The sequence below is a fragment of the Glandiceps talaboti genome, chromosome 16, assembly GCF_964340395.1.
Source record: "Glandiceps talaboti chromosome 16, keGlaTala1.1, whole genome shotgun sequence".
NCBI classification, from domain to species: domain Eukaryota; kingdom Metazoa; phylum Hemichordata; class Enteropneusta; family Spengelidae; genus Glandiceps; species Glandiceps talaboti.
Genome location: NC_135564.1, coordinates 18,153,591 through 18,225,679, shown reverse-complemented (window position 1 = coordinate 18,225,679; position 72,089 = coordinate 18,153,591). Strand labels below are relative to the sequence as shown.

At 34.7% G+C, this 72,089-nt stretch overlaps 1 protein-coding gene across 1 annotated transcript; it reads left to right on the top strand.

Annotated features, from left to right (window-relative positions):
* Positions 1-16,619: 16,619 nt before the first annotated feature.
* LOC144447780 (uncharacterized) lies at positions 16,620-50,715 on the top strand. Its single transcript, XM_078137862.1, has 4 exons — positions 16,620-16,755; positions 43,568-43,791; positions 49,480-49,646; positions 49,990-50,715. Exons 2-3 carry the CDS (start codon positions 43,617-43,619, stop codon positions 49,623-49,625), a joined length of 321 nt encoding a protein of 106 aa, XP_077993988.1. The 5' UTR covers positions 16,620-16,755; positions 43,568-43,616; the 3' UTR covers positions 49,626-49,646; positions 49,990-50,715.
* The last annotated feature ends 21,374 nt before the right edge of the window (positions 50,716-72,089 follow it).

Sequence of the window (72,089 nt, the reverse complement as noted above, 5' to 3'; positions counted from 1 at the left end):
GCGTAGCTCACAAAAGTTACATCAACATTGGTTTACGGCATCGCCGATTACTGTTTAGCTCGTTTGTGTCCTCAGGCGATGTATAATTACTTAATATCTTGGCCGATGGGAAGACGTAAGAGTTGCGTTTCTCCAGTCAGTACTATTTTTAGTCCACTAATTACAAACTGTTGTTTATGAAAATACAAGCTCCTTGGTTTGTTCTTAAGATTACATGAGAACTACTATAACTAGTCAAGTAAAAGACTCGGATAACATATCACTGTTGGCTCTGAAACTGTACACATAACGAAGGAATATTCTATTTGAATTTTCTTCGCGTATTTAAAACTGCGATTAGTCGTAAAATCTTAATGTGATGACACATTAATATGCTATTCGCTTTATTATATATCTTGTGCATGACGTCTTTTAAAATGAAATTATTCATCAAATTTTCCTCTGGGGAATTAAAGTGTCTGTAACCTACAGTTTTACATTGTAACGCAATCTGTTACTCTTTCCTTGGTCGCAGACCATTTGAACAACGGAAACGTACTCTTTTATCTATCGATACCGTAGTCAATACGGTAAGTAGTTTATAACACCCTTGTGTGCATCGTGAAACGCACCCATGCGGATCACCGATTTAAGGTATCAGAAACATGACAGAAAATGTAATCGCGACGATGATATAGACAAGAGTGGGGTTCATTAAATTTTGAAATACACTTGCCAGTCACCTATTTTGTCTTCTTCGTGTAATGGACGTCTTATCAGCCCTAGTCCCTTTAGACGATAACAAATCAATTATCAATAAATAAATAAATAAATAAATGCACCTATAACAACATAACGCTTTCTGAGACTTTAAAGGCCAGAACCATAATTGAAGCCAGTTCACCTAAAATAGAACGTTGGCTGCTAGGACAAAATTTTATTAATATTGCTATTATATTGTATCTTCTGACTCGACAAAAAGTAAAATTACACTTTAATCTTTCTACATATAAGGCTATTGATAATTCTAAAGTAGTGCAACGAGTGTAAAGAGACTGCATAAGACTGCAACGTCGATTAAAATAAGCTTAGAAATATTAACATAGAGTTTACAACCTACAGAGAATTTTGAAAATAACGAAATGATTAAATACAACAAGACAACTGATAACTGTAATAAGAAGAATAGTATCTTATTATATGGTCAAGTTCATTTGTCAAAATCAAACATAGGGGCTGGATGGTTAGTTGCAAAATCCAAGAGCTTTATATCCTTATCGCCCTCGGTCTGTACTATTGGCGGGAAATCAGTGTCATCAATGCCAAGATCATATCTCCAACGCTGGATAGCAGACATAAACTGTAGTGCTGTTGGATACCCGTGCCTCTTATTTTTCTCCTTCGCCTGAGGGTAGCTCACGATGAAAAAATCGTGGCATTGTTGGTAAGATTGTTTCAAGCCAGACTATAAACTATAGCAATGTAAGTTAGATTTCCAGGCAGTGGAATGTAGCAATGGCGTGTTTCCAAGCTAGACGATAAAATAAAGCAGTGAACTTTATCGGTAAGACTTTGAGCCAGACGATAAAATGGATCAGTATTGGTAAGATTTTGGTCGAGCCAGACGGTAAAATGTATCAATATTGGTAAAATATTTGTCGATCCAGACGATAAAACGTATCAATATTGGTAAGAATTTGGTCGAGCCAGACGATAAAATGTATCAACATTGTGGTAAAATATTTGTAGACACAGACAATAAAATGTATCAATATTGGTAAGATTTTGGTCGAGCCAGACGATAAAATGCATCAACATTGTGGTAAAATATTTGTAGACACAGACAATAAAATGTATCAATATTGGTAAGATTTTGGTCGAGCCAGACGATAAAATGTATCAACATTGTGGTAAAATATTTGTACACACAGACAATAACATGTATCAATATTGGTAAGATTTTGGTCGAGCCAGACGATAAAATGTATCAACATTGTGGTAATATATTTGTAGACACAGACAAAAATAAAATGTATCAATATTGGTAAGATTTTGGTCGAGACAGACGATAAAATGTATCAATATTAGGAAGATATTTGTTGATCTAGACGATAACATCCAGCAATGTCATGCTAAGAAAGATGTTGTCTATCTTCTATCGCATCTGCCGTTTTCTGTATTTTCACGTTTCACTTTCTCATGGATCGTATCAAGAGGAAACTAAGCCGGCACGAATTCAAACCCACTTTTAGCTCTGATAGCCTCAGGTTAGTATAGTTAGAGGATATTTGGAGGCTTACTTGTCGCGACCTACGCATTTCATTTCACTGAGCTTAAGACTTTCGCCGAGTATTACTTTTGAGTGGGTAAATTCTGTAGAGGGTTAATATCTCTAGTCACCACAAACGAGCCAAACATGTCTGGATCTCTTGAAAAATGGAAAGTGGCACCAAACGTACTTATTGATAAAAATGTCACGAGCTGTTTACAAAAGTGAAAATACAAATATATGAATTTTGATTAAACTATATATTTCAACCTAATGTTAAAACCAATGCATACCTTTATGACATTACAATTGTCTTGTGACACTATGAGCAGTTGATTGCATAATTGGGATTTTCTCGGCATTTTTATACGTATAAAAATTACATTATCGGATTGTTATTAAAGTCGTGTCTTTATACCAGGTTTGAGTTCAGTTCATAGCAAATGATGGTTAATTTTGCTTCAGTAATAAAAAATACTGCGAGTGCCAATATAAAATATGCAGAAAAATGTAAGCCCCCCCCCCAAAAAAAAAAAAAAACTAATCTTATTGCAATTTAAATCTGACGTACTAAAGTTGTTACAATGGTTTTTAAACCCTTGCAAGTTGTGACAGTTGTCTAGAAATATTTTATCAGCGGTGGACACTAATTAAAACTGGCGTTGAAGAAGCCGAAAAAGTTTTCTCCTGCTATCAAGCTGCCATACAATGATACAAAAACACTAGCGGGTGCCTCAGATGTAGATTCACACGATGCTTCTACTGGTTTGTTTATGTCTTTGAAAGTTAGTCATATAGTATAATGGCAATATGACTAACTTTCACAGGCATAAACAAACTCATAAGAACATAGCATAAACTTACATCAGATATGTTTCAACATATGTCAGTTCAGTTTGATAATGTGACAAGGAGAAGACTTTTCGGCACCTTCAAATTCAGTTTTATTTAGTAATGGCCAGCATTGATAAAACGACGTTCTGATATCAGCTGCATTTCTAGACAACTGGTACAACTTCAAGGGTTGTTAGAAATCACTTGATATTTGTTTGTGAATCTCAAAACCCTAATTTACAAAGGAAAATGAATCAAAATCAAGACCTAATGATGATTGTGATCAGTCATGAGGTATCGAATATAACTAGAAAATATACTTTTGATGTCTACCCATTGTTTTAATTAGGTTAGTGTAACATTTAAGGTACAACAAATACTCACTTAAAATGTGGACCGTAGCTGATTCTCAAAGAGAAGTGTTAAGAAATACATGTATTGGTGATGAAGTTTTATAAGGATTTCTGTGTCACAATCATATATTTCCTTTACATCTTCATCTCTATCTGCAAAATGTTTCTCTTCTCTGTGTTTCACGTTTTGCAAAATAAATTTCACGAATTTAACTTCACCGTGCACCAAAATTTTCAAGTATTTCACCAAAGCTTTCGCCAGGTATCCACCATTTGAACTTAGACTGAAAGTTTGCACTGATGAGCTTTAATCATACTAATAAATAAAGGTGGTAAACTCTCCGTTGTGTAACAACTGTAACATATCTGACTTATCAACTTCTAACATATCTGACGCCAATTGAATTCCTCTTTCGAACACGGTCGGGAAAGCTAATGTCAAGATATACTTGTCTGCACGTAAGGAATGAGTTGATTGATGTAATACTTGATATAAAACTGTTACGAAAGAAAACTGAGCTCATCAACATAATTTTCTCATTTTCACAACTCAATTAAGTACAAATAATACCAGTGACAGCTGTGAAATGTTGCCATTCAAATGTACCTAACACTGTAGAAAGGCGAAGATAAGACCCATTCAACATGATTGATATCGTGAATTGCATAATAATGAAGACAGTTGGATTGTTTTTAGATAAAACCAATACTAATGCATGGTTGAACGAAAGGGTAACCCTCCTGAAAGAGTCTGGGTAACCAATTCTAGAATATTTTGTGATATGATACGACTGTTTACATCAGTGATTGAATCCCATTTATCTATTGACCGCCATTAGTATATTTAGGCTGGTGGGTTTCCAAATTCCATTGGAGATTGACACAAGTAGATGTTTTACAAGCAAAGTACAACATTTCTTGTAAGCACATACCTTAGCCTAATGAGAAAACATAGTGTGGTTCCTATTACGCTCCATTTTAGAATAGGTGGGTAGGTAGATTTTTAATTCTATTTTAGTACATTTTTTCAGGTGTAAGTGTCTAGGTCAGGTAGTTATGTGTTTTCCAAATGGTCTCTGTGTTATTGGTTTCTTCCCATCATATGTACAGCCACAAATGGTCGGAAGAACAGTTTTTTGTTGGCTTTTTTTTAAGTTGGTGTCACTTTCTGTGTCCGCTATTTCTGGCAAAACTTCACACTTTTCGCGATTTTAGTATATATTTCCTCGAACATGTAAAAAAAGTTTAGTTTCGGCAGTCAAAAAGTAGGTGGGGGTCGGATAACCGGAACAAAACAATTTTTCTAGGCTTTATTACAAAGAATGACTCTGAGAAGACGGTACGCAAAACTGACATACTGCATAAATAATACCCATCTGTTGCAAAGTCTGTCTTCAGGATGTTCAGCTATACAAATTCGTGACATGGACTGATTTGCAGCAGTGTGTACTTGTTGGTGATATTTTGCCAGAATTTAATTTGATGCTTTGGTTACCATGTACGAAGGTGCAAAGTTAGATACGTTAAAGGAGTGTATTGTATTGAATGTATATTGGATTTTACCATTTAAATTTTTCAGTTGTTCAAATTGTTCTTTAGTGTGTACTGTTATATCTAGTTCATGAATATACTCGTATCAAAGGTTATTACTAAGACCATTACTCCCAGTAACAAGTGGGTCGTATGCACACTATTACATTTGTTCATCTAGCTAGCCTTCCATCTATCTATCTATCTATCTATCTATCTATCTATCTATCTATCTATCTATCTATCTATCTATCTATCTGTCTGTCTGTCTGTCTGTCTGTCTGTCTGTCTGTCTGTCTGTCTGTCTGTCTGTCTGTCTGTCTGTCTGTCTGTCTGTCTATATATCTATGTATCTGTCTGTCTGTCTGTCTATCTGTGTCTATCTTTTTCTATCTATTTATGTCTCTATATATATCAATTTCTATCTAATTATGTTTGTCTACCTATCTAATCTAATCTATCAATCTAATCTTATCTATTAATCTGCCTTTCAATCAATCTATCTATATATCTATCTTTATATCTATCTATCTCTCTTATTTTCATATATACACTTGCATTCACATTCCATGGTTACATTAGTCGGTTGTCAGGGGCAACGTGGTATTAGCCCATACCTCTGCATAGAAAGCTTATTAAGAAAGAAAGATAAGGCTTGCCCTATTCAATGCATATAATTAAGATTCGGGAAGGGGATTAATTCCATAAATTACCCGTACTCGGATAGGAACACATATTTCACCGAGAGGAGTGTTATTTAGTCGATTTGGTTACGTCATAAAACTGGTTTATCACTGTCATCTTTTAGAATTTGCTGCTTTCTAACAAAAAGACGATGAACTATTTTTAAAAGTATCTTACAGAACATGAGTATTACACACAGTGTCCTGTCAATTTTAAATATTGGCTAAATGTATATAGATCTTTGGTAAAGAAGTAGATAAAGAGGTAATAATGTACGTTTACCCTCCTTTAAACAGTCCACTCCCTTCAGAAGTAATGATTAGATTTACTATAATAGTATCCAGTTCAGCAAAAAAAAGATCGTCGTCTGGCTCGATATAAATCTTACTAACATTAATAAATCTTATCGTCTGGCTAGACATAACTTTGTTTAAAAATTGCTAGATTTTATCTTCCGAAAAGACAAATTGAAAAAGAATTTTTACATTTAAGTCATCTTACATGCCTGAAAAGTGTATATTTTGTTACAATGTATATGATTTGGCGACGATCCACTAGGATAGAGCCAAATAAAAAAAGTTGTTTGGTTCCGATTACCCGACCCAACCTAGTTTTTAACGCCAACCCTAAAAGTTTGTTTTACATATTTAAAAAAAAAGAAAATAGCGAAAATTGTGGAATAGAAATAGTGGATGCAGACACTGACATCAACTGAAAAAGACAATATAAAACTGTTCTTCCAGTCTGTAATGGCTGTACATCTGATGAGAAGAAGCCAATAACTCAGAGACCCTATGAAAACAACAGAAAAAGATAACTACCTGAACTAGACACTCACATATGAAAAAAAATAAAAATAAAATAAAAAATCTACCTACCCCAATTTTAGTATTGAATGTAATCGGAACCACAACATTTTTTTACACCTAATGACAACTCAAAGAAAATGTTGTAATATTGATCAAGCCAATTAAAAATTTGTTTGTTTCAGAAAACCTCCTAAACTAGGTTAGGTGGACCAGGATATTATCTCATTTTACATTTTATTATTTTTTTAATTACGACCCAAATACAAGATACTCATTGGTCATAATACTTCCATAATATTCAGTTGATGAGGTGTAAAATAAGTAAATGAAGACAATTATGTGATTCAGAGGTAGACAAACACGATAAGCAGACTAAGTTGTTATACATTGTTTCTCTCTGGAATGTGATTTTTTTTAAGTAAACAGGATACAGGGAAATAGAATTGTCATAATCATATTTTTTGTCTTTTTGCATGTGAAAATGTTAAGGATCGGCGTCTTAAACTAGAGTAGGTCAGGTTATCGGAAACCCATTATATGTTTTATTTGGCCCAAGCTTAGTGTTTTCAGATGATGAAAAGAAAACTGTTAGTACGATTTTTGTCGAGTTTGTGAATTAGAGATGTTAGTAACTATCGTGAAAATGGTACGCACCATGATTAGTATTGGTAAAACATACTATTTCCATGTATTTGCAATTTGTGCATCAGCGTACTTGATAAGTCAAGCCTTTGGAATAAATGTTTATGGGTGAGAAAAGCATAGCCCGTTTGATGCTCGGTAGTATAAATCAAAGCTTTTAATAATAAGTGATCAATTGGGAAGATCCGGTCCGAGAGAGGAGTTTGAAAGCCCTAACGTGGGCTTAATCAGGTTCACACATGATGTGTGACGTTATAGCGTAGTATGTCTAAGTGAATGGTGCCTTCACGTGAATAATTTGTCTTTATCCAAAAAGACGTTTGATGAGTACTGAAATACTTGATACCACGTGCAGAGCTAAGCAGGTAGTGATTATTAAATGACTTTTAAACATCGAGCCTACGCTTTTTGATACACTATGAGTTCGACAACTGAAGGCATGCACAAACTGTCATCTGATTGTCTTCTTCCCACCTTGTAATCCATTGTGTAAGTATATATTATTTCCGGCGTTAATTTGCATATTTAAATATAGTAGTTCAACACCCACTTTTCATTCACACCACTTACGTACGTTTTATGACGTATGCTATGTGTCCTGCCCACTTCGAAATACGCTAACAGTTAACAAATGAAGGTTGTTAATTAAATGAATTATGCGACTTTTAACTAGCTAGGCAATTGAAATTACTTGCATGTACGAAATTCCCCAATATTTCGGGGCCTTGTCGATCACAAGACGTGACAAAATCATATTGTTTCCAGTTGAATGAGGAAAACCCTTTGGGAATAATATAATTATACCTGTACAAGTTTTGTGAAAATCGGGAAGAGTTGAATTGAGACCTAAATGCCTTTCGCCTCTTGTATGTGGTATAATGTTTTTGACTATTTTATCTTGATTGGCGCTGTTGAATGTCTACTAAGTTGTATCTTTCGTCTGACCATTAAATATCGTAATGCTCACATTTGACAACAAAAGACACACACAACAAGAACAAGTGATCACTTATGTCATAACCAACATGATAAGAAATAGTCAAATATATATGATATCCCTAGGATCATCATTTCATAAACATGTATAATTCGAGAACATATATATTTTTCAAAGTTGTCCTCAGGTGTTCATTTGTGCTCTCATTACCCAGATCTAACTTCACAAACTTAATTTGTCCAATTGTTTTGTATTTTATGTACTATTCACTTTTATTCTGTTCTATTCATTCTTAGATTCCTGACGAAGGTCCTTTGTGCTGGGCCGAAACTTAGAAAATAAAACGTTTCAAATTCAACCTCATTGGGAGAATGTTATGATTTTACATCGAACTCAAACTTAATGGTCATTGCTGTGCTAGAAATGCATACTCTTGGTATACATTCTTTTTTTTGGATTATGCAAACTCCATTTAACAATAGAATATTAGTTTAGTTTCCTTTTAACAAGTTCTGCTTTTTTCTTTGATGCCGTGTCTCTCAATTGATTAGTTAGAAATGAGTATCATTTATCAAACGAATAGTTTGGTTTATTTTGCGACAATAGACTATAACTTCCCTAAACAATTAGGCCATAGAAATCAGTTCTGTCAAATTGACAGGTTTCGTGTCACTACTGGTGAGAAGTAGCTTCATGTGTATGTCACCTTGTGAATGTCTAATTTTGTTAGCTGTTGACCTCGGATCATTAGACTGTAGGCATGTTCATTTTGTCAGTCTGTAAGCTTAAAATTGTGTGCACTTGATAGATACACGAACATTATTTCCTTCAAATGTTGACAAAAACATACTTCTTTCTTCTGTCTACATTTTCCTTTTAGTTGTCTCACGTCCTGTCAGCTTGGTGTTGGTACACAACACGTGTAATAAGGAAAATATATTACCCCAAGTATGTGTCTCTCAACACTCTGAGATGGAGCTTAAAGTTGTCAAGAATACTGTTACATTTTCAGATTTTAAAAATTCCGACTGTTACCAGAATGATGCACTTGTAATTACAACTTAATTGCTTACGACTTCTAAATACAAACACTCGCACATTTATTGATCAACATGGGGCTTAATTTCATTACGCTTGGCAAGGTAAACGCCAAGACAGGAACAGCCTATCTCAGAAGTAAACAGTATATACACTTTTGCTGTAAAGAGAACAAAGGTGAAGCTAAAACGCTAGTGTGACTGAAATCCGCATTTTCACGCATAGTCCAAACGACTCCACACCATGGTACTTAACAAGAACGTAAACAAGTTTAAATATCTAAAGGGTTAATGGTTGTAATTTGAACTTACATAGAAAGTCGACTCAATTGTTGTCAAATTAATAACTTATAGTGGTTCAAATTAATTACCAGTTTGTGCAATCTCTTCAATGGTAATATCTATGTTATATAAGTTAACTTGAGAATAAAAGCTAACAGCACTAAAGGTGCAGTTACTGTAATTAAATGCTACTGTACAGAAAGTGCATTGAAAATTCAGATACAATTATTTTGTCCAATTATGCAATTCTGTTTCCAGAGATAGTTAGTCAATTGTTTGCATATTCATACTTGTGCTTAATAGTTTTTTTTGGTTTAGCAACGGAAGCATAGTGAATGTTATACTTGTTTAAGGTTCGGAGTATATTACGGAGGACTTTGGCCTGCCCTGTTTAATAGCCCTATTACTTCGATTTGACAAAATGAGGTATTCATTGTTAACTGGTGACGTACGGATGTCAGGATCAATTTGCACGAATAATTGTTATTTTTGAATCACCTTTTTTGTTTTATATGCGTATATGCAGCCATAGCGCGGTACTTGAACCTTTACATTTCGCCTTGGATATATCATTTAATTTATGAACAATTGGGCTCAATGTTTACTTTCCATTTCCTGGTATATCAGCCAGTAATACCGTGGCCGGATGAGTAAGCTGGATTGTCTGACGTTATTCTTGATGTGTTCACGGTCCATAAGCCTGGCACCGGAAAAACAGTAAGTCAGTAAGAGGGATGAAACGCCTATGGCGATCGGACAGCAATGAAATTATCTCGGGAAAATTCAATTACCGAAGCAATGGACTACTATCGTGAACTCATCAACTTGCTTGCGTCATAGTTTCTGCCATACTGGATCATTGACTTGACGCTTCAGTACAGCCTGCGAAATATGGTGTGCGAAGTAGAATTGTGATTTGAGATGTCTGCATAAAATTAAAGTGTGAAAATTCCTAATGATAAAAGTATGCCTCACCTAACTATTTCTTCGTTTCAAATTGTGTCAATATTGTTATATCCTTTGAATATGCCAAATACACCTTTTTATTTTTAAAGTATACAGCAGAGGTACTTGAAAGTGCAACATGAATTGAAAATATGGGGTAACCCTGATTTAACGCATTGATCATGCACATTCCAGGAACAATTTCGTTGAGGGGAAACACTCATCAAAATTATAAACCGAAAACTGCTTATTACTTGCACTTTAAATTGACCAATTGATTGAAGCAGAAAGATACAATTTCCCTTAAATCAACCGTTGGGTCCAAGGACTCTGATTTTAATAACAGTTGGGTATATCTATTAGCAAAATGACTAGAATACTGTACATATGAAATAGTGCCTGGCATCCCTCTGATTACTTTTCAACAATTGAAAATGTCTGCAAATAAATAGTATAGTGACATACCACTCCCAGTCAATCCTTTGACATGTCTAGTATTTCGTGTGCAAAGCACTGAAAATTGTATGCAGTTAAATAAATCTTTGTCATTAATTTCAACTCGATTGTAAAGGTTATTGGGTGACAAGGATTTGCAGACTATCCCTGTCGAATCACTTGGACTTATAGACGTCTTTAAGACATCATCAATTCTATTTTAGTATCATTCTCAGAGAGGCTCGGTCTTGGGTAGAAACCATACGGAGGATGAACATCTTGAAAGTGTGTATCATAGAAAAAACTTTCATTTTGTCCATCCAAAAGAAATCACTTTCTTCTGATTACTTTTTCTTTTTTTCAATACGTTCAACCTTTAATATCTGTTTCATCTCTTACATTTCATTCCGCCGAATAACTCATTTTTATAAATCCTAACATTATCATTCTTGGTTTAAATGTGATATAATTTGTCGTGATAATTCCTAATTGATGACTAGAGACTGTTAGTGCAGTTTAATGCATTTATCGCAATCATCTATTTACGACCATCGACATCCATTTTATCATTTGATTATATCAGTTGGTTTTTAAAGTCAGTTTTGAGTTCTTTTTGCTCACAAAGTAAATGACAATTTACGTCAAATAGTTTTCTAAAACATGAACTAAATAAACATCATTAGCTAATGCCTGTCAAAAACACTACAATATAAATATAAATCGCACTGTTTTTACAACCTTGCGAAATTATGATATTAACGTCCATTTAGAGTTGTATTTTATTTGAAAAACACCTACTCATTTTTTCTGTGTAATTCCTCCACTATGATAGGGCAACAGGAAGTCGCCTTAGACGATGACGTCATCAGTAGCTGTGTGGTATGGAATTGATGACTATCATTCCAACCAATGTTGGTTTACATTTGATTCAGAAAAAGAACAAAGATATTTTAAACTCCAACGTATTTGGATCATGATGTAAAAGGGTGTCACAAACCTTCTTTGTGAGATTAGTAACATTACTCGACGTTAAACATTCAATGTGTTACATTCTTACAATGTGTTATCATATCCTTCATGAATGGAATATGAATCATCAGCCCATACATGTCATGTATGAAGTGACTCATTACCAAACTTTGTTAAGTTACATTCGAATTACAATCATCATAAATATATTTTAAAAGTAAGACTGTAGCATCTCATTTGATTAGACTAAATTAATTTAATCGAGGTATTAACGTCGTCACTACAAGCCTACACTGGACTATATTGCCAGTTCACGGAGAAATTATGCATGTAAGGAGAGAGAGAGAGAGAGAGAGAGAGAGAGAGAGAGAGAGAGAGAGAGAGAGAGAGAGAGAGAGAGAGAGAGAGAGAGAGAGAGAGAGAGAGAGGGGGGGGGGCTGAGAGAGGGAGAGAGGGGAGGCAGCCGGAAGACAGACATAGGGAGACAGACAGACAGTGTGTGGATATGTGTGTATGTATGTATGTAGCCCTACTAAGCTTAAGTAGATTAATTACTACTCACCATTCGCCTTTTTAATTTCGCCAGATGGACTAGATATTGGACAGATAGACTGTGTGTATATGTGAGAGAGTGATAAGGAGATAATGTGTATATGTGTCATAGGTACTATTACAATGTGGAAGAGTTCTCCTGGAAACTTGCTCTGAAAATGGACCTTCCTATCAATTTACCTTTAAATATTGACTGTATGTACATTGTACTCATTTTTGCATGATCATGATTCCAATAGCATTACTTGGACACGGGTAATATACTTTACACATCTTTACATTTGTCTGAAATTAAACGTTGATCTATATGAGTGTACAAAACTCGCGATTACTCTCACACACTTGCTAACAGAAATGATCACAGTTCGATACCAATTGTAACTACTATGTACTGTAACTGCATACATAATTCATGGCCCATGAATTATTCATCTAACGCTAGTGTATCAATGTTTAACATCAACTCGTTTATCTGTGTTCGATTCCGGAAGCAAAGATTTGTCACTCTATTTACCGATTTTCTTAAATTCGAGACTTAGACCTCGTTAAGCCTAATCTGATGGTCCTTGTAGGTCTTCAGTAATATGTACTGGTGCCATAGTAATCATAGCACTGTAAGCGATATGTGGATTAGTTACGTTGCGTTAGTCTGTTAAAACAAACATATGTATTAAACATGGAGCTTTACAAGTTGACCCTTCTCTTGTTTGGTATATGTAATTGTGATGAATTTCAAATATATATGGCTACATATTATCTTCTTTCTTTTTGTTTTCATTTCATTTCTTTTACTTTACGATTCTCAATGTCTGGTCTTCTTGACGTACATTCGTTCACGCATGTCAGCTGTGACCAATGAAATACCGTGTTTTATCTATGACGCACAGATGATACGAATATATATTCTTTTTAACCACACGTGAATGTAGAGTTCCCACATATGTGAACAGGACAACCAACTAACATTAACAAATAGATAATGTACTCATCCAGCCGTTTAATTATTCAGACACGAAGGCTGCGAATGTACAGACGGGCGGAGCGATGGACAGAGAGACTGGCAGGTACACGATTATCCAGTCTAAAAACACACAAAAGGGCGAACAACAAGGGAGAGAAAATGATACTGTACGTAAATGCACGATTACTGACATCAGAGGCAGGAGAGCTTATGATATGTGTTCGTGTACGCCTCTCTTTTACACCAAGGAATTATATCATCGTGATGTTTCTTTGAGTATTAACACTAAAGCCGCCAGACTTAAAAGGTTATGAAGAGTTATATGCATCCACTTCGTCGTGACTCAAAAAATACCATTTTGGGTCACAAATGTAACGGATGTGATCGTATCTGTAGGCAGTATTATACACAAACGTGCCCCTTCAAACAAATATAATGATTTTTGTTTTCAAATATCAGATATTTATTTCAAAATATTTATAAACATAACTGTTTGGATCATCTTTTTCTTTGTTAAAAGGATATTATGAAATATGCAGTGATGGTATTGTTTTCAAATATATCTACAGTAATCACATTCATTTATGTCGTGTTATCAGAAAAAATATATCGAAATGTGGTAATCTTTTGGACACTTTCAAGATGCCATGACGCAATTTGAATCTTTACAAACTTCTGTCTTTGTGTGACTTATTCAAGAGTATATGTGGCATAGTTATTCCAACCTCAGACCTCACTTAAAACTAGTAGTCTGAGTTCCAACACGTTTTACTTTCCGTAAGGAAGGTTATTGCAATGGTACTGTCTTTCATTCTTTGTCTGTCTGTCTGTCTGTCTGTCTGTAAGTCAGTCTGTCTGTCTGTCTATCTGTTTGTTTGTTTGTCTGTCTGTTTGTTTGTCTGTCTGTCTGTCTGTCTGTCTGTGTGTGTGTGTGTGTGTGTGTGTGTCCGTCAGTCCGTCCACGTCAAGAGTTGGATAGGTTTAGGTAACCATCCAATAAATAACAATAAGCCTTCTGCATAATTGATGACTTTCACTAATTAGGCTATACCTTACGAATGCACGCTTCACATTTCATTTACATTGGTACATACGTTGACTATTACAAAAGGTTGCAGGAATAACGATCGAATGGCGCTTATGACGTTTAAGAGTATTTCAATGAGTAATGAAATAGCGCAAAATAGTTCCCAATGCGTTCATTCAAGAAAGATCATCGTTAACTGTGAACCATGCTAGTCAATATTGATACACAAATTTATGAATAAATACGCATTGATATTTTCATTTGAAAATGTAAACCTGTAAAATATTTTGTCAATATTTTGCTTACTTGATGCCAAGATCAATGAATGCTTATTAAGTTAACATTGAAACGTCTTGTTAAAGGTTATATTGAGTGCTTTGAAGCGAGCAAACAAGAGGTCGTATTGTTCTCTGTATACCTGTGTGTTTACATTCTTTACTAACGTCATTCATTAAATACATCAGTCAATATCAAAACATAAAGACCGTGATTTGTATCGAACAATGCATCATTTAGCCGGGGTTTGAATATAAATAAGTCAAACTTCGATTTTAAAAATCAACAAATATTGCGGATTTTTATCCTTTCTGTTCATGTCATTCAGGACCATTAAACGACAATATTTGACCGCGCTATCGCTTTACCAACTTCATTTTCAAAGTCAAATAAAGCTGAAAAGTCGACGTCTGTCGCGAATTTCCGCAGCATTGAGTAGCTATTTTTAAAGACATTGAATTGGCAAAACATTGAAATAACCCGGACGAAGATACTGTAAACCTAGATATTTTCGCCACTAGATATTTTCGCCACTAGAAAATGTTTCTTTTTTGTCGCCTTCAGCTACATTTCAGAGACTAATTTTCGCTAATTACCAAACTGGTACATTGTGTCCATGAACAAGAAGGCATTTTAGTCACTACTTGTTTTTACTAATTACTAGACTGTGGCATAATATTCATGTACAAGAAGGCATTTTAGTCACTATTTATTTTTGTTGTCCAGCAAGATAAGCAAAAATAAATCAGGTTTGCAGTATCGTCGACATTCAAACTACAAATTTAGGATTACGTTCAAAGCCCTGTAGATGTTTTACCTTTGCTGTAAGGTAGATTTAATCGAAACGTCAATACGTTACACAAACTATATTCAAAGTGTCATCAATCTTAACCTTTGCTGATGAATTGGTATGAAAAGATATTAACACGAAACTAAACTATCCCCAGTTCGCAGTCAGGTTGCGATTTTACAATGTCGAAATTAAATTACTGGCCCAAAGCTACGTCTAGTGTTAAAATGGGCTGAGGTTGTCGAGTTTACAGAAATAGACCACAAGGCAGCAACACTATCATATACTCCAACCGTAAAAAATAATCACCCCATCGAACAAAAAATACGAATAATGTACAACATAATATTTAGTATGACTGTAACATTACATATATGGGTTAATGGAATATCATGGCGTCCTTCCCGTTTAGAAACTAAATCCATTGTTGTCAGCGTCACAATACGCATGTATTACGAAAGTGAAATTTACTATTAATGGCAACGCTCTCTGAAAAGGCTACTTTCATCAAGAACAGCTAATGGATCTTTTTATTTTTTTTATTTTTTTTTGTATTTGGCCGCCGGTCTGATTATCCGTTTTGTTGTATTAATGCAATACGCGACACTGGTGGAAAAAAGGAGAATACATTGTTTCCCTTGATACTAGCATCTTACACTTTCCAACTTTTCAAATCCGATGATCCGTCTTCCAACGTTATTACTTATCAAACTGTAAAGACGTCTACGAGAATAAATGATGACTTTCCCCGGGGATGAAACGCAAGTTCCCTTCGCTCTTGAATCTTTGTGGGACCATCTGGATGCTATCTTTCTTCCTCCTCGTAACGTCCCCCGTTAAGTTTTCTGACGACGGTTATCAGATTACTCGATAACTAGCAGGCAATTTGGATATATGTTTAAAACCACTACTACAGTCACCTGTTAGTCTTCTTAATAATAAAGAACATTATTGCGCGTCTCCCGTAGGGACTGCATGTATCGTGGGAAGCCCCCTTAACAACGGATCTTTTAGGCTCAGTCTAGGTGGCATAGTTCAGCGATGAGGTATATCCGGTACCGTAGGTCATGGAATTTTAAAGAAAGGAAGTAGAATCATACAACAGCTAAGAAAAGACCTATCGTTGCACACGCTTTTGTCATGACAACGATGACAACAAATTCTGATTAGAGCAGTATAAAGAGAGATCTCCTTTGGCAGCCATCACATGCAAATACGTTTACCATATAAGGAATTGCAAACCACGCCCATATGACCAGAGTGATTTTATTACCTCTTTTCATGTTTGTGTGTGGGAAGTTGTGTAGATCTATATAAGGCTTCACATTGATTCTGTACTGTATAATGCAAGTTAAGTGGAGTGCGTAGACACGTCATTTGCGAGGTACCTGCTTGGATATTAGGAATTTTTGCCGCGCCATATTAAACACAGGAATCAATTCAGGTGAGTAACGTCTCCATACCACTCCTGTATCATTTGCTATTTTAATGTCAAAAGATTTCATTGAGACTTGAACATTTTTTTCCGAGCTTTTCAGACATGCTAATAGAAATAACTCAAGAGCATAAAAGGTAACTTTACAGTAAAAACTGAAAATAGTACGAAGTACTTATAGGCCCTTCTTTCAGTTGAAATCGTTCTTTTAGGTTTTTCATATTCAAACCATAAACTTTGAGGTGGAGCGGTATTCGTTTACGTTTTAGAATCATGCGAAGTTGTCTAGCATGCAAAGTAAAGACGTACAAGATTGGTTATGCCTGTGGGTATCGTGTGAAAAATTTATATCTCCTTTTACCGAATAAAATGAATCTAAAAGACGAGCTACCGACAGCAACAAGGAACGGTAATTGAATTAGGAAGTGGTTTCCCATTACAACGACACAACTGCGATTTCTCGAAGAAAAAGTATTTTGCCGATGGAACTGCAAGGGGCTTTGCTTGAAATAAACAGTCTGCAAATGTATTGTCGGTTTATGTTAGCTTTAATTTAACTTTGAATTAGACTGTAAGAGATAAGGAGCAAATTCTTTTCTAGTCTGTTACAAATACTACGATGTACACACACGTCATTTACTCTCAAATTAGATTTTTCGGATAATTTTCGAAACCAATACGGAATTGGGATCGTACCATTTTTCATCAACGATTTAGCAAACATTTCACTAAATATTCAACTTCTGAACTCGGCTATCGTGAAAACATAACCTACAGGGACCGAAATGTAGTCGAATGAATATATTGTTGTATTCCGGGAGAAAAACACACTTTATCGATTGAAATCTTCGAAAATGCCATTCGTTTCCAGTTGAATTAACCATTCAAATTGGTCAGTAATAACGTTAGCATTGTTTAAGTTGTATTTCAAGAGTATTAATGTTACAACATTAGAATTAATAGCTGGGTTGATAGCCTTTATTAATAGCAAAGGTTCTTTATTTTTCATGGTCTTTTGACGACTTTCTATGTATACCGCATCAATCGATTTCTCAATTAAACGAAGCGCATTTTGCTATAGCAGAAAGATGGACTTAAGAATGCTGAATAATTTATGAAGTTGGTGACGAATGAGATTGTAACAAATAGTCGAGGCTGTCAGTGGAAGAGACGATCTGTTTGATAACGGGGAAATGTGGACAGGGAAGCGGACGTTTTATGTGAACTGAAAGAATCAAAGACGACGCGTGTTGAGTGGCCAAGGGTGCGAAAACATATAAGATGTACAAGACCATGACATGTGTTCGTATCATTATTGTTATATTATCGACAAATTGTGACATTAAAATTGCTTCGGCGAGCGAACTGCATCGCTTTGAATGATGTGGTCCTTAATTTTTTGACAAGCTTTTTATACATGCCATTATGAAGTGCTGAAAAGAGCGTACACTTTCATTTATCAGTTAATGGTCCCGAGTGAGTCATTTACAAGCCGAGATGGTGATCGTAGAAAGTTGCACTGCGCTAATCATGAAAATGGCTTGTTTTATGAAGCACGGTTAATGGATGCTGTTTTGTTTGATCAGACATAGCGATCGATCAGGGATATCCATGTATTTGTACTTTGTTATATGATATTTATTTTTAATCTTAGACTATTACATGGACTGACAATGGAGACTTGGGAACGATTACTCGATCTTATCGTTTAGCAGCAACGAAAATCAATTCTCGACAAGTGAAACAACAACAGATTCCCATTCGTGAAAAGTCAATGAAAACACGGATAACAATCATTTCTCCGGAAAACACATGTTTTTCCCTGTGATAGCGACGAAATAGCCGAACATTGTTCCCGCGTAATGGTACATGTTTTTCATAATGAAAACCTAATATGAGAATAAATTCGAATTTCAAACTGACCTAAAACTATTATATCAAATAAATCCCATGTTTGATACATCTCTCGTTGTAAAAGTGATCACTAGGTGTTTAACACACTGGAGCTTACATAGAAGAACTAAGATGTGAAGTTTCCATAGATTGACTGAAATATCCAAAAAGAAATATAATTAATTAATTAATTAATTACAAATATGTCCTGAGCTGTATCTGTCTGGCGTTTAGCTATCGATTCTGAGCAGCCTCGGTCCCTGCGATTTACAACTTCATCTTGAGATAATCAATCAAACAGCTTGTTATAAAGATAAAAGCCATTTTATGAGTCGAACGCAGCAATTTTGCCTAGATTGAGTCCACACAGAGGTTATGATATAGTTTCCTAGTATAGAGGCATTGCCAAGTTGATGACAAGATTGTGCATCATGATTTGTGACGTAAAGTAAGACATAAATATCAAGGGCGTGCTTCATCCACCTTTGAAGGATATCGCTTTACACGTAATGCATGTTCGTTAGGTCACAAAACACTTTGTCCTAACTAGTATCATTTCACATATATAACAGTGAAACACGATACACAAAAGAAGGGTCTGATGTTTTCGGCATAGAGTGTGGGAAGGAAAAAACGATATATCTTTCAAGATGTATATGAGATATCCACTTCGGCCATACATAAATTCCTACAAACCGCATCGTAATACCTCAGAATAAACTAATAATATAATCGTACACCTCTATAAATATACACTAATTGATAAAGCTTTAAAAGTTGCTAATATTTTATATGCATTCTTTTGCAAAATCTGGGGAACATTTCCTTCATTAAATAAGTTCAAAATTCAGAAGGCGTTGGGTATTCGTAGACCAATTCACACGAGACTCTCCTTTAGAATTCCTATTTAGCTCGTAAAGCATTTGATTTCCATTATCACAGCCCCGTTTATACTTGACCAAAGTTCAATCTCCTGTATCAACGAGTCCGCTTCATGTGGATGTTGATGGCTTTGAGGTTTTCAAATATAAACCATAGAATATTACCAGTTATACTATTAAAAGTTAATACATTAACAGTGGCAGTAAAGCCACTGAACTGAGAATGGCAGATAAAACTGGTCACTTCTTACTACTTTTCATTTTACATTTCACAAGTTTAGAGAATAATTGTTAGACTCGTGGTGATATTGATAACCATGCCCGGTGCAAGCCATGTTGTACGCTTCGACAAGTAAATATGGAGTTTATATCCTAGTTGTCATGACAACTCGCGTCTACGTCATTGGTTCTGCGATGCTCGAACTATGAGTCTAAACGTTCAGAATCGACGGTTTTTTTTGTTACTCAAGTTTGCGTAGGTATAGTTACATTATACTCCAACATGTTTTCAGTTGGAAAATACTCGTGACGTAAGTGTTACTTACGACTCATCTTTAGCTCAAAGTGACAAGGACCCCTTATGTTAGTCGTATTTTCCTCGGCTGAGCAAAATAGAAATAATGGGGAGTACAGTATATCTAGCTCTGTCTGTCGCGGTGTGTATGCGTTTGTTTGTTTGTTTGTTTGTTTTTTGTCTGTTTGTTTGTTTGTTTTTGTTTGTTTGTTTGTTTGTTTGTTTGTTTGCTTGCTTGTTTGTTTGTTTGTTTGCGAGCGTGCTTGTGTGTGTATATATATAGTCTGTGTGTGTGTGCGTGTGTGGTGCGTGTATGTATGTATGTATGTATGTATGTATGTATGTATGTATCATGTATGCATTATGTATGCATGCATGCATGTATGTATGTATGTATGTATGTATGTATGTATGTATGCATGCATGCGTGTATACATGTATTTATTTATTTATGTATGTATGTATGTATGTATGTATGTATGCATGTGTATGTGTATGTTTGTAATGTATGTATGTGTGTGTGTGTGTGTGTGTGTGTGTGAATGTATGTATATGTATGTTTGTAATGTATGTATGTATGTATGTATGTATGTATGTATGTATGTGTGTATGTACGTATGTATGTATGTATGTATGTATGTATGTATGTGTATGTTTGTAATGTATTTGTATGTATGTATGTATGTATGTATGTATGTATGTATGTATGTGTGTGTATGTATGTCTACAATGCATATTGATGGAGTGCGCTGTAGTATTATTCATAAATTGAGGAAATTGAAATTTGTGAAACTATTTACCACATTCAGTGTGAACTAGGTGAGCCATTCTAAAACTGCAATGTTTAATGCACATGAATCAAACGCAAGTTATTAAATAACGGCGGTGTTTCTGAACTCGTTCGGTGTAATTTTTCAAACGTGTTGAAGCTCTGGATGTCATTCTTTTTTTTCCTTTGAAAAGTTGGATCATAGTATACTTTTTAATTCTTTTGAAAAGTGAAACCAGACTCGACTAGGGGGTTTTATATGCCCAACATCGAGCTCTTTATAGTTTCTTGTAAGACGAGCCTCGTTCACGAGACTCTCTGCAGCGGTACAACACAGCAGCATTATAGTTCTTGGCAGGGTATATGAAAGAGTGAGCAATCCTGACCCCCTAATTACACACAGCACGTCAAATACGTTGATTCCGCCAAAAGAGACTTTCTGGAACTATTGTGTGTTGGAGCCAAAAATTTCAATAGATGTAGACATTACTGCTCTCAAATTAGCTACGGGAGTCAATGCAATGGTTTCCGTTTCAATCGAAAAATACGGCGTATCGAAAGAACAGCTTCGGTATGGTAGATTACACCCTATTTCAGATCAGTACTCATTGAACACTCATGGCACATGCCTTCTTTAAAAGTTCACATTTCAAGGTGAGCACTGCCCGAAAACATATTTGTGATGCCTAATCCTTCTCAATAACGAAATAATCTGTCAATTTGGAGACGAACGAGTTGATTTCAAGTACCGTATTTATAATCTTCTTCAATATTCCTATAGATGGAAAATACAAAATAATTATAAACCCCTTCTACAGAGATTATATATTGTGGCATAGTCTGCTTCTCGTGTGTGTACTGCGCTTTTATCTTTTATCGATGTTATGAAACTCAGAAGGCCGCCAGCAGTTTGTGTGTGTATGACAAGAAAATTTTTAAATAACACACTACTAACTGTACATTCTTTGAAAGATTGGAAGTGCTGTTTTACAATTCATGCTTCAGGTCATGATTATAAGCCACGTCTAAGGTCACGAATGTGAAAACTTCAGCAATTATATATTCATAATTGTGTTTACGATTCCCTGCTTTGTATCCGTTAAGACTCTGCATTGACCTGCACCAAATCCAAGAAGATATTTTATGTACGAAATGGAGCATCTGTCCATCAATTTATGTTTATGATGCTGACTGGTTGAATCCCAAGCGTGCAAGCTAGGAAGACTTTTTCAATCGATACACCTTTTGACTGGAAATGTATAGCGATGTTACCTCAGAAGATTTACTCTCAGAATTATTACAGAATCTTTGTATGTTTCTTAAACACTTGTTTAATTAGTCAACATCAAAAGTGTTCAAAAAGGCGGGGAAAAAGTAAATGTGCCTGGCTATAAAATCATATTAGAACAGCCAAAATACAGGCATTGCCTCTTAAATGTATTGAGAATATAAAGGGTGTCTCACATGTGGATTTTATGATCACGGAATACACGTCACTTCACTGAAAGTAGCATGAATTGTGTAGAACGAATCGTTGCCATCAGTAGACATGAAATTCTGCAACGCTTTCATATTTCGCGTAATGGCTCCATCCATGCATGCTCTGTTCGCTTTTCACGATGGTTATGAATTTAACCAGACGGAAAGAGTGAAATGTAACCTAATCTAGTTAACAAAAATACCTATCATAAACACCATATCAATACTACATGTACAACGAAATTAAACTTTTACGGTTGTATTTGCGGATAATACTGAAAATTGTGCCTTGATCCGTTGTCAATAATTTGTGTGGAATAATTTCAAGTGCTTGTCCGAGATTATATCTAATCTAATAATAGACGTTTTTTCTTCTTTCCACCGAACGTAATTACATTGTTCACCTCCTCATATCAAACTTTGTTCGTATCATAGACAACAGCTTTCCTTCCATTGGCTATGCTTGGATAAATGAGTCAAAGAGGCCTTAAACTAAGAAAGTGTTATTGTCAGTGTCATTAATCGTTTATTCACCATTGGCATTGAACTTTGCATTATGAAAGAAATACAGAATAGAATATGACATTGATTTGTGTTGGTTTGTCACCATGGTGACATCAGATGTGTATTCTTCCTGTCGCTCTGATAGAAGTATTCTTCTTTGGTTTACGGGTGTTGAATTATTTAGGTTTGTATCAAGCTTAAAGTAGAATGCGCCTCGGAAACTGTCTAAACCTGCAATAGCTGTAACTGGAACATTTTTATTAGGTACGATAACTCACTAGTAATATCGTACACCGTGTACAATATCGCATTATTTGTGGATAAATGTATTGTTTTAGATACCTCGATAAATCAAATTGATTTTTGGGTCTGCACCCAAAAATCAGCGCCCTCAACGGTGATCATGATTTCAAACTTTTCCCGTACTGCTTATGGATAATATCGACCACTGATTAACATTCAATGTCTAATTATTGTGGTTGCCTGATCGAAAACTGACACAAATTTAAACTACACTACCTACAGATGATATTGGCCACTAATTAGCAGACACAATGTCTTTTTATAAATAACGCACCCATGTTTAGTGAATGTATTTTTCGTGTTTTGAATCGATGATATATATCTCAATTGCACCTAGTGCAGGTTTAAACGTTTGCGTTTGCTTTTGATGTTTGGGTCCGCACCCAAAAATCAGCAACCTCAACGGTGATCATGATTTCAACCTTATGGATAATATCGACCACTGATTAACATACAGACATACAATGTCTAATTGAACACCCATAAACCAACCTTTTGCGTTTGCTTTGTTCAAGAAAACTTTAACATCTATTCTTAGTTAAAACAGAGGCCAAAATGATATCAAATACTGTGTTAAATGTATGGGAAAATATAGGATTGACTATTCCCTTGAAAACAAGACAGGGAAACCCCAAATTTCTTTTGTGTTTTCAAAAGGACAAGAAACAAGATTTCATATGGCAAAGTTTGGAGAGAATTTAAGGACTTTGATTGTCGCAGAAATTGGTCCCTAAGGTGCATTTTACCTTCAAATCGGGGTTTTCGAATAACTCATTTTGATTATTGTGTATATATAGTTTAGGAGTCTATTACTTCGTCAAGACTTCGTCTTGAATAATTCGGACCCGATTTATCATTACGTAATCAATAATTAGGTACCATATTATAGCAAAGAACACTTAAGAAAGCGATTATATAGAGGCAAAGACCATTTCTGGTATTGTTATATCACGTTGCAGCTGCAAGGAATGTTTGAAATATCAGAATGACGTCACAACTTCTTTCGAAAACAAAACACCGATAAGTTAACCCTTGCCGTATCTTTTTTTCTATTTTAAATTACGCAAAATGTATCATATCAATATCTCTAGGTTTCTTTCAACAAGCTGTGGAAATCAGTAGAGCTCATACTTGAGAAAAAGGGGAGTATGTTCACCATTTGTACATTGTAAAGGTAAAATGGTCGAAGAAAACAGATATGTTACTATTCACTTGAGTGTAATTGCAACTTAATTTGGAAGGCTGTTGAAAGCACCGCGGTTTGGATAATAAGAAAAACGTGGTAGGTTTCCAAAGATGTGAACAGATGAGGTGTAAGTACATTGGGTCTTCGAGACTAATGAGTAGGATAACTAGCACCCACCAACGAAACATTTAAAGAGTTGTTGGATTCCTTTGATGTGCATTCTTTAATCGAAGTCAAAGAAATAGAAATAGGATAGAAAATTAGAGTCAATATTGTTACTTTATCGAGCAATAGAAACCGTTTTTGAAGGCGTATGAAGGAGCGAAGACTAACGTAAAAGCAATTTCTGCCGCGGGGCAAAGCGTGTATAGTACCTGGGTAAATGGTATGTAAACTCCCTGGGTAGTTCATGATATTCATCAGAGAATGCTCAACACGTACCCCGTGATGTGATGTGAGATATCCTGACGCCCATTGACAACACGGGTCAAAGTTCAGTCCCCGATAAAACGTCATCACATTGGCGGCTGTGTTTTGGATAACATTGAATCCAATTTTCCTGGTTAGCGACATAAAATAATTTCGAATGAAATTACAAAAAAAAACTCTTTGAAATGTCAGATGATGTTGCAACAAAGGTATCAGTTTACATACAGGTATGTGATTTAAGATGGCTGTCTTAAGTTTCTTTTGTGGGAAATCTAAACAAAGTTTGGTTTTCAATGAACATGTTATGACATATCACATTTGACGGAAATCTGAAGTATTCAATTTTATAACGTCATACGCTTAATAAAACTAATTTCACAAGCAGCACGCTATTGTCATTATACCAATAGCAATAACATGTATTTTCATATTACAGTAATATCGTAAATCATCATAATTGCTTTTGGTCAACATTTACTAGCGACAGTTTTTGGTAATAAATTCTCACATAAAGTATTTAACTTTGATGTATTAATCGTTATAGCCCATACCAGAGTCAGCATTACAACTGAAAAGGAGAGCGGTGTTCAGGTGAAAAGACAACTTTTCTGGAACATCTACACACAAAAACTGCTCGTGTAAAACACGCGGCACGAAAAATGTCAGTTAATGGAATGTTTTTTACTGAAGGCTGTCGTATCTTTACTAAAATTATGTTCTTTTCGTTTGATTGATATCTCGTTTCCGAGACGTCTGTGGGAAAAATGTAAGCTCTTCGCTGATAAAAGTTCACGGAGGAAGTATCACCGATGTAGAGATATCTGCTTGGCTTACTTTTTGACAGCTTCAAGATTTTCTGATAAAGTACTGCGTGTGTAATACAATCATGTCGGCATATGGTTTCGTTGTAGGTATTTGAGGAATTATTCTTTTTATCGCTTAATCACTGTTGATTAATATGTTTCTCCATTTCCTTGTAATCGTGCTTGTTGTAGTATAATAGTTAAGAATCCTAAATTAAGATGAATTGAATTTTAAGATTTCGGTGGGTACCTGACAAAGTATGATTTATTAGAGTGCTCTCAATCAAACAATTCGTTTCTTTTCAAATTTCCCAGTAGTAATTAATTGAGCAGCAATTGCTCAGAGTACATTTTACCACACGATGTCATATCCCTTGTCATGCATGCATGCATGCAAGCATTGCATGCATGCAGTATAAAATATAGGCCCATTTCTTGTTTCATTGTAAGGTTCTAGCGATGTTATATATTTTCAGGGTTCTTTTCAAAAATCCAGACTACATTGTGGAAAGCGTTGTGGTCCCTGTGGTGAGAAAAAAAGTATTATTCAATAACTGAACGTCAAAATCAAAACCTGGACATGTATATTTGATATGATAAACGGATATATCTCAGTCTTGTTGCGTTCAAATTATGCACCACTGAAAGAAAACATGAATATATGGCGAAAATCTACACGTATACTTACAGTATTAAGTGAAAGTAGTTTTCTGGGAGTATCAGAAATAGCTAAAATTGAATTTCCATTCAGAGTCATCTCCCAAATAAAAAACGAATTGTAGTAATTATCGTTATTTTTAGAATACATAGAGGATTAGTTTTATCAAATTGATAACATGAATTGCAATCATTTCAAAGGACAAATGATATCACAACTAATCACCTACACAGTTTGGAATTAATGCTAGGCATCCTAAAGGTAAATTTGAATGAATTTGAGTGAATAACAAATGGCGATGTAAGGTTTCAGTTGGAGAAATTCTATCCTTCTCATTTTCTGTAAGTCTTCTCGGTACCTTTTATTCGCATCATTTGAGAAATTGATTGATACTTGAATAGTGTACGAAATCATAGACAAATAGCAATGGCCATGGGCGCCTGTCAGGACTTGCAATGAATTGTGCCCTGACATCTGTGTGATTTTACTCGACATAAAGAGTTTCTGAGTTATCAAGGTTCATGAAAAGGCTGTGACAGACTAGTCTCTATAACTTTCTGAAGACATGAATCGAGCTCAATTTGGTCTCCGTAACGCGGTATTAATGAGTCACTTATGCGTTTTATCAACTAAGAAGATCAGGTTGTGCAGATCTTGCTGAGATTAACCTGTAATTTGATCAAGCATGGTCAATAACAACGATACTCTCAGCACACAAGCAGCCTACAGGCAACAAAGTCATCAATATCACAAATACATACGCCTACTCTTTTTTGTCAACGAACTGAACACTTTTGAAAACGTATATAGGGGAAAAAACACCTGCCATTTTTAAAAGTTTCACTCAAAGAGTAGACCATGTATCTATCAGAAATGTACATATTGATGTCAATGGACAAGCTGTATACCTACTAACATCCAGCAAGACAATCAGTAATGTCTAAACATGGTATTTTATATCATTATAATTATTCAACAATGTCTTTACGCCAGATGTATGTACAGTGCCGTGCGTTTTCGGTTACTTGATAATAAAGTTCTGTGCTCAACCCCTGTTATAGGATATACCCTACATTGTATATGATTATATTCACTCGTGTTGTTATGTGTAATCCTATATTAAGATTTGATTGTAATGTTTTCATGACTATGTTTTGCATTATTGTATTATGCAACATATACATGTATAAACTACTGTTATGTTAGTGTAAACATTCACTCACCCTGTACGGTAAGCGTATTGCAATGCCATTACGTCTACAACTCCACATCCAATTTAAAAGGTTCGTGGTCTCCTTCAAAGCTTGATAGCAAAGTCTTAACCTTTCACGAGTGAATCGATACCTTAGCAAGTAGATTGACTGGTAATGTATGTTAGTGTGTTAGTGTGTATGTATTAATGTATGTGAATGCGTGTGTGTGTATGTATGTATGTATGTATGCATGTATGTATGTATGTATGTATGTATGGATGGATGGATGGATGGATGGATGGATGGATGCATGTATGTATGTATGTATGTATGTATGTATGTATGTATGTGTGTGTGTGTGTGTGTGTGTGTGTGTGTGTGTGTGTCATTTTCCGTGTGCCGATGTTGCGTAAAATCCACTCAAAACGATAACCCAGCACTTTTAAATATTACGAAGGTGTCATAGATAATCCACATAATAGTTGCCAATGTGTTCATCTCATTCAGAGTTCAACTTGGTAGATTGGCTATTTATCTTGTTCATTCAATGTATGTTGGTCAAGTTATCCAACACATTGACAATGAGTGATGGCATGGTGGGTATGGTTTCCAACAAGAAAAATGCTGCGTGCATTTAGTCAGAGATGATGGTAACATGAACACGACTACACCTGTAGTCCGAAGTCAGATTATCTTATTGCCAGGAAGCCATTAATCTTCCATTTCCATGTAAATCACCAAAACAAATAAGCTGGTAGGCTAAAACCTAATAAAGGTTATGACACGAACAACCATAACGTCAAATGCCTTCTATTACTATTCTCAATATCACCAAGAGTATGGCCGTAAATCAGTATATCTTACCATTTAGTCTAGAACTTTACCTATAAATATCTAATTAAGTAAATTTAAAACTACCACAATTTTCTAAAACGTCGTCGAGCGGATGGTGTGAGAAAATTGCGTTTCCGTGGCATCGAGGGAATATGATTTGGTAGCATTATTAGTTTTCCTCGTTCAATTTGTAATAATTTTGTAACCCATTAAATAATGCTTATTAAACTACAGTGTTCCGGTGTAGGCATACAGCATGTTTGTCGGTCACCTTTGATATGCAACAAATTGCCCGAGTTCAAATAATCTCATTATACCTTGAAAAAACTATTTGTCGTGGGTATCGATAATGGAACTTATCAATATTTACAACGTTCTCATATTAATAAACGCCGGAAGAAACAAAATGTCATGACAGCTAATATAGGCAGATGTTGCTTAGTTCCAATACGTTACAGCAATACTGTTCAAACAGATGTTGCACTTAGCGGAAATTACAAAATGATCAGATGTGTGCTTACTTGTACAAAATTCGATCTATCAAAATTACAGAGAAAACAAAATCGCAAAACATAAGGCTTCTTGAAGATTTGTCAATGTTGTTTTTACTATGATTGTCAAATTATGAATATTTCAATGATAACGGCCTTTCAACATTTAATTTATTGCTATACGAAGATTTGGGACAAGTTTTAAGTCGTGTACAAGATTGAAATAGCAACTTATGACAGAATATTACGATCAATGAAGGAAGATTTTACTTAAACTACTTCAATGATTTCTGACCCAAAATTACTTTTATCAAGCACATATGAAAACAGTTTAGAGTTTACTGAAACTTTCAGCTATAACACCAATGTGAAACATTAACTTAACCACAAGAGGTAAACAGAAAAATTACAAAGATTAGATATTAAAAAGTCATGATATTCACAATGACAGCGACATAATTAAGACAAATGTGTAATATAGCAATATATATAGTTTATTGTTATGTTTCATATGATAAACAACCTATGAATATGTGTATAATACTGAGTGAAAGTATATCAAGATGTGATCTGAATACGTCATGTGTTCCCTAATTATACAAGGCTATATCAACCTGTTAATGTGCATCTGGGGAGAAAGTTAACTTACATTACATTACACTACATTACACTACACTACGCTACACTACACTACACTACAATACACTGCATTACATTACATTACATTACACTGAGAAATTCGCAATGACCGACAATTTAGATCACGTTTGTAAAGAACTAACAACAAGATATTCGGCATGTCAATGCATACAGAAGTGATATTCAGCATTAATAAATCTTGTAACGTCTATTTGAGACCAATTAGCAATAACTAATATTTGGCAAGTTAACATACCTTATCATTTATCCATAAGGTATTTCATATATATGATATTTTAGTCAGATTTCATTATTTCAACAACGTACAAAATAGTATTTAATGTTTCACAATATTGATGCTGCATGGACGGAGTGTTCTTTCACCATTCAGATCTAAAGTGAATAGTGGATATTTCTTGCATTGGAATTTACTTGATTAATATCTATAAACATGTTTATTACATTTATATTGAAATCACCATTAAATATTCTGCATACAGAAAGCAGCTGAACTTTCAAATGAAAAAAGTCACCCTATTAAGCGATTACCGCTAATAAGGAAAACGAAAGTTATTGTAAATATAATTAGATACTATTTTCCAATGCCTTTATTCAGCTAACGAAGATGAAAGTGACATGACGGAATTCTGTATTCGACTCGTGGTGATAAAGTCCTTAAGTCACAAGCTTAAGTATTTTCACTCTCAATGAAAAGAATAACACCATTTTACACATGCGCATTGACAAATTCAGAAATTGACGACGATTGTGAACATTATGAATCACAATTCGAGCACCACTAAACCAGTGACACATACTTGTATTGTAGTGACGAGCAGAGAACAATCTTGTTTTGCTTTTACCACGGCGTACAACTCAACTTGTGCTTTGAGTAGATTGGTTTGCAATGGCACCATCACCTTCAGCGGACTTAATCGTGTCTTTCGTCAAAGATAAATGTCTAACATACACGATAGTGTAGTTTTGCCAGCACAGTTATTTGTGCATTTAGGCTGTTTAAAATCATGGAAACCTTTACGTTTGTGATTTGTTTTTCTATTAAGCAAAGAAATAGAAGTGAAATGAACTTCCTAAGATGACGACATTCAGTTTAACGGTTGGAAGCTAGTCAGTTGTTCCTTAATTTGCATTTCATTTCATGCTTTTTTTCCAATGCATGTTTCTTGTTGTCTCATTAACACATGGGTTTATTACGATTTGAAACAAGTTATAAACACATTTTTAAAGACAATCCCATTTATACTTTCATTCCTCTCAAGGAAATAGAAATACTATTTAAAATGAGACAAGTTGGGTGATCACTCAAGTCACAATACTTACATTCCAGTATAATGTTAATGTCGATACATGTCTTCTATAATGATGAATTGTCTTCTACATTGTTAGAACAGTCGATTGCATAGTAGGGGTTTTCTGAACATTTTTTGATACGTACCATAAATTACATCATTGGATTGTTTATGAGTTATATCTTAATATCCGTTTTGACTCCAGTCAATTGCAAGTGGTTGTTAAGTATGCTTCAGTAAGTGCAATATTGCGAGTACGATTTATACATGCAGCAAAAACTCAGCTTGTGCCCCTTTAAACTCGTGAAAAAAAAAGAATCTCATTCAAGATAAAATCTTATCCATTTGACAGATTCTTTCAGAAATTCAGCTGTTCTGTATGTTTCAGTCACGACTTTTCTATGTGTCATAGCCCTCACTTTTGACGGTAATGTTAATGTAAGTGCTTCACGTTGAGCACATCAGTAAAAATTCAAGTGCACTCAATAGATATTGGTGCTTTCAACGTTAACATTAATGGAAATGAAATACTGTGTACTTGACGTGCATGACGTCAGAGCTACATAACCTATGAAATAGTCACTACCAAATCACATCTATCTAAATGTTGCCCACAATTTCACCTGCTATTGTTGCATCTTTAAGAATGAAACACGTCTTTACGTTTACTCTTGTGCAATTATTGCCTGACTACGAGGGCACTAGTAAAAGTCTGTTACCCCGAGGACTGTATTACACCAACTATTTCTCGAGGTTCAAATATGAAGTCTGCTTGTGCCCAAATAAGACCAGGCGATAAATATATATTATGTTACATCATATGCTCAGGCACATAATATTTCCACAGTCTAATAAATCACCTTGGCCGGTAGGACTCCCATGGTACATGAATATAGCGTAAGTAGAATACGTCTAGTGCGAGCTCTATGCAAACTGAGGTCGCTGTTGGTCACTGGTGAATACAATGTGACATGATCTAGCCAATCACTGAAGGTTACTTGAAAGCGATGTGTTATGAAATAAAATAGTCTGAGCTTTGAAGTGTGTTGTTGTTGTTGTTGTTGTTGTTGCTGTTGTTATTATTGTTGTTGTTGTTGTTGTTGTTGTTGTTGTTGTTGTTGTTGTTGCTGCTGCTGCTGCTGCTGCTATGAATGCGTTGAGATATATTTATTATGATGACATGGGAAAAACCAACATAAAATCAATCGAACTAAAAGGAAGTCAAAACATTCTATCTGTAACCATCAAATAACTTAAATGGATCAAGTTTTTAGTCATTATCAAATCAGATGAATAATATTAAAGTGTCAGTGAATGTTGTAATGTCGCCTTGTACAGTTCTAAATTTAAACTTCTAATCACGTGATTAATAACATTCCTAGACCTCCGTGTGATCAACTGTTAAATTTGAAGTTGATGTATCCAGATTCATCTACATCGACAGTGATAAAGTGTGCCATAAATATAAAGTTGATTTCATATGGCGACGGTTTGACAGACCATAGACCCCACCTCCCGAGTGTGTATGGACAGGCACAGGTTTATATTTACGTCTCGCATATATAGTAGTTGTAGAGAATAAAAGACTGTTAACCGACTGCTAAGAATACGACACGGTTCTGGTTGGGGCATTTTGGTAGAACTCAAAACTGCATGTTTCGCCTACTTAGAGAAAATACTCAACACTGTAATACATTATAAGGTTGAATTCTCACATTTTAAGATAAGGGTCAAGGTCAGATGAATAGTCAGAGCTCAACATACATCCAAGATGGTTGAACGTCTCTGTATGTCACAATTCGTAAGTAATGAACAAACTGTTGATCTGAATGGCAAAATAGTTGTCAGCTGGGAAAAATACGTTTCATAGGCTGATGAAGCAATGTGGTGATGAAGACTTAACGTAATGCGTAAAATTTTAACAAGGGTTAAACAAAATGAAACCACTATTATTGAGGATTCGCTTTTGTGCTAATTATGCATGCTTATTAATTTCATATGCTTTTAGTACGCATACTTTTGTCAATCAGTGAGCATAAATCTCAAAACGAAAACATTTCACAATATATATATATATATATATATATATATATATATATATATATATATATATATATATATATATATATATATATATATATATATATATATATATATATGCAGTATTTCATGTGTCGTTGCTAGGTAAAATAATATCATTCATATGGATTTTGATTAATATTATCTGGTACTTTATGCTCTCGACTGACCTCAAAAAGGTCTATAAATGTGAATAAACTTACTCTGACAGTGCATTGTAATACAATTATTAAAAAGTAACTACTTTGCATATTCAAATCAAATCTGAGAGCAATGTATTGGTAGTATATTGTTTATCCTACAACAAGGAACAAATGTCTGAAAACAGCATCATCGAATTCTGCTACTATATGTGAGTCCATAAAAGTCGTTTCACTTTTTTGTTAAACGTGTTTCAAAGGACTGTCGTATATTGAAAGAAGATTTATAGATGTTGCTTCAAATATTTCAATAGGTACACATGCGATCAACGTTCAGTATTTGTATACATTAATTCAAAGTGGTTTTAAGCTTAATGGGTCTAAAATTCTCAAATAGAACGTATTTATTAACACCTAAAATGCTATCCTCTCAGATGGATTCATCCCATGGCTAGTTCTTACTTTTGAAAAAACATTGCTTATTCATTATCATTCTGTAATTTTCTTTAGCAGAAACTGATTAAAAGGTGGTGTAAGCTTATTAGGTATAAAATGTATTTCTTGATTATTCACTAGCGATCCAAATAAAGCATATTACCTCTTCCTATTACTGCGTAGGTGACTTTTACGTGTACAGCTGAATGGGTCTTGGTCGTGGAGTCAAACCAGGTGGTTTAGTAAATCCCCGTCACAATTGATATGTAATAGAGACGTGTTGTTTGCCAAAGGCGTCAATATGTACTCTTACACCTCATCGACAAGTCGTGTTGAATCTTGGATTACCCTTTCAAATGGTACTGTAAGGCACGCTACTCCCATCTTTTTATTCATAAACGTGACTCTCACCTGAAGGCACATAAATTCAGATCCACGAGTTTGTTTGATATGTGCTGTAGATATGAATAGCTAGTCGAAGTACTAACAAATACCTTTATTTTGAAAACTCTAGACGACTTTTTTCTCTTGGCTTTCCATCCCCCATATTGTTAGCAGTTGTCAACAATAAATTGAATAACCAATTCAGATATTAAAAGTCAAAATTTTGGTTGTAAATTCCGTAAATCGTCTGATTTTGGGTGTTTTCATAGGACATTTTGTCGTTTTTTGTTTTTTGTTGTGTGCTCATTTTAGAGTTGATGTGAACACATGGCCATCGTGTAAGAATAAATATCGACCGGAACTTCAAACTTAAAAAGACGGTAATTCATGATACAACTATACCATGACGTCAAAAAGCGTTTAAATGGCTCAATAGTTAACAAGTCAAATGTACACCATTGAATGTTTTATATCCGAATGAAGGACAAATAATTTGTTTCTCTTAAATCTAAAGACGCCCAAATATTCATACAGAACCACATTGGAATTTCATTTTCGGATTATTAGTACTGGTTTCCATTGTGATTTTGCAGTAATCAGTATGTTCTTTTGGCAATGAGCTCCAAGACATTTATACAGACATTCGCATAAAATGTGGGTACCGTAGAGTCCTTCCAGTAACATCACTTACAATTACCTCCGATTTCAGAGAATCATCAAGTTGATATTGTGCTTTTATACCGTATTTGAATATTCATGAGTCATCAATGTCTATACCCTAACAGTGTAATACAACTCTCACAAAATCAGCTTGACAGATTTTACTTACAGTTCATTGTTTAGCACAAGAACAAATATGGCGACCCCTATTTTCTGATTGTCTGAAGGCCAGGATGTCATTGAGATGAAAAGAAAAATTTGTTTTCGTAATTTTTCTTTAAATCTGTCAGGGTGCATGTCCTATTTCCATTAAATCTCCAAAAATCGAAAGCGGTGACCCCATATTTTTTGCTGACTTCTAACAAATTGCATATTGTAGAAAATCACATTTGATCAAATTCTCATTACTTTTAAGAATACTTATCGACCTTCCTCAACGCTAATTTTTTTTAATCTCTTCTTTACAATCACTTAAGACTGATTTCGCAGTTTTGGGCTTGAAGAGATTGAGAATTTGTTGAAAGTTGCTTTATTCATGTACTGGTCTCGAGAAGTATTAAGAGATAACTATTGGTATCATATAGCTCTCTTTTCAAAATCGGAAGCAACTGTCGTAGAATAATAACGACATGTGTAATTATTATCCATCAAATAACGACGTTACCATACTTCCGCCAAAAACTCTAGCCGTCTGTGCCTGTGATGTTCGTGCGTAGTTATTACTCACGTGATGCGTGAAATACAACTGATAGATTGATCAGCCCTTTATTCTACGCAATGGGGTGAGATGATATAATTGCATTTCTCGCCATTTATTGCAAGCGATAAGGTATTATTATTATTACCGACTGTGAAGCATGTAACATTCCTCTGGCAACCTTCCCCCTAGTGGTAAAAGTAAATCTAAAGAATCTGAACGGCGTGTGAAGGCAATTTTTATCTTACCAATGCTTGTATGTTTTAACGTGTTAAGAGGTTGCTAGTGTGATGAATAGGGAAATCAGTGTTACTCGTTTATTTTTCAATTCCTAATCGATTTCTCCCACATTTAAACGTGATGTCACATATATTACCTATTTTATAAACGCTGGATGGGACTATTTCTGCAGCTTTCCTGTCGAATTTGGGGTTCTAGCAACCCGAGTGGTCGTGTCATTATACAAACATGCTGAATTGCAAAGGCTCTCGATCCAATATCTCTGATGCGTTTCGATATCACACGCCACTTTAGCACCATGGATTGCTTTGTGGTTGATGTCACCGTGGACTGTTTATTGTTACAGTAATGTTTATAACTTTACCTAGAAAGATTTCTTAACTGACATTTTGTCATGATCTGTATACAAAACTGACTGAGAACACAGTGATTCTTAAACAACAAGCATACATTTACTCATAAAAGGCTACAGTTCAGCACATAGTTATCCCCCAAAAATGGAATCAGAAGTAATCTGTATTTAACTGAGAAACTGTATATAATCAGTGCTGAAAACAGTATGCTACTGAACAAAAAATCATTACTTGTTTCCGAATGCCGTCAGGAAAATAAATATTATCTCGCCAACCATCCCTGTAAGACATTTGTATTGAATGACAGAAAGTAATTGGCTGATACGTGATTTACCCAGCATACTGAAACCACAAATCATAGAACAAGAAAGCAGTTGGAATACAAACGGCTTTGAATGTACTGGCACTAGCATGTTGCCCTTGCGTGCGAGCATACTCAAGAGCCTAAAATATGCAAGATTATACACATTGTGATGAAAGAACATTGTCAAAGTATGACAATCATTAACATGTATGGAAATCGTGAGTCACCGAGCTTTATTGTTTATTTTCTCCTGTTCACATATGCTCTGGGTTAAATGATGTTGTTGTAGTAAGCATGGACTCACGTCCCTTGCGACTACGACATTATTAGTTATTGATGAAATGTTCATGTTCGTCTCTTAAACTATCAATCTCCTTAAATATTGTATACAAGGTTGTTCTACCTCGTTTTGCTATTTGTCAATTTAATATGCAACGTATGTCTAGGGTGACATCTCAAAATGTCGAAATTGCCCTAACTGACAAACCAGGCCACTCGTTCAATCTTATTCTCCTTATTTTAAAGTTCATTTAGGTTGTTAAGTTGACACTAAATTGACGACTGTAGAGTATAATGTGATGTCAGTCACAACACAAACAGAAAACGCCTAGTTTCAATAAGTTGTTTTGTGTGTCCGATGGGGTTACAGAATGTTATGCATGTCATATCGTGACATTCTAATATCAGATTCTGCATTAGAAATATATTGGGGTGAGATTCGTCATTCAAATCATGTATAGGGAAAAAAGTATCCACTGAGTCAACTCTAACATTATGAAAAGATAAATTTGTGGGAGGATTTCAACATTTTACAGCCCCGGCATATTTGAAGTTATTAATGGTTCGGCAAGTTTAGGTTTTCTTGAATCTATCTACCTCAAGTTTCATGTGACGCTCATGTAAAAGTGATTCACAATGTTTTGATTATTAGTTAATACAGAGATAATTGTACATTGACCTATAATGGTATTAAACCTTATTATGATCACTCACAACAACTTGATAAACTTAATCTACAAACATATATACGTAATGTGTAATTACGCTGCATTGGTATACTATTGTAGAGGACATGTCTACAACTTTAATTAGATTTACACAATACTTATAAAATATCAACTCCGGTGATTACCTGAGATGGCAGATGCTTTGTCAAATGACTTATCTCGTGACAACTGTGGCTAGGTAGAGCATATCTGAACACCACTTCCTCGACCACTGTACACTGCCAAAGAGTGTACAACTTATGGAAGGCCCAAACTCGTAAAACACTCATTTAGATAGGTAATGCGAAAGAGAAGGTACAAATGTCAAATCACGGATACATGTATATATAAGGTTATTTTATCTCAAACAGGAAATGTTACCTCGTCCAAGTATTTCATCTTGACTCGATTGACTTCTTCACGCCACTGAAGAAGTGATAAAATAAGTTTATATATCATGAAACCAAGCTGGTGAAACTCTTTGAATCTTTATATCAATATAGGTATTCCTTTAACTATGCTTATTAGTAAAAGATCATAAATGACAGATACAAAGATTAATCTTGCTTTATACAATTCAAAGTCATTAGTATTGAATGTCATGACATTTAAGCATGACATCTATCACAATTATTCTTTTTTTTAAATGTTTTGATATGATGACAAATTGTATTGCTTTTGTGCACTTATTCTGAACATATCAGTTATATATGTGTGTAAGGAGTTAAATATCAATTAGATAACGAAAAATTCTTTTATTTCGTTTGATCAGAGAGATTGAGTTTTGTATATGTATTAGCAAATCTTTACATACATACATACATACATACATACATACATACATACATACATACATACATACATACACACACTTACATACATACATACATACATACATACATACATACATACATACATACATACATACATACATACACACAGACACACACACACACACATACATACATACATACATACATACATACATACATACATACATACATACATACATACATACATACATACATTCATACATAAATACATACATATGTTCTGATTTGTGACAGACACCCCAAAGATAGAAATTAATGACCTAGAATGGAGTTGACTTTCTTACAATTGCACAGATTTGTAAAGCTGTCTTTGCAAATACCAGTAGTGATTTAGCATACGCTTTCAGAGCTCATATTCGACAGATTTGTTGCTAATCGAGATTTCAATCTACAGTCAAGATTGTATTCCATAAGTATTATCTCTAGAAGTGTGGAATGAATTATAATATATTTTTTTTCAATAAGAGTGATTTTTTTGAAGAGCGGAAGATATTATGCATTCTTAAGCTATTTCTCTTTAGAATAATCGTATGAAACACGTGTCACGAGACAACCATCGTGTAAAGATAACTTGAGTAATTCAACGGAAAATTATTCTATTTGATCGAGAAGATGCTTTCGCAGGCATGACAGATTACTAGGATTCCATAAATATAATGGGCCTTCGAGATGATTACACACAGTGTGACGTCATCAAAGACTTACCTTTTCTTCAATGCAGCGGAACTCGTTCGAATATTCCCAACTTCCAACAATGGAGAAAATGAATTTTGTGCTAGGCATTTTGACAAGCTATGTCAATGAACTACTGCAATAAGATATTAGAAAAAAATGATTAAACCAATTTTCTGCGCATCACAAACTAATAAAGTACCACAGCAGTTTATATTTAATTCTCAAGCAATATTTCTAGTAAATAAAACGAGGACTCCATAGTTAGCCTCTACAGGTAGCGTTTTATTGGAAAGCTTACGGGTAGCAATTTATACTCACGTTAGAATGTAGATAGTTCACTAATAACGGTAGTTGGTAAATTGTCCTTTGAGTCCTATTTCTAAAACTGATTTTTATGAAAATGAATTTGGCTTGAAGGATGACTCTTTCACCATCTTAAGAATAATATTAACTAAATGATTCACTTTGCCGAAAAATTACTGTGAAACGTTTGTGGATTTTAACACCAATTTGTTTCTAAAACTACTAAATTGGCAAGTTTTTGCATTCACTGCTCAAATCAATAACAACAACAATGGCAAAATGCAATATCTTCCAGAAAAATCTTATTACTTATACTTATGGTTGTTATGGATACCAGAAGGACTACACACTGTCGGTTCGCGTCTATTCAACATATACAAAGAACACTTCTTTCTGAACAAGGTTTCCCTACTGCACATCAAGTTAAATGATGTAAACACTGCGCTAGGTGAAAATTGGCACCAATTATATATACAGAAAGTAAATTGGTGTCGGTAGAAATATGCTATAATGACACAAAAGTTTGTTTCTCAACGTGGCGAATGCAATGATAGAAACGGACACGTCATCAAATTTGGGACTTAGTGATTACCATGAGAACAAACCTGATATGGCAAAGTATTTGTTTCCAACAAGATCGTGTTTCATTAGGTTTCTCTTCCTGCATCATCCAGTTATAATCTTTAAGATTTACAGGTGCCAATGGTTCTATTAATTATGCACAATAATGTATTGTTAACTTTGTCAGCCTTCTACTCATTCCTCTTTGATAGTAACGTCTATGTTGTTTTTAATATTTACACAAACACGTGTTTTAGGCATGTAAGAGTAATGTATTTATGGTAGTTTTGTCTGTAGATGAGAATAACGTATACAGTTACCTAGATGGTGTAAATAGGATCCTTGAATCGTGATTTTGGGGTTCTATCATACACCTATCAACTCTTTTCATCCCATTTTTTTTTGCCTTTTAACAGTATTATCTACACCTGTGTTGCATGTCACTCTTACTTCTTTCCCTGATGTATGATGAAGGAGGCTATTGATAAACATAAAGAAAAAATGTTTTCTGAGAGGCTGCATCCCCAATTTGTTGGTATTTCCAAGATATTCCTCTTATTGACACAAACCCCCCCCCCCCAGTCAACATTTGCATGTTGCACATCAAATGACATTATTTGACAATTTAATGCTTAGTTACCATGGTAATCAATGCTGTTTATAATTATGAATTTAACTATTATATATATATATATATATATATATATATATATATATATATATATATATATATATATATATATATATAATGTATGTTGTAAAACACAGAAATTTCTTCCATCAGAGGTTTCTGAAAGTGCTAGAGCTAATTATAGTTTGCGGTTATCAATTGAATGAAGATGGGAAATTAGTTCTGACGACCATCTTTGTCATATTGACGCATACGGTGACACAAACCTACGTTCCTCAAGTTGCTTGCATCATAAGATTTGATATTATATCAACAACAATGGGGTGAGGATAAAGAAATAACATTCCTTTCTAGCAATGCTTAGCATAGTCACAAAAATCTCCAAATTCCTGAGAAACGAAGATTTAAAGGTTTCCAAGGGTTTGTATATGAAATCTATCATTAATGATTGACAGTTACACTACAATGTAAAATATAAATCTACCTTTTCTTCTCTTTCACACATATAAGTAAAGTCGCGTCCGACGATTCAAGCTACTCCGACTCCTGACAAACAAACAAATTACATTTTCTTTAAGAAGACATCGCTGCGATTAAGATGGAACATATAGCTCTAGAAATAACTTCACGGCCAAGATAATTAAAATCATTCAATGGTACGCAAACCAATATCTACACGACTTCTTCTGTCAGCATAGGATAAGTAATACTGTGCTTTGCGTGACGTATACATCACTGCGAGGCAATGTTATTGAATTTTGACTTTCTAAGTGCGTACCACTTGAACTATTCATGTTTCTTAATTTTGAAAGGTATCTCATTTATTAGATAATAGAATATTGTTAAAAAACCCACCTATGTATTGATAACATTGATTAAATTTGACGTAAATTGAAAATTGGATTAAAATTCACATGTGTAGATAATCACACAAAGTAGTAATGAATATCTAATCGGTCCCCAAATCTGCAATCTGTTTGTGTGTCAGTCACGGCAATTACCTCTATTCTCTACTCCGTCAAAGATTGTGAATCATATTCTAACTGTTATAACTATTGTCAGTTCTTAGGTTTTATCAATATATCTTGTAAGAGTTTTATAATACTGAAGAGGATATCGGACAGGTATTTAATTAGGTCCCTCGTGTTTTAAGTGGCTAGTCCTTCACTACTTCAACATTCACTTTGCTCGTGTGTAATTACATAATTTCAACACAAGTCATATCATGGTCACTTCACGTACACGTGATTCACCACAGGGCGTTGCTCTGTTTTCATTAAGCGTGTAATTGGTGAACCAGTTCTGTAATTATGCATCAAAGATCTGAGAACTGTGTGGCTTTTCTTAAAAAAACACGAAAATCCTAAGCTGTTTAGACAGTATCGGCAGTATAGTGCCATAATGAGAGAAACCCCATCTGATCATTTACAGTTTTCCCTCTGCATTTCATAACGCCATCGTGCGTGAGTGGTGATAAATCGGATTTACAACGCTGGATAATTCGATGACTGGAGGCAAACAAGCTTTTAGCTAATTCTCCAACTTTCCCGTCAGTGAAAATAGACAAGATTCACCGTAACCTTTGACCTCAGCAGCATCTGTTAGATCCCATGTCTACTCACACGTAAACAACTAATGCTAACAAAATTGCACAAAGTTGTTTCGTTAACTCAGAAATCTGCACGCGATAAGTAACCGTTGGCTCTACTTTTCTCCAACGTTCAGAAGGTTACACTTATCTCAGGAAAAAAAATCGTATAACTAATTTGGTCAGACTAGCTCTTGATGTGTCAGTACTATCCATTTAAATCTAGCATTTGGTATACGAAGGAGTGTGCTGTCGTTACATAGATCAAACATGATGAAGTAATTGTTAACACGGGCACTTTAAATTAGCTGATTGATATACTAGAGGTTTGAGGTTTGTCAAACATTTCGCAGTTATGGAGTGTTACTTCTCAGGTTACCACATACTTACAAAATTCAGTGTAGGAAGTAAGTCACATCAATCTATATGACATAAGGTACATTCATGTTTTACGTAACACTAAAGTGATTACGGGTTTGTATCCTCGTTTCGGCGTTCCTTTAGTATTTGCAAATGCAGGGGGTTGTGAATCCATAAACTAACTGTTAAAATCGGTAAGGTGAAGGAAAGATTTAATCAGAAACTGTACGAAATACTGAGTTCCACATTTCAATAAGAAGGTCATTCGACTCAAGTGAATAACATTCGACATATGGTATGAAATGTTCTGAATGTCATATTGAATGTTATCAATGAAGCCAAAAGCTTCTCATTTCTGTAACGAAAGAAATATATATTCCTGACGTGTTAGATGTGTTCAACTTATATCATTCAATTGTTTAACTTGTCCTTTGTAATTCTATAACAGGAATCTTGACAACTAATCCGTATGACACCAATCGATGCCCGTGTATCGATCGTTTCTATCCACACAGTGTTGGTATTTAAAGACAATTTCTATATACCGTGATTCAACAAGGCTGAACCTATAAAACGGTTTGAGCAGACGCTTAGAACACACAAAAGATTTAGATTTCGAGATTTTCCTTGCAAAAACATCTCCTAAAGTTTTATGAGGATTTAATTAGAACGAATCAACGGAACTTTGAACACCTTTACTATCGTCAGCTGCTGAAGAGGATTGGCTTTCTCAAAGATTTGCTGAGAATATTTGAAAAGACTACTTCATTGACCCAATGTCTTGAAAAAATTTTGATTTAAACAAACATTAACTTTGTTACAGGCATTGCAAAAATAAACATCAGCCAAATTCAACTATAGCTTGATTGGCAATAGTTTTTACTAATTTGAATATTAGTCCTAGATAACCCTATTGCATTTATGTTAATCGACATACACCTAGTGGTTTATGTCTGTCTGTATGTCTGTCTGCATGTAAGTATGTATGTAGGTATGCATGTATGTATGTATGTATGTATGTATGTACGTACGTATGTATGTACGTATGTGTGTGTGTATGTATGTATGTGTGTATGCAAGTGTGTGAGCGTGTGTGTGTGTGTGTGTGTGTGTGTGTTATCCAGGCCATGACATATAGTTTGGTATTTCGCAAGTCATCATTAACATAGCAAGATTGACATTTCCAATTACAAACTTGTCAATGAATTCATCAAAGCGACTTTTTGGTAGACTTGCATGAGCTTTATTTTCAATTCTTAGTCAATTTATAATAATAAAATCTATGTAAATACGTGTAAAAAGGAAATGGCACCTTTCTTTAACAAATATGCCCACATACTTTAGAATATAGGTGATTAGACGAAATTCTGAATTCAGTTTCGGCTTTAAGTTTGAAATTGTCGGTTTAAAATACAAAAAGTAATACAGATTGACGTATGCTTTTCACTTACGAGATTTAACTATTTATTGCAACGAACACTTGGTTGTATTTTTAAATTCATAGAATGGAATTTAACTTTCTGCATGAATAGATCGAGGAGATTTTCACACTAATAAATTACATTTGAAAATCTACTCGAATAATCCCCTTGTTAGGTACTTTATCTTTCTGCCTTCTTCGTTCTGGAATTGAAAATATTTCGACGAGATGAATTGCCTCGTTTTGCCGTATATGCTAATCATGTGTCATCTTTTTCTACTGTTAGGAACAGAAAGGAGCAAACAGACAAGGGGTGAGAAGGCGACAAATACAGGATGCATACCGCTACTATATGTTTCGTCGTGGTTCTTGTAGCTGTTATCGTATGCACACATGCGATACCATTAGAGGATCTTTGGAGGCAGACTGCCAGCACAACAGACGACAAACGTGGTAAACCAAAACTCAAGTTAAACCAATTTCATCATCTAGGAATAGGAAAACGAAGAGGTATGAGCATTAGATTTCTTCGGGTCATTTTTTAAAGATAACGTCGCCCTTAAGAAATAGAAAAAATGCTCTATTATGAAAGTAGATTGGATATATGCTTGATTTACGGAATCATTGAGGAAAGAAAGTGATCACCATACTAACAACTTGGCGTTATTTACTTCTCAATAATGAACACAAACCCAGAGCTAAAATCACGGATATTAAACATAACTTCCCAAACGTTTTGTCCTTGTTCTTACAAAGTTATGTTTAATTGATATTCATATATTGTGATTATTATTGACAAAAGTTAACTGGTGGCAACACTTTTAAGTGAACAGGATGCTTATTTCATGAAGTCACTGTAAAAACGACGTGTTGGTTTTAATAGTTCACGTTTCGTACGTTTAGCCAAATTCCACGATATATTTGTGCTAGTGAATTGGTGTAGTTTCAAGTGTTAAAGATAACGTTGGTAAGTGCTAGTGGATTTGTCTATTGTTAACGATTAAATATAACTTTGATGACGTGAACAATTAAGGAAAGCACAGATTTTTTATGAGCTAACATGAAAACTTCAAACTCAGAACATCTCCATTTTGATGTAGTAAAGGTCACATGGCTACGAACAACTGTTTAAATCTGTTCATGTTAACAGGATACAATAAATATCAAATTGTTGACACTTTAGATTGATATGATAATTTCAAAGAGAAACAAAATGTCCATTTATCCCGCTTAATGCCATATTACAAGACCAATTTATTCTATATTAGTGGCGGATTTATGTCTCCTTTTAAATAGTGCCTTGACCCTTTCTAATTCTCTCTGCCCTCGTCTGCTTAGCAAAGTTCGTAGATTACCTTGAGAATGAATGACATGCACAGAGACGTAATCACGAAACCTCTACTGTCATTTATATAAGAAAAACGTATATGCTAAAATAGGATACTTTAACATGGGGTTGTCGACCACAATAAAACATTAATAAATAATCGGCTAACTCCGAAATAAGACACATTTTTTCACGATATAAGGTTAATGAATGTATACTCAGTTCTTTTTACTGTGGGTTACAACGTAAGCAATGGAATAGAAAATCGATTGCTTAAAATGTTTGTTAAAATTATTCGAATTGCTCAATGTTCAATTCACTCTTCAATCTAACAAGTGTACTCTGTAATTGGATATTGTACAAGTAGTAATCATACGCACCTCTACAGTTACAAATACAGAAGGTGTCTTTTAAGAGATAGCAAGGTAATAAAAAGCTTTTAATGGTAAAATGACTATACTCTTGTGAATATGTTTTATCAACCTTTGATCTTCGCTCGGCTGTGTTTTACATGACATATGCCCCCTTCATATATTGTCGAATTTTAACAATTCTGTTGATGGCTCTCGGCTAAAACTTGTCTCACTTTACGGTTGATAAACAAGATAGGGTATATTATATTCCAAATGAGCAAATCTAGTAAATGTCACGTGATTAATCACAGGAAGAATATGTAACTTTAGACTTCTTAAACAGACATCTTTACAAAACATCATAAGGGGCACGTCGCATTATATTATGCGTCCCTATTTTAGCAAAATCTAAAAGGTGTTTACAGATGCTTATTGTCAACACATAGAACTGATTTAATGCAATACTGTCATATCACAATTTAGACAGTATGTAATTTATGATTTTCTGTAATATCGACCATATCTGAACCATGCGATAACTTCCAAGAATTACTTATATTATCATTAAAGCTTTAGTTTTATTTTGAAAGACCACTTAAATTTCAAACATTACTTTTTGAAAACATCATTCATGCAATATGTTCATTAATTTATGCAAAAAATAATACATGTACATTTCAGGTAAATACCATGGATCTTACATGTAAACCAAAGGATTGAAGATATACGTTTTCCACAATATAATGAAATGTCCCAATATAAATTAATATTTTTCATATCAAAAATCTTCCATTAGTTTAACATATCTGTTTTCAAGGTTACCAATACATAGATGCGTCAATAATTATCATATCAAAATTTTGCGATTCCTTTTTATTACTAAACAATACTTATACGATATGCTTCCTATATAATATATTGTCATGAAATTAGCTTAAAGTTCGTGTTTTACAGCCATACTTACATAAACAGTTCGTCCATAAAATCCATTCATAAAATATCAGGGTGGTTCACGTAATCACATTTTATAGCGTACTGCAAGTTTTCGCACAGCTGTATTTTTTATGTCAAAATGTTCCAATAAAATGAATAATAGTCACATTTTAGTCATGATTTATAGACTCTGTATCAAAGTTATCACATTGATTGTACATTTTACTGATAAGGTCAGACAAGGTTGTGATGGTCACGCCAAAAATAATCACGAAATAGGTACACCAATTTATAGGCCACGAATGTGATGATAAATAGAGTGTTATACCAGTTCTCATAGCTGGCGCCATTTCGATTGCCAGTAGTGTGTTTGAATGATTACCGGACATGACACTAAATTCACAGTCACACCATAACCTAAGTACTCTCTTGTATACGCTAGTCTATGGACGATAAAACATGTTGGAAAGAGAGGAATGATTCATCTTACACAACACTAGCAAAGTGTCAAAAAGTAAAAGTTTACACATACATAGTAACAACTATTGATTTAGCGAGTTAGGCGAGCAGAATAATGAGAGTGAAATAGTGAGTAGAATTTAAGACCATCAGTTGAGCCGACAATACCCAGAAGGCAACGTACGTTTCATACCAAAGTCGTTGTTGGCGAGAAAAATGGTCACCTTTCCGAACGGTTATATATCATTCAATTACGTATACCCTATCATTCAGTGCAGTAAAACAACTAATAGGCAGTGGAGACACCAAGTTTTACTGTCTACATTACTTCGAGCAATGACCAGATTCAAGAATAATCTTACAAATATTGACAAGACATGCTGTCTGTTCACTGTAATTAAGATCGTTTTTTGATTAGCAGAGTTATTCACTGATTGTATGTAAGGGCATAGATACAAAAGATACACTATCGTTAGACGTAGACACCGTAAAATATTTACACTGGCCGGGTAATGAATTGACGTGGAAATATTTTATTGAATTTAACGAGACACACTGACAATCTCATTATATTCTGTTGACGTGATTTCCAAACTACATTTTAAAATGCAGTTTTCAATACCGTTACAATGTAAGCTGTCCTATATGATTAATATTATTTAATAGCAGCTTCATCCAAAACAGTTACAAAATATTGCTTTCGTAAGACGAATCAATATTGTACTGATTACAGTGACTTTATTGTGTTTGATCAGACTCAAACCATAAATCAATTTTGATTTCAAATTTAATATTGCAATTTGTAATAAAGCTTACAGTGCATACGTAACTTCACGACTTCGTTAAAGTTTTCATAAGTTGACATAATTTGCATTAGGCTAATAAAATCTGTTTCATATATCGTTAATACAAATATAATTTCTTTATGAAAGAAAAGAAGTGATCAAAGATAATAGTAGCAGGCAGAATCTACGTGCCTGTCAATGTTTGTACCGTGATTTTATATAGAGACTCTAATTGTCACGTGTTTGATGTTTCAAAAGTTGGTTTGTATGCAAATTTAGATGACAGATAACTCAACTGATTTTGCCGCCAATGGTAAGGCTAAAATGTGTATGATAGTCAGAGAGAGATGGCGCTTTGAAGGTTTGTTTTAAATAAAGGAGATAATTGAGTTTTATCAGAAAACAAATGTGGTACATACATACATACATACATACATACATACATACATACACACACAGAGACAGACAGACAGACAGACAGACAGACAGACAGACATACATACATACATACATACATACATACATACTTCACGATTACATTAACAATAGATACTAGATAGCTTCTAGTGTAAATAGCACTTTAATTAAATCCACAACCAACGACACATTATCAGGACATATAGTATATCACACGATGAAAGTTGTAATCCCACAAACCCGCAGGGGTCACATACACGCTTCTGTGTAGAGATGATATACGGTATATGTCAGATACGTGCAAACTTGGTTAGAATACTAACTGCATGACTCGGCTGATTTAATATGAAGTGCCAAAATTCGGGTATGTCAATGAAACAGTTGATGCCATTTACCAAAGTTTCCCTTGTCATTGAGCTCTGAGATCTGTATAAATCCGATTACTGACTAAGAAATCGTCGTTAGTACGACATTTATACTATTAATGTGCCCAATTTAAGAAACTAAAGTTCTTGCAAAACTGATGGCAAATTCGGGCTTATACATTTATCTTCTTGCACGTAATCCTCAAACGTGGATTATCCTTTTAAAGCCCGAGGTTATATCTCAACCACTAATGATGTGATCCAGCCAGATTCAAGTGTTTTCTTTGAGACTAGGGGAAACTTTCTCCGAAGATTAACCAAGGCAATTACGTGTAAAGATATACGAATTCGAGCGTATATACTGTGACAGACATAACATAGGTAGTCTTTGAAAGTACATGCAGTGTGATCAAACTGAATTAAAAGCACACGAACCGCTCTGACGTGGATGTAAAGTACACACACATGTTGTACATGTACACACTAATTAATTGCGGTTGTCTTACCTCCACTGAGTTCAAGAACATTAACTTCAAACGTCGATGCTTTTACTAAACGTAGGATAAGCCTAAGATATAAACTCTTCAAATTGTTTGTGTTACTTGGTTCAAGAAAACTCCAACCTATTTTCAGTCAAAGTCAATAAAAATGTGGGGTCGCCGTACAAACATTTTGATAGAAGTCAAAATGCTATAAAAATTTATCAGTTTAAAATCCAATATGGCCACCGAATACTGTGTTAATTAACTCTATTGGAAATGGTAAGATTGACCATTGCGTTAAAAGCACATTATTTTATAATACTTCAAAGGGATAAAAACTAACTTCCATATGGCAATGTTTGTAGAGAATTTAATAACTGTGATTTTCAGGGAAATTTACCACCGACGTGCATTTACCTTAAAGGGACACAAGCTGAGTTTGTGTTTAGGCGTAGTTTTTGCAGTATATTAAGTTGAAAGATACTCGCAGTATTCTTCTTACTGATGTATACTTAACCACCACTTGCAATTGACTGAACTCAAACCTCGTATTAAGATTTAACTCATAAATGATCCAATGACGTAATTTATTATACGTACCAAAAAATGTTCAGGAATTCCTACAACACAATCAACTGTTCTAACAATGCAATAAGACAATCGTTTTGTTATAGAAGACACGCACTAGCATTAACAGTATACTGAAATGTAGTTTTATATTTTATTTTTCATTTGAAAAAAAACCTTATAAACTCAGCTTGTGCACTTTAAGGTTTTGACATAAACGTATGTGTACGAATGCATGCAATATATGAAAGAAGATAGAATCCTGTCATATCAGAAGTTAAAGATTCGGACGTAACCGATCACGATGCACTGCGCCATGTAGGGTAATCTTAGGATGATACGCGAAATAGGAAGCTTGGTAATAAACTGTTGGAAAGAGAATAAAATGGCGTAGGTGATGACAAGAATATGACATGCATCTCAAAGATAATGATACATCCAAACTGATTGACTACCATCTGTGTTCTTTGACTATGTTTCATCACATCCTGTGTATGTGCTTTATTTCAGATACATCAGTGTCAGCGGAAAACAGATCAGAACTCGAAAGACTTCTTGTAAAATATTTCTTGCAAGTTCTTGATTCCGAAATGTCAAGACAGATGACATATCCTGGCCAACAGGAAATTAAAGACTTAGTGGACGAAGATATGTGATTAGTTTCACTTTAATGAAAGGTGAGCGTGTTGATAAAATAAAAAGATACTAAAATAGACTACTTTCATGTAACATTACGAAGGATTTGATTGTACTTCGGTCAGTTGCATAAATTGTTATTTTATCACGGAAAATAAATCTCTAACTTCAAGTGTCTCAGACTGTTACAGTATATTACACATACGTCATCGCTACAATTTATCTCATCTCATGCATCTGCCACTGAATAGTGATAAAGTAATAGAATACACGGCTAGGCGCAAAACTGCAGTAAAAAATCAATCGTTGATTTTTATTCGTAATTACAAAGAGTCCAGACTGTCCATTTTAAAACGGAGTTCTCCTTCTTCTCTTTTCCCTCAGGTGATTTTGCGTCCGGGAATGTGCTAAAAGCTTCACTTATCTATCCGTTATCCCTTCTGCTTGCCTGGAAACGTGTTTTAGTTTCCACATTCCGGAAACTCATGACAAGAATTGTTTTCTGAGGCGATTGGTATTTACTTTTGAAGTCAAAGCCATCTTTTTTCGAGTACCTGACAAGGCGTGAACCGACCGACCATCGTCTTTCACATATCTATTATCATTGCATTGCGACCCAATTCTCCATCTTGTACTTTTAATGACTTTGTTTCAAACTTTCCTTACAATAATAACATTTCAGGGGGGTCTTTGTGATTTTATGGAGATGATCTAGTCACTTTAAAAAGAAGAAACCGAAGCACGAATTTCGTCGTTGCATTAATGAAAACAAATCTGTACAAAGAATCCAAGACGGGGAGACATTTTTGATGCTATTATTAGGATATCTATTACCTTCAAGTTCTGTCAAGTTTTAACTTTGTAGCTAGATTTTATTTTTAGACTTTCTTGATAGAGGTTTTCAAACCATAATTGTTTTTGTAGCGTACCAAGCAGAATATAAAGTAGTTATTGTCATTTCTAAAAATGAGTCTGTCTTTGTTTCGTAGTTTATACCTTTAAGTAGAACGAATAGATTGAATTAATGTTCCTAAGCATTGGACTCTTGTTGGTTGTCGTTTATTTTTGACGGTAAACAAAACCATTAGTGTTTTTTTTGTTCGACATACACTGAATCAAATCAATTTATTTTTGAGATTTGAAGTCGATTGATTCCATGTAATGAATATTCGATATTCTCTCATTTCATTGGACTTGCTTGAATTCTCAAAACGCACGTAAACGTACTGACACACACACACATACATACATACATACATACATACATACATACATACACACACACACACACACGCATACATACATACATACATACATACATACATACATACATACATACATACATACATATTATATGTGGTGCTAGTTTTATCGAATTGATACAAAAAAAACAAATGTGTGCTTCACTCGCCTACATGTCGATAACACCGATAATGCTTATGTCAAATCTCAGAACATATGCCCAATACAAACCATCAAAAAACATTTCCCAAATTGTAAGAACCCACAATATTTACCATTTTATGATCAAGTAACGTTTGTTTGTTTGTTTGTTGGTTGGTTGGTTGGTTGGTTGGTTGGTTGGTTGGTTGGTTGGTTGGTTTGGAAATGCATGAATATTTTAAAACCTGGAAAATGTTGCGTGTGTGTCTGTGTGTCTGTCTGTGTGTGTCTGTTTGGCGTTTACAAACACATCCTGAATGCATTTATTACAATTCCAGCTGACCTCATTAATGGATAGAGTTGACAACAAAGTAGTAATTAAATTATGATGAACAGGCTTTGTTGTACTTCTACACGTTCGTCAAAGCGTAGACCCTCCACCCAAAGGTTGGTGAATTAGTTATGGAAACCCATCTCATTATGTCCTCATTTTGACGCTTTGATATGGCTTCTCTACTTCCATCGAAAATATGGATTACCTGCATTTACAGTAGTTGTACATGTCCTGTTTTTGTCATTTGTGTTCTTATTGATTAAACTCTCCACACGCTCGACATACATTATATTCCTTTTTGGTTTCGCTACGATGTATATCGAGGTTTTCATCATCAGCTGAACTTTCCGAAGGATGATGTCAGAAATCTCTCTTTTGGCACAATATTCTTAAAGGAGGTACCGGGGTAACATGAAATAGATATTCATAGAAGGAATACCATACATTGTAATTTCTTGGAGCATAAAATATGGTTTATATACTATTGTCCTTCTACGTCACGACAACGGTATCTTCATCACTGTTCTGCGATGGTCTAAATATAAGTCAAAACGTTGTAAATCACAACTGCCCCCCCCCCCTCCCATTTTAATGCATTATGCTTGAGGGGGTGTAATTATATTATTTCCCAATATTTTTCTCAGCGGAAAATACTGGTAACGTAAGGGTTTGTCACTATTCGGAATGACAGGCGTGGCCGAAGTAATTGTAATTGTAAATTCAATGTCCACACAATTCACATTTATCTCTCATTTTAGTACGTGATATTTAAACCAGACACTGTGACGGAGCTCTGGTGAGACCTAAACTCACCCCCAGTCCATTGGCTTTGCTAAATTGTTAAAAATAGTGTAGCTTAGACGACGTAATTATACCTAGGAGTTCACCAAATATCCGAGTAATCAACTCTATATAAAATACGTCAAGTTATCTTGTCTGTTACTGTAGGAAAATTCTGAAGAATCGTTATCCCGTCATTACTTCTCTCCTACAGTAATCAGAAAATCTAAACAATTACATATAAGAAAGGTTTTATCAAAGGTTCTGTCACAGTTAGTAGTTTAAGTATTATGTGATCATACTGAGACATTCCATCACAACACTGGATTACACTGACATTATCTGAACTCATAGTTACAGTTACTTCAATGTAAAATAGAAACAATTCGTGGAAGCCAGTGGACTTAGAGTTGGTCTATGTTACACCACTTAATTGCTATGTAATCATGAAGATAATACCATGAAAGTGGATTACAGAGATGTTTTGTGAACTTATAGCTAAAATAACGTCCACATTAAGATGAAATAATGATAATTCAGCAAAGCCGGTGGCTTTTTTTAAAGTTTCCATCAGAAGAAATAGAATTAAAATTTCTTTAACTGTCTATCACATGTCTACAGTAGTTGACTGAATATTTCATATAGGTTACCTATGGTGTCCCTCTGAAGTTTTTCAAGTGCTAATTACATGTGTTCTTTTGGTTTCATGACTTCATTGGAGCTTCGTGATTCCATGGTATTGCAATATTCTCGTATTGCAGGCTAGGTGCAACGCTTATATCTGGAGCAACATTCCTGATCATTACTCATTTGATCCCTTAATCTAAACCACTGGAGACCGTGCATAAAGTCACAATAATTGCAGTTATTCGACAAATATGACAGTATTTCGGGAGTTAAAACTTTTCCAAATATGACAAATGGTAATTGTTTTCCAAAAGTCGTTATGAAGAAATAATGCTAGATCTAGTTTTGGAGGGAAAAAAGATGAATACCAGATGGAAAATGTGATAAGATGTTTTCGGTTAAATGATAAGATTGGAGAAGGATAATATGACAGAGCACTATGACGCATAAGTGCTAGTGTGGTGTACTCGGTGGTATTTCCGAGAGTGCTTGACAAGTGGTGTTCTCTTCGGCCGTACTTTTATGCTCATGAGCTAGCATAGCGAGTGAAAGTGAAGCAGAAAACATCGCACGCATGAGAACAAATTTGAGTACCCAGAAAGGGCTAATGTGTCATGAAGTTCTGTTATTAGTACGACATATGTTTACTCGGAAAAGCAACTTTCCGTTGAAATCATACTGTGCGATCACTAGATTTCCTGGGGACGATGCGAACTCATTTGTATGTCATTTGCATACAGGTATGCAAAAATGTTTTCGGTATTGCACTACTGCTCGAATACCACTAGCATGCGAACGCACCAGTACAAGTAATCACTAGTACATGTGTAGTAAGAATACGAATCAGGTGACACTAATTTTTAAAAAAATAATCATACGTAATGTTGCAAAAAAATGAGACAAAATATTCTACTTTTGTTAATATACCTGAAATTAACACCAAAAGTTGTCACTTTCTCGTATCTTCTTCAATAAATCGTGACGATTTTTTACGAAAATAAATCATTTGTATGAATGTATGAATGTATTGCCAAGCAAATTAAATACGTGGGTGGACTTACTGATTACAGGCTCCTATTCAGACGTTACACACAAAAGTCTTAAATCGGCTACAAACTCACAGAACCTTTCGTTCATCTTGCTGAAAGTACACTGTATTCATGGTCTACATGTGTTGTCTATTAAATTGACACGAGGTACACATTGATGGTTATATCCGAAAGCATTGATACACATCCTTCGCAAATCCCCTATTGTACACTAACTTTATACAATATCAAACAATAAACGTACATCCTTAACACAGTGTTGTTAGACGAACCAATTAGTTGTAGCATCAAGTTGAAAAGGTAAATTGATCATTCCCCCTATTAGTTTGTCATGTTAATTCATTCTTTTTTTAAAAAGTAACTGCGTAAGTTTTAGTTGTACAATACAGTTGCCTTGGGTGACAGCTTTCATGTCTTCGAATGTGTTCCGTACAATATCTTTGAATCCAAAGGCTATGAGGAAGTTGGGTTCAAAGATTCAAAATCAACAGAAACTAAAATAAAGGTCTGACATATTGTAACTCGAAGGTTTGAGTTGAGAATAAGAATTCAACATGCCAATGACTTCTTTGAAGAAAGATCTTTTGGAAAATCGTGTTTTGTTGAGAAAGTATACAAAGTCTTTGCTTATGAAGATGCAATAATGGGAGGGGCCACAATAGTACACATGCGATCGCGGAAAGTAGAGTCAAACGTGATGATAACTATAGACCTGTATCATGAAAGGTTTCTTGGTGGCATGGTAGTCAGTTCGAAAACACGCTGAAATACTTGTTCGTGACTCATTTCTAGCCAACATTTTTTTAGATCGGTGACGGTGTTGATTTCCCACTGCGACTTGTAAGAATTTTTTTTTTCAAATATTATTTGCATTTTAATTATTCTTTATTAATAATTTACCGTAGTGCTATGTCTCCTTGGGTCGAATGTATATCCACATATATTGCGGCATTGAGGTAATTGAATACGACTTACTTTACTCCCTAAAGATATCAAAGATTTACCTAAATGTCGTACCTTATAAGATGTGTCTAGAAATCGAGCAAAATTAATCACCACTCGTCCTTACAAGATAAATGATGCATTTTGCCATTAATATACCGCTTACACCGTAGGAAATATTTTGTTAGCGAATTGCTGCCAAATAAAGTAGGGATAAAAGTTTATTAGAAAATCATTATCAATCAGTAAAATTCACATACATTCATGGCATGTCAAAGAAACTCCTGTAGCTCCGTAGGTGACCCTTTGTACAAACTGGCATGGATTCATCTAACTTTTTATTACTGAAGGGTACATCGATTAAAGGAATGGTTGCCTTATATTACAACCAACCGCTTTTGTTGATTTCAATTTTGATAACGCTGCTACATTTAGCAGAATGCTATTCTGTAGCATTGAAATCATTGTAGTTACGCTATGTTTGCAGGATATAAATATATTAGAATCTCGGAATTTGTGTTTTTAAGAAACGTGTCACTTTGATTTCCTTTTATATTTGTAAAATATAAAGATCGGGGTATTCGTTTCCGAGACGAATTATCTGAGGTAACTTTGATAATAAATGCAGTGCAGATTGTCAGGAATATTAAAAAAAGAATATAATTATAAATACTATTATGGAAAATAACACTAGGTCGGTAATAAGATGTTCCAGTTTGGAGTATATTGACCTGATCACAAAATCATTTCGGATTTCAGTGATAGTATACACATATTGTCTGGCCTTATTCGGGCACGAGTGAATGTCTATTACACCAAAAGCTGTTATGCCAGCAACTATTTTCCTAGGCTGAAAGCCTGAAATAATTGCTACATACAGCGTGAGGGGTAATATGGCATCTAGAAGTGCCTGAATGAGGCCAGACAATAAGTGTTTTCTAACACATCACACTCTCAGATGCATATTCTTTTCATAGTCATGAATAGTGCCCTATGTAAAATAGAATACATCTGGTGCCCTCTCAATGCAAATTGTGGTCACTGTGGACCTCTAGTCCATACCACCACAGGAAACAGGAAGAAATAATATATTTTCTTATCGCGATTTTCCGGATTTCTACTATTATTTTCGGAAAAAAATTCAAATAAAGTTTTTAATATTGGCATCATAACTATTGTTTCCTCTCACTGCTTTTTCCTATTTCCTACCGTTATCACTGTCTCACCAGAGTTTACCAGCTTTGAATTTAATTAACAGATTGCTAATCCTAGAACAAGCTCACAGGCTAATTCTATTTTAACCAATTTAACACATTGCGCAATGATTGTAAACATCTACTGATCCGACTAATGACTAAAAGACATCAGTCTTAAATAGTTTTCCAAAACCCAACCTGCAAAAAGTGGCAATAGTTATGAAGGTTCAAACAAATGTTATATTATAAAAAATAATATTGCAGAATAGATTGAAATCAAAACGACGCTTCATTACACGGATAAGTCTTGACACTTCGCTTAACGTCAATATACCTTTCTCTGGTAATTACGGACATGGATAAATTGGTATTAACATTTTATCGACTTCATGTTTTCTGTGACCTTCAAACATTTCAGTAAGTGTAATGCTTTATGTAAATTGTCTTATGCTTTTTTTTAAAAAAAGCATGTACAATGTAAGTTGAATTACAGAATTGTCTATCACGGACGTGATTCGGCATATCCCTTTAAAATGAAAAGTAACATGCTACAGCACAAGTAGAATCTCAATTTACAGTTATTTTGCAGCACCTTGCATTTACATGCTATCTTATTCTCGAATGACCAAATACATGTAGTGAACTTCTTATACTCTTTGTAAAATAACTACAAGAAAATATAGGTCACAGATCTTCCTCAAGGTCATGCCTGGGAATGATGTTATCGTATCAGGTATTCCCATTGTGCCTTGTCCATGACATCTGGCATAGACTGCTGGAGAAACAACAAAAGTATAACGTCGATACATTACTACATATATCGAAGTAGATATTGATATTCTTGATTACAATTTGCCATATCCACGCCAATCCATTCAGATATTTCACGACTTTTATACAAAAACTTCGATTCACCATTTCCAAAGCCACAGATTCCAAATGGTGGTGTCAAATTAACGAAAGTGTGTAGTTGAAGTTTAAATTTGTTTAAGGTGTGATATCTGTTACAGATAGGGACCCCCGTTTTCATTTCTAAAGAAAGGTCATCATAGCCCATTTTGGAGTCGCAATTGCCTCCACTCAATAAGGCGTGCCTAAAAACGATAATGGCAAACATCCAACCCTCAACTCCTTAACTTGATAAAAATGTGTCATTATTGTACAGTTGGTTAAGTGGTCTAGTCTAACCGAGCATTGGACCAATAATGACGATTAAAACAAACGGGCTTTCTAGATCATGCACTACTACTGTCCCTAACTTATAATAGCGAGTATGTACAATATAATATCGATAATATCTTTCCCTTTGTTTGATTTCCCAAGGGAAATCTAGTTTTCCCAATCCAATCCCAATTCGTATACTGTGATTCACCATGACGTATTGTGTCCATCACATTAATCTTTGAGTTCACCCCACACAAAAAAACTTGCCTGTTTTATCAAATAACGTACACGCGAAACAGTTAAATAGTTTTTGTTCATATTGAACGCTGCCAAAGGGTGACCTTAGAATTGAACAATAATTGTACTACAATGCCTAATCTTGTATATTACGTCCCCTAACAAGATAATTATGTTTTACTGTTATCTGCCCTCTTGTTTATATTATAGATACTTAGGCAAACTAGAGACAATGAATACCAAATAGTATTTTTGCGATTTGGTAAGTTTTTCGAAGCAAACATTGTATACAATAGCTCTCAATATACTATGTTGTATTTAAAAATACCACTTTTCTCTTTATTTCATTTTGAATATTTAGAGATAGTCAAAATTTATCAACGCACGACATGGCATTTATATCATTATATTTGTCATGAATTTCTCGGTAATGACGTAATCGTCATACTTCATTAACCCAAAATTCATTCAGTGTATTCACCCGAAATTGTGCACATTCATTATATATGCTCGTTTGTACACAATTTCGTTATTGCAAAAGCGAAATCTGTTGTCGGGTTTCACATTAACGATAGTCTATGACTTCAAATACTGAACAGGTTTTTGTTGTTTTCAATGTTTGTATATATATACCCAAAGTACTATCGCGGCAAGAATTAGGACGAATATATTTCAAATAATGGACGCTGTGGTAGAAAACAGTGACGGAAAACGTGGATTATTATTAGTAGTAGTATTATTATTACTATTATTATTTCAGGAAAAACAGACACGAAAGTGACAGATTTTAAACTAAAGTGTTTAATCACATTTTGGTGTTCCATTATATAGTTTTGTCATTATAAAATACATTTAAATTCATAGGGATGTCGCCTTGGCGATCCCATTACTTCAAAAATCGATTTTCAGAACGGTTTTATGGTGACAGTCTTTACACATTCTTACATGACTTACTAATGAAATTCATAATACTAAAATCTAACAAAACCAGTCTTTATTCTTCACTTGAGATCAGCTTCAGTGTATTTGCGGTAAACTGAATCGTCTATAGCAGTTATCTGACTGATAGTTACTGTTCCAATTTACAGCTTTTCTCTTTCTTTTAAAGTGATTCAACTTCTCTTTGCGCATCTGCGTCAATAAAATTTATGAACTTATGAAATAACCTCTTTTCGAAAAGATAGTTGAATATTCCATTGAGCAACCGAAATAGTGAATTATTGACAATGCATCTGTAAACACGTTTCCTGCCTACAGGCGCTGTAAACAGATTTAAGTTTCAAGCAAACCATTAAGTATATTCGCACGCCAACTATGACGATATTAAAAGCCGTAAAAGCCGCAGAGAATTTATCATACATAGAAGGGAATGCAATTTTAAAATATGTGCTCACGTGACAGGGTTTCAAACATCATCTTAATCCTACCTAAATAATGCAAACCGGATCTGAGCTGCATAATAATGAAACCGTATAATCCAAATTATTCCGACTAATATTTTTGGGGAACATACTTTGCATAGATTATTTACCATTTCCTTCAAGCAATCATATCCGATTATTTACGTTATCTAATCGTATAAAAGTCTATCTCCCAACTCATTACATATTCATGTATTTTTAAGCTTGGGACTTCCAACACACATGGACAGTATATTACAATGTGCGTATTAACTATATTATTAGCAGTGAGACTAGTGTGAGTTTAACTTACAATATTCATATAAAAGACATGGAGGCAATGTTTATAATGTTTTCAAAGGAGATCAAAGTGCATATAAATGCCTTGAAACTATAAACGTGTGTGTCGGATTGATCTAAATATAAGAAAATGGAATACTCTAATTCCACAATTGAGGTATTCTTAGTAGAGTTGAGTATACCTTGACCACTCAAACTTCGTGCTTACATCCTTCACACAGATTCAAGTAACCATTTGAATATATTTATTCTGCTATCTCTATAATACCACGATTGTGGTTACACATATAGCTATTAAACTTGAGTGTGATCGCAGGGTGGATTGATCTTTCGTATATTACCATGCATATATATCACTTAGTTTAAATAAATGATCTTGAAATTGTATCTGATTGGTCATAGCACACAGACCACTATAGTGATCTGAGGTCATTGTAATCCGTCAGTGTATGATCACGTGGTGTGTGACAAGTGGTTGATGGTATCAGTCGATTACATGAAATCATGTGAGTATACATCAAGTTATTTTAATAAAGCCAGAAATCCCACCCCCTGTATAATGCAAGTCTTATAAAGATTAATTATGTTTCATTGGTGTTAAACCAATGTGTCATCCTAATAAAGCTATCACATAAGGCATGTAATGTTGATTTTAGGTTGATATTGATGTCAACACAAAATCAGGTCATGTAGACATGTTCAATGTTATAACCATTGTAAAACAAATCAATCAGCAGTATTTACTGTCTGTCCAGTTGATAAAACGTTTACTTTCGACATTTGACCGTCAAGGTCAGGGTCAATATCATACCAGAAAGAACACATTGGAATAAGACGTGTATACACTTGAAATAAGTAGACTCCACATGTTGGATTACTCTTATACTATTGTATAAATAGTGTTACTAGTATCTTTATGACAAATTTGGCTGCTATTCTTAAAACTGACATATTACAGAATTGATTCATGACGTATGTTTGTCCCATTTTCATATTTGCGTTTGAAAGACTTGAACAGAAATCTGCTATTCTTAAATACTCCAACTTGTCTGCATAATCCAAGCAAGATGTTGACTGTGGCAATCTGCGGTAGAGGTCAAGGGTACAGGGTAATACTCACCAAAAGAAAACTTGCCTCAAACACATTTGAGATAAGAAAACACGTGAATGGAGAATCTATTTGTACAACAGTTTGAGGTTTGTGTTATGTAGTTATATCTACATTGAACATGACTATCATTCATGAATGAAATAACACAATACAAGTCAAGTCAGGGAAAATAGGACCCAATGCAAAACCACCTCTTCCAGAAGTGCTGCCTGGGAAGGGGTGTTTATGTATAACTCTAACATTCCATATTATCACATTTCAACATGCATCTAAATTATTTGGAGAGAAAGGGTGATACACACATTAGTTTCTATTCAGTTGCCAACGTAATGTATAAGTGGATGAAGGTACTGCTGTACGGTAAAATTCGAACATATTGATAAACCTTGTAGAACCTTGTATCGTCTTCCAGTAGGGTTGGTGTACATGTATTAAACACACACACAAACACTATATGAGACAAGATAATCGACATTTGGCGTTCATTTGGCCAATCGCAAACCATCGCAAACGAGATTCAACTCAGAAGAAACAGGTCGAAATGGTGGGTGAAAGTCAATGACTTCCATACTGCGAAATTGCCCCTCTCCCTTAAGTACCCTTAAACAATGGGTTCGTCCTCGTATATATTTTTTAACATTTGACGCTCAGGCATTTAGGAACAGTACAGTCATGTTTGCGTCATTGTATTCCAGAATGTTGCTTTTCAAGATATTTTTTTACCAAGTCTGCTATGCTTTAACCGTAGATGAATACAATTCACTTCACTTCACTTCACTTCAACATGTATCATTTCAACAAGTACACGGTTTGATTCGCAAATATAGGCTATCATGTTCATTGAATGCGATCTCTGCATTCAGACTTCTTTTTATTCTTTCTGTCTAATTTATCGTACGAAGTTTTCTTCTAACATTTAATTATGTATTGTCACGTCTAATTCAAAATATATTGTCTTGTTACATATACATGCACTCATAGATACATACATACATACATACATACATACATACATACATACACACACACACACACACACACACAGGCATGCATGCATGCATACATACATACATACATACATACATACATACATACATACATACACACATACACACATACATATGATATGTGGTGCTAGTTTTCTCGAATTGCATACATTCGATAAATTGAAAAGGGGTGTGAATGTTCTGGATTTGTCTTAAAAAAGGAAAGGTCTATATAAATTGTGATCTAGAAGATCTATAACTTGTTTACAAGGTCTAACAATGGTAGTGAATAACCATCACGTCCTCTATGTGAGTAATGATGTGTCATTGCATAACAAACAAACAAGGATTTTCAGCTACTAGCTCATTCTATTTGAAGTTTGTACAATTTTAATACGGAGTAATTACGGTTTGAGAATATTATGTCTTAAATAAAAATTGCATCACAGTATTGGAGTTCTCACTGTTCATCATTTATCATTTTGCCACTTGTGGTCACGATGTAACTTATACTTCCTTCTGCCTTTAAAAAAGGCGTCGGACGATAACTCCTTGGGGTAGTAGTGATTGATGCATTCAGCCTCATGGAAATGCAATAGTTGTGTTTAATTATGATGTCTCTCAATCTGACAATCAATTTGTTATATTCCAACATTGATAATATGAATTAGCATTGAAATAAAAGTCTTAGGCATTTTGTATCACTATTGAAAATAAAATGCACGGTCTTTCTGATACCCGCCATATCAATTAAATGGCAAACCTATGAAATTATAAAACGTCATACCACAGAAAGGTATCTCGATAGAATGTTTTGATCGACTCTTTTTAGAGCTATAAATCCACTAAATATGAAAAATATATTTGTGTTTAAGCTTGCAAAAGCTTGTGATGTACGCAATAAGAATTTGAAATGTTGCTCAGCATCATTATATTTAGAATTCAAATAGAGAACGTCCTGCTGCAAATAGCCTAAGTAACGGCGCAGATAAACACTTTTTCTGGTCCATCCCTTCAAATGAGTTAGAAGCAATTAAATCAATTTTTTATCCACAGAACAGTTTGTATATTCGGAATCACATAAAGGTAATGTGTGGGATGTGGATTCTTACATGTTTGCGATAAGTCTAAGACTTAACGGAGATATCTCCAGAAATCTGGTTCTTACATTAAGAGGATGTGACTTGGAGCCGGCTAAAAGGACGATTGAATTTCATTACGGGAAATCTTTATATGCACAAAACCTGAACCCTTTAGTTACCCACAACTGATGCAACATTTACAACGTTGGGTGTCCATTCATATTCAGCTTACACTTTTAATACGTGTTTCCCAAGCAAAGAAAGTGACGTAAATGAATGAATATGACGAACTGAAAATGGCCGTGGGAATCCAAATGCTGTAAATAATTATGTAGTATTGAATTTGACACAGTGATACTTTTTTTCAGTTGTTCACATAAAAAGTGTAATTCCATGGATAGTCATTAAACAAGAAATTAGGTTGATTTGGTTACGATTGATTGAATATATGGCAAAAACGAATGGAGAGCAAAATTCAAATATAATACATATGCTATAACAGTAACACAATATATGCCTATACTGCAATAAAAACTACAAAATCTGCTAATAAATATTCTACATTTTCCAGTATGTGATATGGACACGGATTTATGTTTCGCGTGAAAATACCGTAAGGCCTGATTTGCTTGATGAGTATGGGTAGTAATCCTTATCGCAAGAAAAGAAGTTATAACACGAGATAGCCATGACAACGATTTTAGAGTTGGCGAAATTGTCTTAGATTTTATCAATCAGGCGCCAAAAGTGCTCTGTTTTGCGGTCTCTCTCGAAATATTCACATGTAACTTTGTGGACTCGAAACACTGCGCAGTGTGTTCATACCACACTTACCTAACGTCTTTGCTATAAACTTTCAAATTTACAATTACATTTCAAATGTGTTTGAGAAACAGTTTCTTTCCATTTAACTTGTGAATTCATCATAATAATTATTGACATGTGGAAATCATTAGATGCAATCCGGAAGAACGGATGACGAAATTAAGCTTGTCTGTGGAATTAGTGTTATTAATAAAATGGTAAAACTAGTGACATTAGTATGCAAAACAAGATGTGTACTTGTAGTATTTAATCCGTTCCGCTTGCATTCGTATCAAAATATGAAATGCATTTTGTCCACTATGTGCAATTAAGCGAAAAGAAACCTCGCCGCCAATCTTAGACAGCTCAATAAAGCCGTTATATTTCGTGACACGTCTTACAAGACTTCAATATTGTTCATTTCTATTTCCTTTTATGAATGCAACTAACAACGTCCGAACGTCATAAAAACATCTAATTGCGTAAATGTATTTTATATACCATAAGGACAGACCTCGGGGGACCAATACGAGGATTATCATTTCCTCTTTCCCTGACTAAACAGTATAAAGACAGTTGTTAGATTCTTTACGCACTTTTGCTTCAGAATTACACAATTCACATCGTAATAGGATGTTTCCGTCACTGGTTTTATGCAGACGTAATCAAAATAAAACTTCCTTGTTATGTATTTTTGTCACTAAATAACCACTAACCATGCTCTAAATGTGCACTCTTCCCGTCCAATATCAAACAGATTTTTGACATCTGTGTCCGTAAAGGCGATATGCTATTACCTCATTCTCACAAGTCAGAGTACATGTTTCTCCCTACGCAACGAATAATAGGTGGCGTCTGTTAACCGCCGCCAAAAAGATACAAGTGGTTTTACGTCGATGTAATACCCATGCTACATGACACACTAAAACAGTCACTAATTTATTTTAACATCTGTTTGTACGTCATACATACATACATACATACACACACACATACATACATACATACATACATACATACATACATATATACATACACACACATACACATACACACATATACACACATACATACATACATACATACATACACACACACACATACATACATACATACATACATACATACATACACACACATACATACACAGACAGACAGACAGACAGACAGATAGGCACGCACGCACACACACACACACACACACACACATACATACATACATACATACATACATACATACATACATACATACATACATACATACATACATACATACATACATACATACATACATTATTTCCCTGCCTCGCTTAGAATAGAATAATGTTATAAGAAAAAAGTTTGAATGGCTTGTGAAGTAATGATTATGCACAGGCACAGACACGGGCAGGCAGGCAGACACACACACACACGGTGTTACTATCTTTCATGCAATGTACATCTAGAACTCGGTAGGCGTTGCCTGATCTCTCGAACAATACCTCACATTTATTTTCACAAACTCAATGAGACAAAGCATGGTTTGTGTACATTGTGTCGACTTTATAAACACGATGTTCACCGTGTAACCATGTACGACTGTAGCTGAAATTAACTGTGCAGAAAATGACTCCAGGGCGAGTTGTTTAAAAGATACACACTTTCAATTAAGTATTGTGTTGTCTCATCAAAGAATCCTCTTAGAGCAAAATATAAAGACAGGCAAAGCTATTACATGCCATCCTCAGTATTTCGTTTTTAATGATATATAGATGTGGAATTTGTAATATCAAACAGAAACACATTCAATATTCTTCAACATTCAACGAATGCTTGCAAACGTCAAGACAAAATACTACAAAGGATGATTTATGTGGTGATAAAGTATTGAAAGGTATTTCATGTTTTATTCTCGCAGACAGTTATCTCTTCAAGGTTTCCCTGTAAGTGTCGTCAAAGGACACTCACTGATGTTATCTACCTTTAATGCAGTATGCCAGAGTTACCTAAGATTTGGATGAATTGGCGATGTTATTTAATAAGCATTGACTGGAACATATTCAACAGAAATATGGCGCTCAAGTATTTATAGTTTCAAATATTTACCTCTAATTCTACAATTAATCGAAATCGAGAAAAACAATACCGAAAAACAATATATCGAGCACCACAGAACCAGTGACGTCGACAAATATGGTGTATAATCCACACCTTCTGTTCTAAGACAATAATTTGACTTGTGCATTGAATAATACTAGCCTCTGCTAAAAGCAGCCTATGTTGAAACCATACAAATACAGTTATACATTGCCAATGAGCCCCAGCTGAAAACGTATGTTTGGAACTGCCATTTGATCAGGGACTGTTTTAACAATTTATTGTATCCAATATGTTCAAATCATATCGATAGCAATAAAAAATGATAATGATAATGGATCAGATGAAGATGATATAGTCCGGTCTTAATTAATCTAGCCATACACCCAAACAATACAAGTATACACAGAAAGAATTAGAAATTCGTAGCAGCATAACACATTGAATGATAATGCAAACAGTATTGATAGTAATGAATTGACTAATTAAGGGACATTGTACCCCGGGGGACCAATTTCCCCGAAAATCGAAGTTCTTAAAATATCTCCAATCTTTGCAACAGGAAAGCTCTCGATCCTGGAGTTATTAAAGCGAACACAATTTAAAACACGGTGATAATTTGATAGTAGTATACTACCTGTAAATGATGTTACGTGCGAGCGAAAATGTATTTCAAGATTTTTTCACTTTAAAGTCCTACTGTCTACATACCCAATTCATACACATTGTTTTCAAAACTTAAATTGTATATTGCTTGGTTAACGTTTGTTGAATAATGAGATCACACGAGATCAAAAATATGTATGATATTTAGATAACACTAAGGTCACATGAATTCTAATCAATCATGACAGTACAGAACCATCACAAACACATGCACAACCCTGAGCACCAACAGCACTGAAGTTTAGAACACATGGGAAATGTTGTTGGCTCTAAAATACCTGGCTTGACGCTACGTCATGCTGCTAAGTGACAACCTGACAAATATAAATATATCTGATGGATTGGATAAGTTTCATTGTTTGATAGCTTCTATCATCTATCACATTTAAAAAAAAAATATGAAAGCGTAGACACTTTTAACAGATGCGCCATTTGAATGTGTGTATATGTGTATATATAATAATATATATACATATACAAACATGTTCAAATGGAGCATCTGTAGAATTGAAAGTATCTAACCTTTAAATTTCATATCTTCTTTTCAAATCTGATCGATGATAGAAGTTATCAAACAATGAAACTTGTCCAATCCATCAGATATATATATTTGTCAGGTTGTCACTTAGCAACAGGACATGGCGTCAAGCCAGGTATTTGAAGCCAACAACATTTCCCATGTGTTCGTCAGATTCATTGATTGTGTAGGTCATGTCAAAGGTATGAAACACAACCACGGAAATCTACCTATAGGCAAAGAAAACTAAGATAGATAGATAAATAGATAGATAGATAGATAGATAGATAGATAGATAGATAGATAGATAGATAGATAGATAGATAGACAGACAGACAGACAGACAGACAGACAGACAGACAGACAGACAGACAGACAGACAGACAGACAGACAGACAGACAGACAGACAGACAGACAGACAGACAGACAGACAGACAGACAGACAGACAGACAGACAGACAGACAGACAGATAGATAGATAGACAGATAGATAAAACAAAAGTACTGCTAAACAAATAGTGAATGAGGATGAATTGGTGACCACTTTAGGAAAACTAGGTATCAGAGACACCACCCTATTGTGAGTGTAATTACACCTACGTCCATAGATAGCTAATGTCAGCATGTTGCAACAATATTTTTTAGTTGTTGTATATTTAAGTCCGCATTAGTATGTGTGGTTGTCACGATAGTAGGCCAATTCGTCATGGATTATGGTTCCTCAAAATAATGTAATTGGATTAACATTCTCTGATATCAGTAAATGTGCACGACGTTTGGGTGTGTTTAAGCCGACATATTGAACTATGTCAACGTCTAGCTTATGCTTAACATACATGCCACAGACATTCTTGCAAATCCCCCCCCCCACAAAAAAAAATGCCTTTCTAAATATTTTAAAAATATTCAACGGGGTGTTTTCTAAGAGGACTTGTTATAAATGTTATTGGATAACGGAATATCACCGGTGCCTCACTTAGGCTGCCGTCTCCATGGATTCATTGTGTTAATTATACTCAATGATACCTGTTATTACTTACCCCCTAATTTAGATGATTTATGATGATGTGTATCATCACATATAGTGATTACATTTATGTGATTTTTTTGTTTTGGTAGTAATTCCAGTTTTGACGACAGGACGAGTAGATAAGACGAGTAGATCCTCCAAGAGCCAGATTTGTTGGAAATAGATTATTGAAGTAGAGAAAGTGTCATGATATATTATTCCCCAATATGTTTCTTCTTTCGGTCAAGGAAAATACGATCAACCTAAGGGGTCTTGTTTCTACGAGTCGTTAGGTGAGTAGCGACAAAACCCGTAGGTCATGAGTAGTTTCCAGCTCATTGAAAAAAATATATTGGGGAGTGACAGAACAATACCTCTTCAAGCACAATTTATGAAAATTCGGGTAAACTAATAGAGATTTGGAACGTTTCGAGCACCACTGGGCCAGTGACGTAGACACGGGTTGTCATGACATGGAACGACCAAGGTATATAATCTATATTTTCTGTTCGAGGACAATAACTCTGCTTGTGCATTGTATAATTGTAGTTGAGTCAATATGTTATGTCATAATTGTTGTTGAGTCACATTGTTAGGTAATGTATGTTAAGTAATATCATATTTAGTTACATGAGGTTGTCTGGGCTGCATTTAATGATATGCACTGTGGCATTTTTAACTATTAGGGCATTATACTTCAGTTTACTGTTCATACAGTTGAAGTAATTATGGGCTAATTACTTTATAGTTTTATATATGGAACTCTGAAGAGGCCATCGTTTTATTCTATAATAAATAAATCATAAATCCTATCTCTATATCAAAATCCTCGTGTTCAGTGTTAATGCATGACAAAATCGTAGTGCCTTCAGAAAACATTCCTTATTTGGTAGAGACAAACTGAACAATACATTTATTGCTAACAGTGTGGTAAGTTTAATCAAACCCAGATTGGGCTTGAATCCAGACTACAACAGTAAGAGGCAATTTGTTCAACCAATCGGAAAACGACAACTGAGAATTGAATAAAAATATAGTTTGAATAGTGTGTGAAAATTGGGTCGGGTTGGTATAAACTAGTTTGGTTTCGTTTGTATGTTGGAAATTGTTGTTGCTAGCTAGCTTATGAAGGTCTTCTACAGTTCTCTAGAATTGAATTAATTTGAATGGAGTGAAGTTGTAAAAGTTGAGATCAGCTGGCATGATTTCACTGCAGTTGATTGATGTTTAATATTTGGAGAACTGACTCAGAAGCAAATCAATTGATCGACGATTTGATAAAAGAAACGATATGGAATATAGAATAACATGAATGATCTGTTTCTTTAACTGAAAATCAAGTTTTTGTAATAATATGTACTACGTTGTTTGATTGCGGTATTCCAACAGTCGGTTATGAAATTAAATTAGAGAGAAGCTTTAAGACTCACCAGCTGTTTAACTTTGCATTCATAATACAAAAATACACCTGAAGGCACGCCTTTGTGAGTTGGATGTGACGTCTTCGGCCACGTTCATTAAAATGATAGATTTCTTTTGAAAAGCCGAAACTATAAATCGTTGCATTCATGATTTTACCTCACTTACACTAGTTAATGGTTGCTTTACATATAAGGAAATAAAATAGGAATTATCCTGGATACAAAGCGTTGAATGATGAATAAGTATAAAACGCTACCAATATCAGGAATGTGATTGCATTTCCTACCATTAAATCACAACAAAATTTACCTTCTTTCAAGAATAGCTCCACATGGAAAACAACATAACAGTTTTCGTTCGGTTTAGAGAAGGGAGGCCAGCCCCCAAAATATTATATGGAAGTAATGATAATCTTTGTCATGTTCAATTGTTTGAAATGACCTGTCGTAATTGGTCTTCAAAATAGAATACCTACACTTACAGTGACCTTACTGTAAGAAGATATAAATATATACTGCTTTTACTTGCTTACCCCAAATTCAGTTTATCGGTTTATTAACTAAAGTGAAGTGGCTAAATGTAAACAGTTAGATACTATATTCCAAATATTAGTGGACGAATGTGGTAAACAGCTTGAAATTTTAGCCAGAGATTCGTGGTAAATAATCGACCATGAAGGTCAGCAAATGGGTCAGCTTGTTCTAATTACGATTCTGCAAATACATCATGAACTATTTGCTTTATGCGTTAAAATATGTTATAGCCTAACATTCAAGTTTGAATATTGGATAAAAACGATTTTTCTTCGCTTGACATCTCGGGTTGCCTTAATGATGTAGACCAGACTGGCATATATGGTGACTTTTTCAGCAGGAATTGATTCAAGTCGGTTTAAACATGTTTTGATATTAACCAACAAGCATCGATTTCATGTGAGCATAGGGAGAAGATCTAGAAGATGTGTATTTTCGGGCACATGATGATATCCGGAGGTCTTCATTACACATGATGGTACATATACTACTATCTTTGACTCGGCAAATAAACACTGGGAAACTACAGCAAATACAGCCAACCCTCTTACGACTCTCTGGAGATGTAAAATTCCATGGATGACAGTTTAAGACAGTGTTCCAGCACTTAGCATTTCGACAAATACTGTACATGAAAACGTCTTGTGTTAGAAAATCCCTTAATACTCATAGTTTGCCCAACAGAGAGTGTACTTAAAGTATTGATTATATTGCAACATATAAACCATTACTACACGTAGACAAACACCCAGCTTTTAGATCAAAGAAATAACAAATGTTAGCTGGTCTGAAATCGATCCGATAGGAATAAAATCACAAATCAACATCTTCAAAGACACGCCGTAATGTTGATGCTGTATAGCCTTCTTTTTGTAACCATAGCTCCCAATCGTCAAATGATTTATTTATTTTTTAAAGGTACATGTTTGTGAGGGCCCAAGTAGCTAGACCCTAAAAAACATATTTTGAAATACGCTTCAAAAACAAAGATGGCCACCGTCAAACAACGCGTAACCGATGAGTGTTATTTTCAATTGATTGTATCAATATTATATGGAACACATTTCGATTTGGTCTAACGCTAAAATAATGGTTTTATTTATATCAGTGAACTGCTTTTCAAATGGGCATTGACATGCTGACCAAAAGACAAAGTCACAGTTTGTTTGTGTCAAACTAGGTCACAGGCCAAAGGTCAAAGATCATGTAGACTAGACATGCGCGATAAGTTTGTCGCTATAATACGGACAAAGATTAGCTTTTGAAGGTGTATATAATGCGTGATGCTTTGGGGTAGAAAGCATTATTCCTTCAACAATTGGATTGACAGTATCAATCATATGCGATATTGTAAAAAAATGTTATTAATATCGTGCGCAAAATCCCGCCTGTTGTCGCTGGAAAATAATAAGCCTGCTTCTGCTTTTGAAAAACAGACAGCCTTTCGAGAGCTTGTCTCAAAAAACACTGTGACAGGAGTTCTTGATAATGTGTATTCAACAAAGCTTTAGGAAATAACCTCTAACAACTGTACTGTGCATATGACATGTCATTTTGACCGAAGAGTTCCGTTTTTTAAAGTTTTAAAACGTTTACAAAGTATCAATGGCTAAACATTTAAATTCAAATTAATTCGAATGCACCTTTTCACCTCCTACTCGCGTAAATTTCAGATATCTTATAAGCTATTTTAAAGCTATTAATATTATATCCCCAGGTGTGTAGATGACGTAGTGAAACGCAATGAAATCAATTATCCGGTGATTTCACTCAATTCCTACATCTTTAAGAAGCAGAATATGACTGACAGTTATTGAAATGTTTCCAATTTTCAGTTTACAACTGGAAAACAGGGTTTAAAAGAGAGCAGAATTGTATGAATGGACCCCGAATGAACATGAAAAGGTCTTTGTATGTGCATTCGATCATCAATTGCCTTAGACCGCAATTTGGCAGTTGTAAATTTAAAAAATACATTCTTAATCTAAGTTGGTTAGTGGAATTCTATTTAAAAAGGGACAAACTTTTGAAAACTTGGATTATACGGCTTAGGGTTGTCATAATTTGAGGTGTTCCCAATTTGCTTACGGAGTACAGTGTGTCCCAAGATTGCTTTCATGAAATATGAATTATCGAGAATCAAATCATTGTGTTAACATGTGAGACTTCCGAGTGAGCACAATCACCGAGAGTTTAATGTTGCTATTAATACTGTTTTCTATTAAAAAGGCAACACGACGCCATTTGATGAACTCAACATAGCGTTCCAAAGAAAAAAGTCACTCTACTCACAAGTTACGTTATCTCCAACCATTTCCATTAAAAGAAAACCTTATTTTAAAGGAAACCTTGATGAGAATTTACTTGTCTACTCGTGTTATAATGGTAATTCAAGCCCGTGCAGCAATATAATCTTTGAATACTGCGCATCCTATTTGAGTCTTCAGCCACTTCTAATTCAAGTCAGTAATAGAGGAAATTTGATGACATGCATTATGGAGACTTTCTTGAGCACTGAACAATAGTAAGGACATGCTGCTGTCTGTATACTTTGATCATCTGAAAGATTAATTCCCAGTTCATAGTCATGAATTTATGCAAATATTTGTGGAAATGTTTTCTCTGATTTTACGTTACGTTACGTGCCTGTGTGTTTGTGTATTTATTTGTACACGTGTGTCTGTGTTTGTGCGCTTGTGGCTGTGTCTGTGTCTGCGTCTGTGATTGTGTATGTGTCTGTGTCTGTGTATGTGTCTGTGTCTGTGTCTGTGTCTGTGTGTCTGTGTATTGCATTGGCTGTCTCGAATCCAATCTGATTAAAATCCGATGTAGATATCGACTAATCGTTCATTACTATATTACCTT

Bases quoted from the DNA above. Each gene is read 5' to 3' on its own strand.
- LOC144447780 (XM_078137862.1), top strand. From the start codon at position 43,617: ATGCATACCGCTACTATATGTTTCGTCGTGGTTCTTGTAGCTGTTATC. The intron at 43,792-49,479 runs GTATGAGCATTA...GCTTTATTTCAG, and splicing joins AGGAATAGGAAAACGAAGAG to ATACATCAGTGTCAGCGGAA.